The sequence below is a fragment of the Eumetopias jubatus genome, unplaced genomic scaffold (genome assembly GCF_037043125.1).
Source record: "Eumetopias jubatus isolate StellerSeaLion01/CBP00866 unplaced genomic scaffold, mEumJub1_p1.0 scaffold_6, whole genome shotgun sequence".
NCBI classification, from domain to species: Eukaryota; Metazoa; Chordata; class Mammalia; order Carnivora; family Otariidae; genus Eumetopias; species Eumetopias jubatus.
Genome location: NW_028274812.1, coordinates 72,024,883 through 72,096,971, shown reverse-complemented (window position 1 = coordinate 72,096,971; position 72,089 = coordinate 72,024,883).

Sequence of the window (72,089 nt, the reverse complement as noted above, 5' to 3'; positions counted from 1 at the left end):
CCAAACAAATCTTTTTCTTAGACCTTCAAGGAAATAGAACAAACAATAGAAAAGGATGACTCAAACACAGCACTTTTTCTAAGAGGCTCTACTTACAATCGAATTGTCCCTCAAAAAACAACCTCATTGGCCTTCCCTCAAACTCTACAAATGCATTTCTAATTCTCATCAGTAGATCTCTTGTGAGCTGTAAATCTGAGGGAATGGTGAGGGGATCTTGCCAGTTATTTTTAAAAATTTTTAATGGCAGGGCGCCTGGGTGGCTCAGTCATTAAGCGTCTGCCTTCAGCTCAGGTCATGATCCCAGGGTCCTGGGATCGAGCCCCACATCGGGCTCTCTGCTCCGCGGAAAGCCTGCTTCTCCCTCTCCCACTCCCTCTGCTTGTGTTCCCTCTCTCCCTGTGTCTCTTTCTGTCAAATAAATAAAAAATTAAATTAAAAAAAATTCTTAAATGGCAAATACTTCAACACTACTTAAAGAAATATGACTCTTCTTGACTTTTTATTTTCTTAACAAGCCCCGATTTAGAAGGAGGAAACACACATACACACCTTTCATGTAACAGAAGACGAAATACTGACAACATAAATTTTTTTATATGGGTTGATAAATAATACAACTTCATTTATGACCGTAATAGATATTCTAAACCAGTCATAGCACCTTTCCCACAAATGTTAGAAGTAGCCTTAGAATCATTCTTCATGCAAAAGTCCAGGAAATTGTCATCAGTAAGAGTTGGTGTTCAGAGCAAAATCTATTCAATGCTCTGACAAATGAATATACACGTTTAGATCCAAAGTCACACAATAATTAGTGGTAGATCTGGGACTAAGGTCTGGGACTCCAATTTCCTGAAACTAGTGTACTTTCTTTTTTTTCTATTTTTTTAAATTTTTATTGTTATGTTAATCACCATACATTACATCATTAGTTTTTGATGTAGGGTTCCATGATTCATTGTTTGTGCATAACAACCAGTGCTCCACGCAGAATGTACCCTCTTTAATACCCATCACCAGGCTAACCCATCCCCCACCCTCCTCTCCTCTAGAACCTTCAGTTTGTTTTTCAGAGTCCATTGTCTCTCATGGTTCGTCTCCCCCTCCGACTTACTCCCCTTCATTCTTCCCCTCCTGCTATCTTTTTCTTTTTCTTTTTTCTTAACATATGTTGCATTATTTGTTTCAGAAGTACAGATCTGTGATTCAACAGTCTTGCACAATTCACAGTGCTCACCATAGCACATACCCTCCCCAATGTCTATCACCCAGCCACCCTATCCCTCCCATCCCCCACCACTCCAGCAACACTCAGTTTGTTTCCGGAGATTAAGAATTCCTCATATCAGTGAGGTCATATGATACATGTCTTCCTCTGATTGACTTATTTCACTCAGCATAACACCCTCCAGTTCCATCCACGTTGTTGCAAATGGCAAGATCTCATTCCTTTTTATGGCTGCATAATATTCCATTGTGTATATGTACCACTTCTTCTTTATTCATTCGTCTGTCGATGGACATCTTGGCTCTTTCCACAGTTTGGCTATTGTGGACATTGCTGCTATAAACATTGGGGTGCACATACCCCTTCGGATCCCTACACTTGTATCTTTTGTGGTAAATACCCAGTAGTGCAATTGCTGGATCATATGGTAGCTCTATTCTCAACTGTTTGAGGAACCTCCATACTGTTTTCCAGAATGGTTGCACCAGCTTCCATTCCCACCAACAGTGTAAGAGGGTTCCCCTTTCTCCGCATCCCCGCCAACATCTATCGTTTCCTGACTTGTTAATTCTAGCCATTCTGACTGGTGTGAGGTGGTATCTCATTGAGGTTTTGATTTGGATTTCCCTGATGCAGAGCGATGTTGAGCACTTTTTCATGTGTCTGTTGGCCATTTGGATGTCTCCTTTGGAAAAATGTCTGTTCATGTCTTCTGCCCATTTCTTGATTGGATCATTTGTTCTTTGGGTGTTGAGTTTGATAAGTTCTTTATAGATTTTGGATACTAGCCCTTTATCTGATATGTCATTTGCAAATATTTTCTCCCATTCTGTCGGTTCTCTTTTGGTTTTGCCGACTGTTTCTTTTGCTGTGCAAAAGCTTTTTATCTTGATGAAATCCCAATAGTTCATTTTTGCCCTGGCTTCCCGTGCCTTTGGCGATGTTTCTAGGAAGAAGTTGCTGCGGCTGAGGTCGAAGAGGTTGCTGCCTGTGTTCTCCTTTAGGATTTTGATGGACTCCTGTCTCACGTTTAGGTCTTTCAACCATTTGGAGTCTATTTTTGTGTGTGGTGTAAGGAAATGGTCCAGTTTCATTCTTCTCCATGTGGCTGTCCAATTTTCCCAACACCATTTGTTGAAGAGACTGTCTTTTTACCATTGGACATTCTTTCCTTCTTTGTCAAAGATGAGTTGACCATAAAGTTGAGGGTCTATTTCTGGGCTCCCTATTCTGTTCCATTGATCTATGTGTCTGTTTCTGTGCCAGTACCATACTGTCTTGATGATGACAGCTTTGGCTGGAAGTCCGGAATTGTGATGCCGCCATTTGCTTTTCTTTTTCAATATTCTTCTGGCTATTCGGGGTCTCTTCTGGTTCCATACAAATTTTAGGATTATTTGTTCCATTTCTTTGAAAAAAGGGGATGGTATTTTGGTGGGGATTGCATTGAATGTGTACATTGCTCTAGGTAGCATTGACATCTTCACAATGTTTGTTCTTCCAATCCATGAGCATGGAACGTTTTTCCATTTCTTTGTGACTTCTTCAATTCCTTTCATGAGTATTTTATAGTTTTCTGAGTACAGATCGTTTGCCTCTTTGGTTAAATTTATTCCTAGGTATCTTATGGTTTTGGGTGCAATTGTAAATGGGATCGACTCCTTGATTTGTCTCTCTTCTGTCTTGTTGTTGGTGTATAGGAATGCCACTGATTTCTGTGCATTGATTTTATAGCCTGCTACTTTACTGAATTGCTGTATGAGTTCTAGCAGTTTTGGGGTGGTGTCTTTTGGGTTTTCCACATACAGTATCATATCATCTGCAAAGAGTGAGAGTTTGACTTCCTCCTTGCCGATTTGGATGCCTTTGATTTCTTCTTGTTGTCTGATTGCTGTGGCTGGGACTTCTAATACTATGTTGAATAGCAGTGGTGATAGTGGACATCCCTGTCGCGTTCCTGACCTTAGGGGAAAAGCACTCAGCTTTTCCCCATTGTGAATGATATTCACTGTAGGTTTTTCATAGATGGCTTTTATGATATTGAGGTATGTACCCTCTATCCCTATACTCTGAAGAGTTTTGATCAAGAAAGTATGCTGTACTTTGACAAATGCTTTCTCTGCATCTATTGAGAGGATCCTATGACTCTTGTTCTTTCTTTTGTTAATGTATTGTATCACGTTGATTGATTTGTGGATGTTGAACCACCTTGCAGCCCAGAGATAAATCCCACTTGGTCATGGTGAATAATCCTTTTAATGTACTGTTGGATCCTATTGGCTAGTATTTTGGTGAGAATTTTTGCATCCATGTTCATCAAGAATATTGGTCTGTAATTCTCCTTTTTGATGGGGTCTTTGTCTGGTTTTGGGATCAAGGTAATGGTGGCCTCATAAAATGAGTTTGGAAGTTTTCCTTCCATTTCTATTTTTTGGAACTGTTTCAGGAGAATAGGTATTAATTCTTCTTGAAATGTCTGATAGAATTCCCCTGGGAAGCCATCTGGCCCTGGGCTTTTGTTTGTTGGGAGATTTTTGATGACTGCTTCAATTTCCTTAGTGGTTATAGGTCTGTTCAGGTTTTCTATTTCTTCCTGGTTCAATTTTGGGAGTTGATACATCTCTAGGAAGGCACCCATTTCTTCCAGGTTATCTAATTTGCTGGCATAGAGTTGCTCATAATATGTTCTTATAATTGTTTGTATTTCTTTGGTGTTGGTTGTGATCTCTCCTCTTTCATTCATGATTCTGTTGATTTGGGTCATTTCTCTTTTCTTTTTGATAAGTCTGGCCAGGGGTTTATCAATCTTGTTAATTCTTTTCCAAAGAACCAGCTCCTAGTTTCGTTGATCTGTTCTACTGTTCTTTTGGTTTCTAGTTCATTGATTTCTGCTCTGATCTTTATTATTTCTCTTCTCCTGCTGGGTTTAGGCTTTATTTGCTGGTCTTTCTCCAGCTCCTTTAGGTGTAGGGTTAGGTTGTGTATTTGAGACCTTTCTTGTGTCTTGAGAAAGGCTTGTATTGCTATATACTTTCCTCTCAGGACTGCCTTTGCTGTATCCCAAAGATTTTGAACAGTTGTGTTTTCATTTTCATTGGTTTCCATGAATTTTTTTAATTCTTCTTTAATTTCCTGGTTGACCCATTCATTCTTTAGTAGGATGCTCTTTAGCCTTCATGTATTTGAGTTCTTTCTGACTTTCCTCTTGTGATTGAGTTCTAGTTTCAAAGCATTGTGGTCTGAAAATATGCAGGGAATAATCCCAATCTTTTGGTACTGGTTGAGACCTGATTTGTGACCTAGGATGTGATCAATTCTGGAGAATGTTCCATGGCCACTAGAGAAGAATGTGTATTCCGTTGCTTTGGGATGGAATGTTCTGAATATGTCTGTGAAGTCTATTTGGTCCAGTGTGTCATTTAAAGTCTTTATTTCCTTGTTGATCTTTTGCTTAGATGATCTGTCCATTTCAGTCAGGGGGGTGTTAAAGTCCCCCACTATTATTGTATTGCTGTCAATATGTTTCTTTGCTTTTGTTATTAATTGCCTTATATAATTGGCTGCTCCCATGTTCGGGGCATAGATATTTACAATTGTTAGATCTTCTTGTTGGATAGACCCTTTAAGTAGGATATAGTGTCCTTCTTCATCTCTTATTACAGTCTTTGTTTTAAAATCTAATTTGTCTGATATAAGGATTGCCACCCCAGCTTTCTTTTGGTGTCCATTAGCATGGCAAATGGTTTTCCACCCCCTCATTTTCAATCTGGGGGTGTCTTTGGGTCTAAAATGCGTCTCTTGCAGACAGCATATTGATGGGTCTTGTTTTTTAATCCAATCTGATAGCCTGTGTCTTTTGATTGGGGCTTTTAGCCCATTTACATTCAGGGTAACTATTGAAAGGTATGAATTTAGTGCCATTGTATTGCCTGTAAGGTGACTGTTACTGTATATTGTCTGTGTTCCTTTCTGGTCTATGCTGCTTTTAGGCTCTCTCTTTGCTCTCTCCCCTTTCCATATTTCTTGAAGGGCTGGTTTCGTGTTTGCAAATTCCTTTAGTTTTTGTTTGTCCTGGAAGCTTTTTATCTCTCCTTCTATTTTCAATGACAGCCTAGCTGGATATAGTATTCTTGGCTGCATATTTTTCTCGTTTAGTGCTCTGAAGATATCATGCCAGTCCTTTCTGGCCTGCCAGGTCTCTGTGGATAGGTCTGTTGCCAATCTAACATTTCTACCATTGTAGGTTACATATCTCTTCTCCCAAGCTGCTTTCAGGATTTTCTCTTTGTCTCTGAGACTCGTAAGTTTTACTATTAGATGTCAGGGTGTTGACCTATTTTTATTGATTTAGGGAGGGGTCCTCTGTGCCTCCTGGATTTTGATGCCTGTTTCCTTCCTCACATTAGGGAAGTTCTCTGCTATCATTTGCTCCAATATACCTTCTGCCCTTCTCTCTCTTTCTTCTTCTTCTGGGATCCCAATTATTCTAATGTTGTTTCATCTTATCGTATCACTTATCTCTCAAATTCTGCCCTCGTGTTCCTGTAGTTGTTTATCTCTCTTTTTCTCAGCCTCTTTATTTTCCATCATTTGGTCTTCTATATCGCTGATTCTCTCTTCTGCCTCATTTATCCTAGCAGTTAGTGCCCCCATTTTTTATTGCACCTCATCAATAGCCTTTTTGATTTCAACTTGGTTAGATTTTAGTTCTTTTATTTCTCCAGAAAGAGTTTCTCTAATAACTTCCACGCTTTTTTCAAGCCCAGCTAGTATCTTTAAAGTCATGATCCTGAACTCTAGGTCCAACATCGTACTAATGTCCGTATTGAGTAGGTCCCTGGCTGACGGTACTACCTCTTGTTCTTTTTGCTGAGGTGATTTTTTTCGTCTTGTCATTTTGTCCAGGGGAGAATAGATGAATGAGAGAACAAAATGCTAACAGGTTAACAACGTCCCCAGCAAATATACTCTATACAAATCAGAAAAGACCTGAAACCAGGGGAAAAGAAAGAAAAAAGAAAGAGGAAAAAAAAAAAAAGAAAAAGCAAAAGATAAAAACAAAAACAGAATACAATACAAAACAAAAACAATACAAAAAAAAACAGAATATGATCAAATATGATCAGGCTAGTGCATAGATCAGTGTCACACACTAGATTTTGGGCGTATTTTGGTCTGTCAGAAAAAAGTGCCTCCTAAAATTTTAATGGAAGAAAGACTTATATATACAAAATAAGGGGTGATACAATGAAGGGATGGAAGATGACTGTAAAGATGAAAATTATAAAAGATTTTATAAAAGGAATTGATAAGAAGTTGTTTGAAAAAAGAAATAAGATTTAAAAAAAAAAGAAAACAAAGGGAGAGAATGTGATCAGGCAGGAGACTAGAACAAAGCCATACACTAGTGATTTGATCTGTTAGAAGAAACTGTATCTCAAAATTTTAAAAAGAGAACAACTTATATATATATATATATATATGCCAAAAATAAGGGTAACTACTATGAAGGGATAAAATATGACTCTAAAAATGAAAAATAAAAAATGTTTTTTTAAAAAAGGGATTGATAAGATGTTGGTTGAAAAAGGGAAAAAGAAAAATTAAAAAAAAACAGTTAAAAAAATTAATTTTGAAAAACTAATGAATCATGGTAAAAAAGCCATGAATTCTATGTGCAGTATTCCCCTAGCGCTGGAGTTCTCCCGTTCTCCTTGATCGGTAAACTTGGTCTTGGCTTGCTGGCTGTTCCTGCTGATCTTCTGGGGGAGAGGCCTGTTGCCATGGTTCCCAAATGTCTTTGCCGGAGGCGGAATTGCCCCGCCCTTGTCGTCCGGGCTAAGTAATCTGCTCAGGTTTGCTCTCAGGAGCTTCTGTTCCCTGCAAGCTCTTGGTACAGCTTTGGAGGACCAGAGTGAAAATGGTGGCCTCCCAATCTCCGCCCAGAGGAGCTGAGAACTGGGGGCCCCGCTCCTCAGTGCACCCCCAGAGAAAAGCAGTCACTCCCGTTTCCTGGTCTCCGGCCGCACTCCACACTCACCCGGCCTGTGACCCAGCGTTTCTATCTCTGGCACCCGACCCGCGTGGTCTCCAAACCCAGCAGATCCCTGCTGTGTGCTCCCGCGCTGCTCCTCCCGGGGGAGGAAGTGGAGTCTCCCCGGCTCTGCCACTTGTTGGGTCCCTGCTGGAGGAGCAGTGGCCCGACTGGGCCGCAGATCACAGTTTATGGCCACCCCCGGCTGAGAGCCCGCGCCTCGGCTCTGTCTCCGTAGCCGGCTTCCCCGCTCTGATACCTGGGAGCTCTGCCGCACTCAGGCACCCCCGGTCTTTCTGTGACCCCGAGGGTCCTGAGACCACACTGTCCCGCAAGGGTTCCACCCCCCGCTTAGCCACTGGAGTGACGTCCCTCAGCGGAGCCGACTTCTAAAAGTTCCGATTTTGTGCTCTGCGGCTCTATCACTTGCCAGAAGCGGCCGCCGGAGGCCCCCTCCCCCACCGTCTATCCTCCCGAATATCGCCTCGGATTCCCTTCTCCACACGTCCTACCTTCCAGAAAGTGGTCACTTTTCTGTTCAGAGAGTTGTTGCTATTCTTCTCTTCGATCTCCTGTTGATTTCGTAGGTGTTCAGAATGGTTTGATCCCTATTCAGCTGAATTCCCGAGACCAGACGAAATCCAGGTCTCCTACTCCTCCACCATCTTGCTCCGCCCCCTAGTGTCCTTTCTTCTACAAGGTATTATGATGGCTAATTAGTTACATTAATGGTAGTTATAACAGCTTGAAATGCCTTGATTTGCCAATAAAAAATTAATGAAAGAAAATGAAAAATTGATCCATAGCTCTCTGGATGGCATTTTAAAAGATCTGTGCTATAAAAATAATTTCTAAAAGCCCTTCTAAATATTAAGAAGGTAAGAAGAATTGCTGTTAATTAAATACTCAATTAATGCTTAGTATACATGTTATATCATTTGTAGCCTAACTTTATAACACAGTGGACCTATATACATGATGTTTCTTACATTTTATAGTATATTTGTGCTTTCTTATATAATCAAAGCATATGGAATGCCAATGCCAATTTTATAGGCCTTCTAAAAGGAATACAATGAACAGTATACTAAATTAGAAGAAATAAATGGGATCTGTCCTTAACTTAGAGTATGGGTATGGGCTAGTCATTGATTTTTCTATATCCTAGTATTCTCATCATTAAGTTGAGATGATCTTTATGGTCTCTGAAAGTGCTCAAATTCAATTCATAATTTTGTTGTTTTCAAATTATTATCTTTAGGATTTAGGATATTAAATTTAGGAGATTTTAAAATTGAAGTTTTGCCTTACAATGTACCTAAAATATTGGCAATTTGACACCAATTTTGAAAAATTATACACCTCCTCATATATTTTTTAAGCTGAATCTAAATTTTATCTCAAATATATACATATGTATATATATATATAGAGAGAGAGAGAGAGAGAGAGAGAGAGAGAGAGCAAGTTATGAGGTCCTCATTGAAAGAAATGAGACAAATTAAATTCAAGTAGGAATTCACTTCCCAGGGCTCATTTATCAAGTCCTCAATGCAAAATTGCTTGCCATGCCTACACATACATATGGCAAAGAGGTTTCATCTTAGGAGCCCCTCCTACTAGTCGTGACTTGCTGGAGTTATGATGAGGTTTGTGAAGTTGAGTCTGAGCCCTTCGAAAGAGTGCCACAGCCGATGAGCGATATCTGGCAGGATGGCGAGGTGACAGCATAAATGACCTACTGGTCCTCCCACCTTAAAGTCAGAATGACTCCACTAAACTACTTTATTTTAACATTAGGTTATCTCAAGATTGGTTCCTAGAATTCTCGATGAAGATACATTCCAAACAATACTCATTTTTAAAAGATATATGAACAAGATTTTTACTTTGTCATATACATAATATCACCTATAAATGTAAGCAGATTTTCTCCATGTAAGAAGAAAATGCAATGCATATATCAATCAAGAAAAATGGAATTTATTCACTATTTATTACTAGACAAATAGAAGAGAGTGCACATGCTTTGTTTAAGGAACTGAATTAATTTTAGTATGGCTGAAAAATAAAGGGCAAAGGAGTAAGCAGTAAAGATCTCCTGGCAGACACTAGGTCATGAAGGACCCTGTAATCTATAGGGCTGATTCTTAAGGAAGAAGGAAGCCACCAGCATTTTAATCTTCTTATGGGATCAGATTTACACTGTAGAAAGCTACCCCTGGTGGCAGTGACGGGAATAGACAGACTAAAGGGCAATAAGACAGGAAAAGCACTTGAGAGGCATGAGGTATTCCAGCTGAAAGATAATGTTGAGGTGAAATAATAGTACTTGTAGTGGGAATAAAGAGAAATGGAAAGACTCAAGATTGTAACAGTTGGTATCTCCCAAACTTGATAATTTGTGGGATAGGCAGAGGAATGGAAGGCAGTGTCACTAAATTGGGGAATAGAAGAAAGGAGAACAGACCTGGAGTGAAAGACAGAGTCCAGATTTGAACATACAGAGACAACCCAGTTAGACATGTGGGTCGACAACTCTGAAGAGAGGTCCAAGCCAGAAACAGAAGTGGGAATTTGGGGCACAGAGATACCGCTGAAGCTTGGGCAGGAGGAGACTATATAGTATGGAGGCAGGGCTAAGACAGGAACACCAACATTCTAGGGCTGGTGCAGGAAGAGGAGCTTGAGAAGGGGACTGACAGAGACCCAGAGCATTAAAGAACAGGAGTAGGAGGGGTCATGGAAAACAAGGAAACACATCCCTCAGAAAGAGAGCATCACAGGTGTAAAATGCTTCCAAGGTGGAAGTCAAAAAGAACCAAGGTATGTGGACTGAATGTGTGTCAGAGTATTTATGGGTGAGAAGTTTTTCCCTGCTTTGGTCACGTAAGAGAGAGTGTGGTGGATTGAGAAGCAGAGAGGTGGTGGGAGAAGGAAGCTGCAGTAGCTGTGGAGGGGCAGATGGGCTCCAGGAGAGTTTGTTATGTAACACAGGAAAGATATGGACAGTTTTTAAATGATGGAAAAAGTTTGTATACAGAAAAGCATTTAAAGACAGGAGAGAGAAGGTATGCTGGAGTTGAGGTAGAAATGAGAAGAGGAGGCTTTGCTGAGCAGAGTTCCGGGGAAGAGCCTCAGATGGAAGGAGGGACATCCCAGGAGGGAAAGGGGGAAGGGGCATGCTGATGGAGCATTAAGTTTGTAAACTCACTCAAAACTCTTCTCTGACCAAAGCTGGAATCTGCCAAGAGAACTGGGAGAAGCAAAGGATGGGGATGTAGGGAGATCCAAGAGGAACAGAGAATGTGGGAAGTAGCCATGTGAAGGAGAGAGAGCACAGACTATGGAAATGGAGAGGGGTTGTTCTGCAGCTTGGACATCCTTTTAAGGTTGCTGGAATGAATTTATGGTGGCATCAGTCTAGGTGTGCAATCTTTATTGGCAGCCAAATGCAGGCAGCAGAGGGCAAGCAATTGTATTCATCTGGGTTAGAGTTTTGTGGATGTGACAGAAGCATAATACATTAGGAGAGTTGGGGATTCTAGCAAAAGTGTGGCTCAAGCAATAGTCCCGGGACTTTAACCTGGATGAGGAGGGGAACTAAAAGTAATGAGAAAGTGGTATTTATAGTCTGTGTTTACAATGCTTTTAGAACAAGGAAGATGCAATGGAGATGGACAAATTTACAATACAGTAGAGATCATTGATGGAACAAGATGTCCAAGGAGATAGGAAAGAATGAAACCATGAGTAACCGGACTTACCCTCAGGAGGAGAGACACGCATTCCTCTAAGACAGTGAGGAGAGACGTAAGGATTGATACAGGTGTAGAGTCATAGCTAATGGGGATTCAAGGTTGATCTGTTGGAGTCACATTATTTTTGGTACAATAAATGTTTACAAAAATAAATAATTTAACTACTTGCCTCATTTTAAGAGAATCTACAAAGTAACTTATACTGGTTAATTAGAGAGAGATTGAGAGATCATGGTAGTTTCATAATAGTTTAAGTCAAACATTATGGAAAATACAGTTAAGAAACTTATGTGAGCAAGGAAATTTTCTTTTTTTTTAAAGATTTTATTTATTTATTTGAAAGAGAGAGAGCATGAGCAGGGGGGAGAAGCAGAAGCAGAGGGAGAAGCAGACTCCCCGCTGAACAAGGAGCCTGACATGGGGTTCGATCCCAGGACCCTGGGATCATGACCTAAACCGAAGGCAGACTCTTAACCGACTGAGCGACCCAAGTGCCCGGCAAGAAAATTTTCTACAAAAAGCATTTTAACGAATGTAGGTCACCCTAACAAGCATTTTTAGTCTCGAGGTTATAAGTCAACGTTCACAAAACAAACAAGATTCCTCAGCAAACTGCTAGTTATTGTTTATAGTTTCAAGCTCCCATTATGTTTTCTAACCAAGTCTCAATTAAAGAAAAAGGAGCTTAGCTCTAAAAAGAACTAGAGGTCCTTGGGGAAATGGCTAATTTCAGGATTGGGGCAGGGAAAATACAAAAAGAACCTGGAACATGTTAGAGCAGATAGTAGGGCAGTGCTGAAAACTGACGGACCCATATGTTAAAAGGATGATGGAGCTAAACCAGGAAAGCTGACATAGGCTGAATCTGGAATAATTTGATCATTAAAATTAATAATGACAGAAATGGATTATAACCCCCCAAAAAACACGTATCCATATCAATAATAAATAAAGGGAAAGGGGGGAGAATTATAGATTGAATTGTGTTTCCCCCCCAGCCAAAAAAAAAATTTCGTATATCCTAGCTCCCAGTATCTGAGAGTATTATCTAATTTGGAGATAGGGTCTTTACAGAGGTAATCAAGTTAAAGTGAAGTCAGAGTGGGCCCTAATCCAATATGACTGGTATCCTTATAAAAGGGGATATTTGAATGGAAATATGCTCAACATCACTATTCATCAGGGAAATACAAATCAAAACCGCAAGGAGATATCACCTTACACCTGTTAAAATGTCTAGAATCAAAAAGACAAGAAATAACATGTGTTGGGGCACCTGGGTGGCTCAGTTGTTAAGCGTCTGCCTTCGGCTCAGGTCATGATCCCAGGGTCCTGGGATCGAGCCCCGCGTCGGGCTTCCTGTTCAGCAGGAAGCCTGCTTCTCCCTCTCCCACTCCTTCTGCTGTGTTCCCTCTCTCGCTGTGTCTCTCTCTGTCAAATAAATAAAATCGTTTAAAAAAAAAAGAAAAAGAAATAACGTGTTGGTGAGGATGTAGAGAAAAAGGAACGCTCGTGCACTGTTGGTGGGAATATAAATTGGTGCAGCCAACTGTGGAAAAGTATGGAAGTTCCTCAAAAAATTAAAAATAGAAATACCATGTGATATCCAGTAATTCCACTATTGGGTATTTACCCAAAGAAAATGAAAACGCTAATTTGAAAAGATATATGCACCCCCATGTTTACTGTAGCATTCTTTACAATAGCCAGATATAGCAGCAATCAAGTGTCCATCAATAGATGAATGGATAAAGATGTGGTGTGTGTATGTATGTATATAATGGAATATTATTCAGCCATAACAAAGAATGAGATCTTGCCATTGTGATAACATGGATGGACTAGAGGGCATTATGCTAAGATGAAATATGTCAGACAGAGAAAGAAAAATACTATATGATTTCTTATATGTGGAGTCTAAAAAACAATAAATGAACAAACAAACAAAAAACAGAAACAGACCTGTAAATACAGAGAACAAACTGATGATTCCAGAGGGAAGGGGGTCAGGGGATGGGCAAGATAGGTAAAGGGAGTGGGAGATGTAGATTTCCAGATGTTCCAGATGTGGAATGAGTAAGTCACAGGAATCAAAGACACAGCACAGGGAACATAGTCAATGGTAGTGTAATAGCGTTGTGTGGTGACAGACGGTAGCTACGCTTGTGGTGAGCACAGCATAATCCCTATGTTGTACTCCTGAAACTAATGTAACATTGTCTGTCAACTATGCTTCAATAATAATAGGGGTTGGGGATATTTGAACACAGAGACATACACGGAAGGAAGACAACGTGAAGAGATATAGACAGAAGACAGTCATCTACAAACAAAGGAGAGAAGCCTGGAACAGATCTCTCCCTCACAGCCTTGGAAGGAGCCAACCACGCTGACACCTTGATCTCAGACTTCCAGCCTCAGAATTGTGGAACAATAAATTTCTGTTGTTTAAGCCACTCAGTTTATGGTACTTTATCATAGCATCTTTAGCAAACTAACACAGGAAGGAAAGTCCTTTCCGGTAGTAAATGTGAGAGAAACAACAGAATTAGAACATTGCCAAGACAGTAACAGTTCATTCTGGCAAGAACCATGAGTAGATGCCAGAATGCACTGGGCAAAAGTGTGATTAGGACAAAATACTTGCATAGTTTCAAGGGATTCTCCCCACAGATCACTTAATTGCAGAAATGGTAACTTCAAAAGAAGCCTGGCAGACACACCTTCAACCAAATGATAGAGTTAATATCACCAATAAATGGGACAAACTGATATCATGTGAAAGATAAATCTTGAACTTGTAAGCTGAATCTAATCATGAAGAAACATCACAGATACCCAATCTGACATTTTACAGAACAACTGACCTGCACTCTTCAAAGCATCAGTAATGTCATGAAAGACCAAAAAGCCTGTTCCAAATTAGGTGAGATAAAGGAGAAAACTAAATATCACACAACACATAAGCCTAGATTTAATCCTGGATCAGAAAAATAAACTGATTCTCAAATGCATCAGCAAAAATAAAAATAATATGTATGTATATGTGTGTGAAATATAAGGAGTTTATTCTACTATTCTTGCAACTCTTCTGTAAGTTTGACTATTTTTCAAAGTAAAACGTTTAAAAAAAGGGATTAAAAACAGAAGGATCTATTCAAAATACAGTTTAAATTCATATCAAAAATTAAATTTATAGAAACATATTTATACATAGTTAACCGTTTTCTTTTTTCAGAGAACAATATTTACATTTCAAACAAAATTTTATAATCAGTTGAGTATCTTGTTTACTTGACATTTACTTTCTCCAGTACCCTGAACAACATTACTATATTTGTACAAATCACAGACTTTTAAAATTATAGCCCTCACAGAACTGTAAGATGGTAAAGATCACTTCTACTATAAAAGGAGACATGAAGGGAGAAGAGGGGAAAAAAATTAATAAAACCTTCAGCTTTCCAGAAAATTTATTTAGCATAATTTATACAGCATAATTTGTTGATTCCTAAATTACCTCTGAAGTATTAGTTCTTAATATTTATAATTTATATGGCCATTATGCAAACACATAAATGATGAACAAGTGTTCCATTTAAATTCAATCCTCCAAATTCAATCCGTTTTTTGTGCTCAGAAATACCATTCAAACTCAAACAAAAGAAGAAAATTACATAATCTTAGGCAAAGAAAGGTCTGTCTGGATTAAAACATGCTGCTTGAGATCACTCAGTCCAGTAACATTTGCTAGGACCCAGAGTAATGTATATCTTTTTAAATAATCATTTATTTTACATATATATGGACTTCCATTTTTTTCCCTTTTAGACAATTATGATCAACAATTGGTGTAACAAGGAAGTTGAGACTATCATCAATTGTGAAATAGGATAACCTGCAACTCTTTCTCCAACACTCCAGAGTGATGCTAATTCAATATGTCCTTGCAGTAACTGTTCTTCCTTCTGACATACAGTTATCAGAGTTCAGCTCTTTTTTTTTTATTGTTATGTTAATCACCATATATTACATCATTAGTTTTTGGTGCAGTGTTCCATGATTCATTGTTTGTTCATAACACCCAGTGCTCCATGCAGAACGTGCCCTCCTCAATACCCATCACCAGGCTAACCCATCCCCCTACCCCCCTCCCCTCTAGAACCCTCAGTTTGTTTTTCAGAGTCCATCATCCGTGACAGCATCTAAGTCATTGTTAGTCTCTCATTTTTGGCTCATGCTTTGACCCATAGGAATCTCATGGAGCAAACAGTGTTTCACAGACTACCAGCCTATAAAATTATGAAAAAGTAACACAGCAATATTTCTCTGATTCAGTCCCCTTCCATTGAATTCAGGTAACAGACCCATCTAAATCCTCTTTCCCAACTCAAAGCAAGGAGAAGAATGCCTGGGAAGTCATACATTAATGTCTTCCTCCTCATTTCCTTGTCTCCCATGGTTTCTCTTTGTGCAATCTTTGCTAATGTATCTAAGAAACAGTGTGTTTCCAATGCCTATAAAATCCCAGCTCACCAAGGATGCCAGCTTGGTATCAAAACAACTATGCAGGGCTGCTTTAACATGTGCCTTTCTTGTCCATGATAGATCACAAAACAGCATTATGTGTGTCCTCTTTTTTTTTTTTAAGTCTTTTATTTGTTTAAGTAATCTCTACACCTGACATGGGACTCACACTCATGACCCCAAGATCAAGAGTTATGCTCCTCTGACTGAGCTAGCCAGGTGCCCCCCTTCATTTTAAATAGAAGTTCTTATGACACACACTTTAACTTTCTCTCTCTCTCTATCTCTCCCCCCCCCATACAGTTCCCTCTTGATATCTGTTGAAAGATAACTGGGCCAGAAGCTTAAAGATGATCACATCTTGGTGTAACCATGTGCACACCCTACCCCACTCCCACTTAGGCTAGAATTTGTGGAACATAATGCCACAAAGGAAGGAGCTGTACAAAGAGAGAGAACTCCGGAGATTCATAGGAAGGGTCCACCTCAAACCTCTGACTGAATTTTTTTTAATTAAAGTATACTTGACACACAATGTTACATTAACTTCCAGTGTAAAATACAGTGACTCAACAACTCTGTACATTATGCTATGCTCACCACAAGTGTAGCTACCATCTGTCACCACATAATGCTATTACAATACCACCGACTATATTCCTTATGCCATACCCCATTTATTCTTGTGACTTAGTCATTCCATAACTGAAAGCCTGTATCTCTCACTACCCTTCACTCATTTTGCACATCCCCCTAACCTCCTCTCCTCTGGTAGTCATTCATTTGTTCTTAGTACTTATGGGTCTGTTTCTGCTTTTTCAGATTACACTTATAAGTGAAATCATGTGGTCTTTCTCTGTCTGACTTATTTCACTTAGCATAATAGCGTCTAGGTCCAACCATGTTGTCACAAATGGCAAGATTTCATTATTTTTTATGGCTGAGTCTCTCTTCTGTTCCATTGATCTATGTGTCTATTTTTATGCCAGTACCATGCTGTTTTAATTACTACAACTTTGTAGTATACCTTGAGATCTGGGACTGTGATACCTTTGCTTTGATAGCAAACAATCTTTGCAACAACAGCTTTGTTCTTTCTCAAGATTGCTTTGGCTGTTTGGGGTCTCTTGTGGTTCCATACAGATTTTAGTATTATTTGTTCCAGTTCTGTGAAAAATGCTATTGGTATTTTGATAGAAATTGCACTGAAACTGTAGATTCCTTTGGGTAGTATAAACATTTTATCAATTAATATTTAACAATATTAATATTAATTCTTCCAATCCATGAATAAGGAATTTCTTTTGTGACCTTGTAGAGTTTACAACCTAGAGGAGAAGATGCAATAATCAAATAAATAAAAGTAAATAGATAATGTCGTGTCAGGTAATAGTTTTTGAAGAACAATAAAAAAGAAAACAGCTAGAGATTGAAAATAGACAATTTTAGAAAAGATTCGGAGAAATAATTTCTGAGGAGATGAGTTTTGATTAAATACTTAAAGAAAGTAATGGTTCATGAGACTATCTGAAAGAAGGTCATTCTAGAGAGAGCAAACACCAGTGCAAAGGCCCTGGAACAGGAACATGACTGACATGCCAAAAAGTGGCAAGGAGATGGCTTAGAGAAAGAGATGAAAAATGTGAAGTAGAGGTTAAGAGACATGGAGGAGAGACAGGAGATCTTAAAGAATATAGTATAAGGATGGGGAAGAGTCACCATTCAAAGAAACACTGGCTGAATATGTGCCAGAAATCGTGAAACAGTGCATCATTAGACTGAAGAAACATTATGAATCCCAAGTAAGAGAAAAACATCCACACCCAGACAAGTTGTAGTGAAACCTTGGAATATCAAAAGCAAACAAATAAAAATCTTGAAAACAACTCTTCACAGTAAACTGCTTTTTTCTCACTCCTTATATTTCCTGGATTCTCTCCCCAACGCTTATACCTCATTCTAAGACAAAGAGAAGTGATTCATTCAACTGAAGGAAAAGCAGGTATGCCTGGCTCTTGTTTCTCTTTGAGTATCTTCCTACATTCTGAAAGTGTGTATTTTGCCTTGTGGGGAAAGGAACCTGCATCTACAGGGAAGGTGTGAGGTCACCCACTGTATGGATGATTACGTGATTTATAACTTTAGTTTATTCAAAAGGACATCCAGCTCTGACTGCAGCAATCAGAAGAACACGCTTTTATTTTTCTATCCTTCAATACTCATAATAAAGTAGTGAGACTGCTAATATACTAGACTCCTAAGGAAAATTATGTTCATTTATTAGTCAAAAGTTGACTAATATAATCTTAGGACATGTAAAAAATAGCACTGGTTGAATCACTAAACTAGCATAGCAAATTTTATTTTATTTTATTTTTTAAAAGATTTTATTTATTTGAGAGAGAGAGTGAGAAACACCATGAGAAGGGAGAGGGTCAGTGGGAGAAGCAGGCTCCCCGCTGAGCCAGGAGCCCCATTTGGGACTCGATTCCAGGACTCCAGGATCATGACCTGAGCCAAAGGCAGTCACTTAACCAACTGAGCCACCCATGTGCCCCTAGCATAGTAAATTTTTAATGTCACCTAGGTTTCTTCCCAAAGTATGTTTCTCATGTCCTTTATGTTCCCACTATCATTTTTAAATTGTTTAGGAAATGCCTTGTTTTTCCCCTGAGGTGAAATTCCCATAAAATTAACCATTTTAAAGTGAACAATTCAGTGGCATTTCATGCATTCACAATGTTGTGCAACCATCACATCTCTCTAGTTCCAAAGTATTTCCATTATCCCAAAGGAAAACTCCAGTTTTCCAGCAGTTACTTCCCCTCCTATCCTCACCCCCCTCCCCAGGCCCTGGCAAGCACCAATCTGCATTCCATCTTTATGGATTTACCTAATTTGGACATTTCATATAAATGGAATCATACAATATGTATAACTTTACTTCTGCCTTCTTTCACTTACCCTAATGTTTTCAAGATACTGACATGTATCAGTACTTCTTTCCTTTTCAAAGCTGAATAATATCCCACTGTATGTATATACCACAATTTGTTTATCCATTCATTCATTCATGGACATTCAGGTTATTTCCACCTTTTTTGTTAGGAGTAGGGCTACTATGAACATGCATGTCCATCTATTTAAGTACTTGTTTTCAGTTCTTTGGGCTTTAATAAGACTAGAGCTTTAATTCAATGTTTAATTTTTTAGGGAAGGCATGTCTTTTAAATTTTACAATGCTACATTATATTCTGCCATAATTCTAATTAAGACATTCAGTTATCCCATTCAACTTTTGTCTCTAAAGTAATATTTAAATTTTGTCTCACTGTTTTCAAGTACATGTCATTTATTTTGCGTAGGTTATTACCTGTAAGTATAAATGATACATTAAAGAATTTCTATATACTTAAATAATTTTCAGCAAGTAGTATCTATATCTTCAAATTTCAAAGATATTCTGCAATGCTATTTTATTGGAAAACTTAACATATTTTTTAACAGCTATGCACTATTTGATATATTAAAAACTTCTCCCAAGAACATGATTTAGTTTAAATTCTGAAATGAGTCTTTGTTAAATTTAGATTTATAAGCCTGTAAAATTATGTAATGATAATTCTGGTGGTTCTTTTTCATTGGTTGGAGTTCAAAACCTATTATTTTATCTCTATCCAACTTAATTGAATGCTATTTGCTCAAACTACCATCACCTATAATAAATCAAATATATTCCTAGCAAACTTATTCAACAAAAATATCTCTTATCATTTATATTAAATGAAATCCATATTATAATTGTAATTCTAAAGTTAAAAGAAGTACAACATTTTCTAAATAGATTTTAACAGTCAATTTTCTTTACTATCCACATATCCTCAGCATAAAGGTCTACTTTGAAATTATCCTAATTTTAATCTTTGATCATCAGTTCTCTCATAAAGTTAAAAATACAACTACATTCTTGAACCATCATGATAATTTATTGTAGTCAGACCCTTTGTCAGCAAATAACTGCCTTTAGCTGGAATAAGTCCTCATTTATGGACTATATCATGATTTTCATTTACCTAATCTGGCTATATGGACATATAAACATGTACATCCACAATCTAACACATAAAGTTTTAAGAAAAGAACACAAAAAAAGCTCTGATTATCTGGTATTCCAATTTTTCCTAGACACCACTTAGAGTCATTATACCATGAGGAAAGCAGCACTGTATACTGGGTAAAACAAAGACCTAAATAAGCACTCACAGTGTACATCGTGATTGCCATAACAGGTGTGTGACAGGGATAGAACTTTACAAAGGAGGAGGAAAGCTGCTGAGCCTGGCTGTCTCATGCTTTCCAAGAGAAGTAACCCTGAAGGGAGTTTTACACAACATACAAGGAATTGCCTGGATCATGTAAGGAGGGATCATGAGCAAATGCAAGGCTCAGAGGCCAGAAGCATCATGATGGCTTCAGAAAACCAGAAGTCATCTAGTACTGGTGCTTCAGAAAGTGTGAAGGATGTTAACCAGAAGAGGTAAACAGGGGCTAGCCTACCCACAGCTTCATAGGCCATGCTAAGAAGCTTTAATTGAATTCTGTAGGTAATAGGAGCTACTAAAAGGTTTTCTTTTCTAAGCTCTTTGCTTAGTCCAGTTAAGACATGACAGAGTTAGAATGAATGGCATTAGCAATGACAAAGGAAAAGATGGAATTTATACATATATGTAGGGTGTAAAATGGGTAGATTTCAGTGTCTGATTAGAAGCTTGAGCTGAGGTGTGGCAGAGGTAAAAGAGAGAAAAGTAGAGCATGATTCCCAGGAGGAACTTGTCTCAGGTTGAACCCAGTTCAAACTTTGCCATGAATTGTGACCTTGGTGTCCACTCCTCACAAGGAGGAGGGAGGCAAGGAATGACTCCTTCTAGGACAAATATGCTGTAATCTGACATTATGAACCTAGTCTTTCTGGGGACACAGAGGGACAGCTCCAGTGTGAGCAGGAGGCTGGAGGAACAAAGATCATAACAAAAACCCTAAAAAATTAGAAAGACATTTAATGCTAATAGCCACAACTTCTCATACATCTTTAAATACAGATATGTTTGACAAGTTTGGAGCTCTATAATTCATCCATCTCACGTATAAAAGGAAACACTAATATAAGTTTTTTTGAAACATAAATTTTGGGGGCAGCTGGGTGCCTCAGTCAGTTAAGCATCTGACCCTTGATTTCAGCTCAGGTCTTTTTTAAATTTTTTTTTAAGATTTTATTTATTTATTTGAGAGAGAGAGAGCACAAGCAGGGGGGAAGGGCAGATCCCAGCTGAGCAGGGAGGCCAATGGGGGTTCAATCCCAGGACCCTGAGGTCATGACCTGAGCCAAAGGCAGATACTTAACCTACTGAGCCACCCAGGAGCCCCTCAGCTCATGTCTTGATCTCAGGGTCATGAGTTCAAGCCCCAAATTGAGCTCCACACTAGGCATGGAGTTTACTTAAAAAAAAATTTTAAACATACATTTCTATAAAACTCAGTATCAACTATATTATGCCTACTTTTAATGAAAATCAAATGCGTTGCTTGATTACGATATTCTGAGCATTGGAGAAGAATTTCACTTATACTAGCATCTGAAGGACCGTGTAGTAATCAATAGCATATACAAAGTGCTTGCCACAAAGGGTAAACCTTAGTTTTCTCTCTTCCTCTACAAAAGACAAACAAGCAAACAACAAATCCCCAAGGAGCTTATAAATGTTACAGGAAGTTTACAGGGTAAGCCAGTTTTTGCAAAGCTAATGATTTTTCAAAGTTCTTATAAAATTAATTTCCTTGATCAAAATAGCAACACCCCCTTCCTTTATATAGTTTTCTTTCTACAGAGTTAGTTTAAATAATACTATCAACCAATAACACTCATTCTTCCTGTGTCCAGACTATTCCAAAATTTTGAGTTATATGTCTTTTAACATCACCAAGTTCTCAAAATCTATGCTTTTTTTTAGAAGATTTTATTTATTTATTTGGCTGAGAGAGAGAGAGCACTGGTGTGTACAAGCGGGGGGGTGGGCAGCAGAGGGAGAAGGAGAAGCCCACTCTCCACTGAGCAGCGAGCCAGCAGCTGGCTACACCCCAGGACCCTGGGATCATGACCTGAGCCCAAGGCAGATGGTTAACCAACTGAGCCACTCAGGCACCCCTCAGAATCTATGCTTTTTTTAATACAGTATTTCCAGTGGTGAGCAAATAAATGTTAATGTTTCTACAAAAGATGATTTACATAAAAACTATAAGCAGGAAGCATTGTATAATTATAATAAAATCAGAAACTTCCTCAAAAATCCAATAACAGTGAACTTAGACTTTTTTAACATAGGAAATATTATTACAAAATTTAGTCTGTGGGTTATAGTGCTTCTAAAACAAACAAACAAACAAACAAAAACAAAAACAAACAAAAAGACTCAAAAGCCACCACCAAATCGTTCTTAAAGTTTTCTGCCTCAACTCTGTTCACGTGCAACCACTACATTTCGCCTATAATATGTATTCATTCAAAAAATAAACTGAATTCCTTCTATGCGCAAAGCACATGCATCTTTACTTAAGTATATAGAAGTAAATACCACTGACAAGGCCCCTATTCTCATAGAGATTAAAGCCTCCTAATGGTGTAGATAAATAGTAAATTAGCAATATTAATGTAAATAGGAATAACGGATAAAAGATGTAAAATGGTGTGTCTGCCATCTTTTTCTTCCCACCACTGACCCCCCAGCCCCAGTCCCAGCTTTTTTCATGTGCTAAGATGAAGATGCTTAAGTTGCCCTGGCAGCTATTTAGCTTTTTATTATGCCAGCAGAGGTACCAGGCAAGATAGTATAAACAAATAAAAACTAGAAAATCCAAAGATGTTAATGATAGAGTGGAAATTAAAAGAGCTGCTTTTGGGAGGAAAAGAATCACTACTATAAGAGAGGAAACAGCTTTAGTTAGCTGCGTTTTGACCACCTTTGCTGGCCGTGATGGAGTACCAGGGACTGGATTTATCCTCATGCCAAAATAAGTAGAAAAATGGACAAGATATATGAAACAATGGCTTTGGGTTTTCTCAAGTGGAGGCAGTAAAACTTACTGTTTTTATGGAATGCCAGATTGTGTTATAATTGGGCAGCATCATTAGAGATTTGGGGCCTAAAGTACAGTACTCATCTGGCCTCAGGCAAAACACCTCATATTTGTGCAGAGAGCACCTTTACCCTGACAGAAGGAATACTGCAATTACAGAGTCCAGAGGACAAAGTGACTGTTCTTAGATATTAACATGGAGCCAGAGGGAAATGATGGACATTACCCTAAGAATGTTTGATGGGTTCACCAAACTGAAGAAGCTGAAGAAACTGGTCATCTATTAGTAACCCATCTTCCAAGGACATCATATTTCTTAAGAAATCAGGGTCCCTGGATGGAGAAGGAACTCAACGACAGACAGACTGAGAGTGCCTCAAGGTCTTTGCCAGGTTCCAACCACTGAGATCAGATCCTCTAGAGATTCAGCTGTCGCTATGGGATAACTGGCTAAGCACACTTCAAATGAAAATGCTACTTGAAATTTGAGAAAGGTGGCCAAGCATCCTAGTAGGTCCTGGGACTGAGAAAAAGAAGCTGAGTCATTTTTGGAGAAATAGCAACAGAGAGAAATACTACCCTCTAAGCATGATTGGGCTGGCCACTAGGTGTGATGCACGTGGTCCAAATGCCCAGGATCTCTATAGCTGCAGCAGACACCTTCAGAGTCCTATAAAGGGTGAACCATGGAGTGGAGAAGACCTGGAATTCACAATGCAAAATCATACACCTGAGTTGAAGTGCCCAAGTCAGAGGTCACAAGCTGGTCACATTTGACCACTAAAATATGTTATTTGGTCTGCACAGTGCTTTAGAAATCAGAAAATTTCTCATAAAAATTTAGATTTCTCACAGGGCGCCTGGGTGGCTCAGTCGTTAAGCGTCTGCCTTCGGCTCAGGTCATGATCCTGGGGTCCTGGGATCGAGCCCCGCATCGGGCTCCCTGCTCGGTGGAAAGCCTGCTTCTCCCTCTCCCACTCCCCCTGCTTGTGTTCCCTCTCTCACTGTGTCAATTTCTGTCAAATAAATAAATAAAATCTTAAAAAAAAATTAGATTTCTGGCTTCTCTGAAAAGCTTGGGGAATCTGCAAACACTGAATAAAGGCAGCCTCCTTTATTTACTGGAGTATGTACCCTCCAGTCACCTTTGTCCCCACCTTTCCCTATGACCTTACATACAGTGTGGTGGACATCCTTCCCTACTTCTTCCTTTCCAATAAACCAGTTTCCTTTGAGGCAGTGATGAGCCCAGCCACCAGCAAAGTCCTCACTTTTAAAAAACATCCTTTTGCAGCTAAGGGTGGCCATGTGACAATGTTCTAGCCAGTGAAACATAAGGGGAAGACTTCTGAAGATTATAAGAAGGCTTTGCTTTTCCTCATAAAAAAAAAAGAAGGTACACCCCATGCCTCCTTCTTCTGAACTTGAACAAGAATGTGATAAATACTGCTGAAGGAGCCATCTTGTCAAATGAATAAAACCAGCTAGTAGAGCTTAGTCCTGAGGATCTGGAGTGGACTTGGAGATAGGTCCAAGTGAGGTGATTATATGTCAGCGCTCTGAATTCAGGCCCTCAACAAGCAAGGACCCAAGGCAGGAAAAGCAGAAGGGTCCTGGAAGTTGAACGGCAGAATGCACTCTCTGCTAATTAGAGTGTAGTGGTTTCACTCAGTGCTTTCACTTTGACCACTCAGACATCATTCCTTTAGCATTTTAGAGATCCTATCTTCTTTCTTATGTAGGTTAATGAGTCCCTGGAAGGAAAGAGGATAAACTCTTCACTGTCACATTTTCCCCCTGGAAAGTTCCAAACTCTGTTTCATTGGCATCATTAAGTATTCAGATTTTTATTCAGAATCTATTTTCATTTTTCTTTATGTGTTCATGGTTCTCTCTATCCTGTTATTAGGCACAATTTTTGTACATGTCATGTTCAGTCTATCAGTAGAAATTGGATTTGTCCATAAGTTATAGAGATGAAAAATAATGGCATATAGTGAAATTTATTTCTATCTTACATCGAAGTGTGAAGTTAGGAATGCAGAACTGATATGGGGTTATGTTTTCCAACAATCCTCAGGGACCCAGACTCCTTTCAGCTCAACACTCTGCCATTCTAAGATGAAGTCATACTCTGTGAGGTTCAAAATGGCAGCCACTGCATCCATGGTTCAGTCAGCAGGACGGAGGAAGGGATGAAGAAGTGTGGATTAAAGGCATGTAATAGTTGTCTTTTAAAGAACGTTCCCAAAAGCTACCACAAGACACTTCTGTTTACAACTCATTGGCCCAAACTTGGCCACATGATGAAAGGGAAACTGGTAGAGTCATTATTTTTATAGTCATAGTGGCTAGCCAAATAAATTAGTAATAATGGAAGAAGTGAAAAATGTTGAGAGATAACTATCAATGTCTGCTACAGACAGTTATAGAAACTGCCCATTAAAATCTTGCTTATCTGTAAATATATACAAGAATTAATCTTTCCCTTATTCAAACCACTGGGTAACTCAAAACAAGATACCATTTTTAATATACAATTGTCATTAATATCTTTTACTGAATATACATTTGGACTTTCTAATGTATCATGTCAAAAAATAATTTACTAAAAATTAAAATGAAAAAAAATAGCAGTAGATTGTTCTGCTGAGCAACAGTTGAATTATTTATCAACCTTTCTGATCTGTGTCAAACTTAGAGGAGAAAAATATTTCAGTGTAGTTTTAATTATATTTGTATTTTAAAATCAGCACTAAATATCACTTACAACTTATATTAATCCATTTAGATTTTACTTTCTAAGATTTTAAAACATAAGGCCCAGCCACAGACTTGAATTCCACTTGCACAGGAGTTCATTCACTCTGCTCAGATAGCTCATAAGTTTACTGTCGTTATCCCCGGTTTCCAAATGTAGTAAATCTGCTGTTTGTTTGTATTTCCTGAAAAGATGTTCTTTATTTGGCATGACTACTCCAATTTTAAGAAGACAATAATATCTAGCTTTGACAGATTTCTCTATATAGTCCTTAGCATATAAAACCAGTAAAAGTGAAATTATTTGTAACGAGTATATGTATTCATCCATTCGTTCTCATTAGTTACATAATAATAGTAGACATGAACATATGAACATACTATTCTCTTTTAATCTAATGTAGAAGACCATATGAACATATAATATAAAAAGTATGGTATAGAAATATATTTAAGTGTATTAGAATAATTGTGTAAGTATGCCAAATATCTCACTAAATCAGAATTGGGTTGGTCGGCTTTATCATAAATTTCAATAATATATTTTAAAGAAATTTCCGATTAATTAGTTAGAACTACTTGGATTAATGACATAGACAGTATTGTAAATTCTTTAATAAAAGGTTAAACCTAATTTCATAAGCATATTGTTGACAAAAGTAACTAATAACATAAATTTATAAGTGTTTAAACCTACCATATATACTGCCTTAAATAAAAGGTATATAAATTTGGTACCTAGGTTCATCAATTATGATATAGGAAAATCCCTTGTTTAAAAGTGCCTCAAAGAGACAGAAGTTGATTTCTATCTCCCATAGTAGTGCCACAAAGTCACTCAGATTCCCTCTGTCTTGTTGCTCCATCATTCCATAGGGTATTCCTTCTGGCAGCGTAGTAAAAACTGGCTCATCAGCATCATGTCTACATTCTAACTTCAAGAAGTAGGGGGAAAAAGAAATGGAAAGCAAGCAATTTCTTTTTTAAGGGACATGACCCAGAAGTTGCACACATCACTGCTGCTCTCCTGTGGTGCAGAATTTAGTTGCCTCCCCACATCTGCAAGAGAGCCATGTACCCAGCTAAAATTCAAGGGACCCTTAGCAGTCTCTGCCTTACCTAATCAATTCATTAGACAGATGTCAGGTGAATAAGGTAATGAACATCTGTTGTAGAATATCAGGTCATAAGCATATATGACCTCTCATAACAATTAATAAAATTATTAACCAAGGATTAAACGAGTTTTTGTCCTTGATCTACTGTTATTTCAAGAAAGTCGGAGATGAGTCCTATAACACTATTTATCAACATGTGGAAAATATCCAAATTTGATTGCTAAGTTACCATTTTATTTGATAGAAGTTAAAAATCTAATTGAATTAAGGAATCCTTAATAACAGACAAGAAACTTCTTATGTAAACTTAAAGTCACCTAAATGAGTGCCAAATGATGACTGTAAATGGTTCTAAACAAACCAGTCAATTAAGAAGACAGTGCTTAAAGAATATAAAATTTTTGAAAAAAATAAATATAAATTATCATTGTACTTGAATATAATTATTTTCCTATTTCTGCTGATTCTTATAGACTTGGTAATCTTTTCGGACAAGCTCCACAAGAAGATATACATATAAGAGGTATGGATTCATTGGATTCATTTCACATTACAGTTAAGAAAGATGTACATCACAATGATTTTAACAGAGCAGACTGGGGTTTACTCCCTCCTGCTTCCTTCACATGTGTTAGTTGGGGGAAAACAAAACCATTCCAGGTGTGTACATCACTGAAGTGATCTTTGGAGGGAAGGAAGGAAGGAAGGAAGGAAGGAAGGAAGGAAGGAAGGAAGGAAGGAAGGAAGGAAGGAAGGAGAGGGAAGGAGGAAGGGAGAGAGAGAAAGAGAGGAGAGAGGGAGGGAGAGAGAGAGAGAGGAGGGAGGGATGGGGATAGGCATGGAGGGAGGGAGGGTGGGAGGAAGAAAAGAAGGAAAAGGAAGGGAAGAGAAGAGAAGGGAAAGGGAAGCAAAAGAAAGGAAAAGAAAGAAAACATGATAGAATTAGATGAGGTGTGAGGAACAGAGAAATATCCCTCCCAGACTTTTCAGCCTTATGTTCTCCAGTCACTTAGTAAAGATCTGCTAACCATCTACCCTGTGTTAGATGCCATGCTAGGTGGTGGCACAACCTTAGATGGGGCATAGTTTATGCTTGCTAAATGTTCACAGTCTTCCAGTAAAGAAAAATTGGTACCTGAGCTCTTTCAACTCTATGTAATGTGGATTAAGCATATTTTGAGGCTTTTACCATAGTGTCCTCATTGTGATTAATTATCGTCCCCACCCTTTTATAAAAAAAAGCCTTTAGAAGACTTTTCTGAGCAAGGCACCTGGTTGGTAGAACATGTGACTCTTGATCTCGAGGTTGTGAGTTCCAGCCCCATGTTGGTGATAGAGTTCTTTTCTGGGGAATCTTATCAGCCCAAGAGAAAAGCCTAAAGATATCACCCCAGATTTCCTAATGAAATGGCCCACTCAGGTCTCCACACACTAAAATGCTCTATTGACATGCCCTGCCCACATGCACACAGCATCCATCCATCGGCTGTATAGATACACTTGTTTAAGTACAGGGAGATAGTCAAAGATCACCAGACATCTGGGAAGTGGGTGGGGGGTAGGAATGGAAGAGGGGTACCAGAAGGGGTGCAAGAGAGGCAGGGCCATTACAACTGAGAGGGACAGAAATATAGGACTTACACTATTGCATAAAACTCTTAACATATTTCCTGTTTGAAGAGCCAATGAATGTTCTACAACAGGGATCAGCAAATTACAGCCCATGGACCAAATCCAACCTATCCACCCACAGATTTTGGTAAGTAAATTTTTGTGGAAACATTGCCATGCCCATCATTTACATATTACCTAAGGCTGCATTCACATGACAATGGTAACATTGAAGAGTTGAGATGGAGACCATTTGGCCCACAATACCTAAAGTATCTACTATTTGGCCCTTGATAGGCAAAGTCTGTAGACCTCTCTTCTACAAAATAGATCATTTGAATGGTCTCTTCAATCAATCATTCCATTTATTTTCTAGTGCCAGCTATATGGAGAAACAAAGGTGATTAAGACATGGATCCCATCCTCAAGCAACTTACGATTTACCAGGAAGAGATAACAATGATCTAAATATAAATATATATACATATATATAAATATGTATATATATAAAGTCACCTGAGGGAGTAGATAGTGTAAGTGTTATGTGGGATACAGATAAGATGATATTGTTGTTTAGAGATGGGCAAATATTTATACAGCACAGGGACTCAGCCAGCACTGCTAAAGTACATGGTATTTGAGTGGAACTTAAAGATTAGATATGTCCTTGAAATCTTTACCTTCTTTTATGCCCTTTTTTTTTTCTGAGAGAGAGTGCACTCATGCAAGAGTTGGGCAGGGGTGGGGAGGGAAGGGCAGAGGGAGAAGGAGAGAGACAATCCCAAGCAGGCTCCATACTCAGCACAGAGCCCTATGCGGGGCTCAGTCTCAGCCACCCAGGCACCCCTTCTTTTATGCCCTTTAAAGTGCTTTAGATACTTACTTGAAACTACAGATTTTTAATTCAGAAGTTTAAGTAATAATAATAAACCTGTCATTTTTAAATATCATCTTTTATACAAGCTATTTGTATTATAATTTTATTTAACTTCATTCCTATTTAATTCTTGTCAAAGACCCTGAAAAATTTGTCTAAGGAAACTAACAATGAAGTCACATAATGTTCTCTACACTACTCTGATTTGGGTAGGTGCCATTTATTATGATATACAGTACAGGAGGGAAGAAGAATAGTTAGGTCAAAGTAATTACAGTCAAACTGTCTTCTAATCAAGAGGGTAACTTTGGCTGTCTGACATGAATCTAATTGCACAAAACATGTCATTCATTATTGATGGTATAAAAAATATCTTTAAAGAACACTGTAGTTCTATGGCAACAGAAGACTAAAATCTTATTTCCAATGGTTCAGGTCTTGTATTAGAAGTGGAGATGAACATCTCATCTGAGCTCCACATACACAAGTAAGCTGAGGCTGCTCACCCACAACAGTCTGGAATGATGGCTTATCACTTTCCTATAAAAGAAAACAGCTGACTACTGCAAGCTTCATAATAGAGAAAACAACCTCTCTTGGGAAGCGAGCCCCAGCTCTTACCTCAAGACTCCCCTTTGAGCATTCCTGCTACCACCTTACTGGCTTCAAGCATTGACTACCATTAATAACCAAAAGCACCGAAGGGGAAAAAAACTGAAAATTCATCAAGGCTTGATTAAAGACTAGAATAACAAGGAAGTAAACACAGAGTATCACATGGGGTGCCTGGGTGGCTCAGTTGGTTGAGTATCTGACTCTTGGTTTCAGCTCAGGTCACAATCTCATGGGTTGTGAGATGGAGCCCGATGTTGGACTCTACACTCAGTGGGAAATCTGCTTCAAAACTCTCTCCCTCAGCCCCTCCCCCCACCCACGCATGCAGGCATGCACACATTTTCTGTCTCTCTCTCTCAAATAAATAAATAAATCTTTTAAAAAAACACAGAGTTTCACATAAAACTAACTAAATAACATCTCAGCAGGACACTGAGGCACGGTGCCATCCTCATGTACTTCTAGAGAGAAGATGGAACTATAGTTCCCAAATTTACTTCCTTCAACACTCCCAAACCTGTTTCTTTTTCCTCCAAACTTCTGAGATGCAATCATTTCACCATGAGAGAATTTTCTCACTACTGTGTCCAAGATGGATACAAATCAATGATTTTTAATTAAAATACAATATGAAGAATTATTGTAATATGCTATATGACAATATTTGCCAGTATTACTATGATGTGATCATGGAAAAGGCATTATTAAGCCAGCTCAAAAAGTAGGTTGTATTCTCAGAAACAAAATAATAATTAGGTGTTCAGTGTCTGTCAAGGAATTAGCATTAAATCAATCACATACATGACCAACTAGATGTAATTAAGGGGTAATGCTGGTGCAAAGTGTTGCCTGCCCCATTTTCTTTCTGTATTGCCTGACTGAGCCTTTTCTCCCTTAATGTTTACTAACAGAATTCCAGCACTTTGCCTTGAAACTGCAGACCATTTGAATTCCCACTAAGAAAAATTAGGAGAAGGAAGGAAAAAATGAAGAGGGGGAATCAGAGGGGGAGATGAACCATGAGAGACTATGGACTCTGAGAAACAAACTAAGGATTTTAGAGGGGAAGGGGGTGGGGGGATGGGTTAGCCCAGTGATGGGTATTAAGGAGGGCACGTACTGCATGGAGCACTGGGTGTTATATGAAAACAATGAATCATGGATCACTACATCAAAAACTAATGATGTATTGTATGGTGACTAACATAACATAATAAAATAAAATTAAAAAGAAAAGAATCGCACTTCACTTAATAATGCAAACAACTGTAAACTATAAACTTCTGTGATAAATGTAAATAAGTCAACATGTTCTGAGTCCCTATATGGGCCTACATTTTGTTCTCAAATACAACAAAGGAAACATGTTAAATAAGTCTATAATGTAATAAAACAGATTTATGATTAATTTAAACTGCTAATTAGTAATTATGGTGTTTACTTAGAATTTAGTGGGACTTTGAGTAGAATGGATTAATGGACTCAATAAATTTCAAAATTTTAAAAAAGTTTAAAAAATTTTAAAAGTAGAGGCGACTGGGTGGCTCAGTCAGTTAAGCATCTGATTCTTGATTTCAACTCAGGTCATAATCTCAGGGTCAAGAAATGGAGCCCCCCCATCGGGCTCCACACTCAGTGGGGAGTCTGCTGGAGATTCTCTCTCTCTCTCTCTCTCTCCCTCTGCCCCTCCCCTGCTCACATTTTATCTCTCTCTCTCTCTTTTTCTCTCTCTCTCAAATAATCTTTAAAAAATAAAATAAAAATTTAAAAATGCCTCACGCTGACTGAACCCTGTAGCACTAGATTAGAATCAGAGACATCACTATAAACTCATGTTTAACTTAATATAAATACAAATAGATAGATGCAAAAACAAGTATAGACGTGTGTATATGTGGGTTAATGTGCTATGTACATCACCTAGCTCAGTCTGTAGAGAGGGCCTAGAAGCAATGACACCCCAGTAGCAGTCAGCACATCCAGTTCCATGACTTAAACCCACAAGCAAATGTAAAAGAGCTTTCAGTAACCAGAGCTGGAACAATTTGAGCAACAAAATAAATAACACAGTATGGGATCATAACTTAGGATATAATGTAAATATGAGATTGCACTAAGTTTTTAGTAAAGGAATAAAAGAAATGGCTGAAAAAGAGAGTGGACATAAGCAACAAATATTTCAAAAAAAGATTACAGAAAAAGGAAGGCAGTTGGAAGGTTCTGGCAATTGATTAATGAAGATGGAAACAAACATAGACCACATCACTCATAGGAGGAATAGAATCAAGAAGACTGAATTTCCCCCATCAAATCCTGAGGATGCTCAATCCTTGAAGATGTCAGGTACAGAATTGGGTAGGGTTGAAAGACAGGGCTGAAACAAGGGCTTTGGTTACAAGTTTGTATGTAAAATACTTACTTTATCCATTGCCTTCCACACCCTAGATGTTAAAATCCTGTGACCTAGATGCCCATTCTCCAGAGGGTCCTGCTCTAGGAAAATAGAGGTTTCAGAAAAGAGACAGCTCCTAGACTATAGATAAAATCCTCAGAGATAGTTGAAAGATTTAGCATCTTTAAGACAAGAATTGGATACTGGTTCTCCCAGTTAATAGGAGCTTCAGAGGTGAAAAAGAAGAATTGGAAGATGTAAATTATCAGAGAAATAATACTAGAGAAATTCCCAGAAATTGAAACACAAGTTTTTATATTGAAAATTCCCACTGAGTATCCAACATACTGAAAGAAAAACAAAACAAAACAAAACAAAAAGATGTAGGGAACATTATTAGAAATTCTGTTACACCAAATCTGAATAACACAAATGAGAAAATACAGGTTATCTACCAAAGAATAAGAACAGCATGAAGTTTCTCTTTAGTAACCTTGTATACTAGAGGACAGTAGACCAAAACCTTCAAAAATATGAGAGAAAACGATTGTCAGCAATTAACTCTCCACTCTGCAAAATTATCAGTCAAGTGTGAAGTAAAATTAAGATAATTTTATAAATGCATGAATTCAAATAAATTCTCCTCAGGCCCATCTTTTCTAAGAATTCTACTCGACAATATGCTCCAACAAAATAATAAAGTAACCATGAAAAAGAAAGTTAAGAAAACCTGATATGGTAGATTCAACCTAAAAAAATGATGAAGGAAAGTCCCCACATGACAGCTAAATAACATGTCTGGGGAACTGTCAGGCCAGCAGTCAAGAGCAAAGGAAGACAAGACCTCAAGGCATTCAAGGAATAAAGGGCAGGAAGACAACTAGAGTACAAAATATGGTAGAACATTTAGAAAAATTAAAGGTATGTGGATGGAATTTGGCCAAAAGAAAAAAGGGTACCTGGAAAAATTTTAAACTGTACAATAATGACTATATTCATATAAGTAGTGGTTTCTGATAACTTACATTAGCAATATATCTACCTTGGGAAGAATGGAGGCGAGGCGGTAAGTGTCCAAAATTGATAAATCCTCACCAGTCAAAACCAGGAAGACAATAAGGAATCTCTCCACTTGATTACTAAGAATATGATAGTATAAAAATATCATTGTACGTAAGGACATAACCACTGAAAATAAAGCAAACAAAGGCATTAAAAATTATTGCTTCTTAAAAGCAAGAGGGGCACCTGGATGGTGAAGTCGGTTGATCAGCCCACTCTTGGTTTTGGCTCACGTCGTGATCTCAGGGTCATGAGATTGAGGCCCACTTTGGGCTCCAGACTCAGTGCAGAGTCTGTTTAAGACATTCTCTCCCTCTCTCTCTGCCTGCCCCCCGGCCCACCATCTCTCTCAAATAAGTAAAAAAAATATATTTTAAAAGCCTGGGTGGCTCATTCAGTTAAGCATCAGACTCTTGATTTCAGCTCCGGTCATGATCTCAGGTTCCTGGGATCAAGGCCCGCATTGGGCTCCCTGCTCAGTGGGGAGTCTACTTGAGGATTCTCTCTCTCCCTCTTCCCCCCATACTCTCTCTCAAATAAACAAATAAATCTTTTAAAAAAAAGTTCTCATCATAAAAAAATTGTAACTATGTGAGGTGATAGAAAACTACACTTACTGTGGTAATCACTTCACAATATACACATATATCAAATCACTGTCTTGTACATCTAAAATTAATACAATGTTATAGTCAATTATATCTCAATTTTTTTTTAAAAAGCAACTATTAGTCGGAGTGGTAATGGGCAGTGGAATGTGAGTTTTTATTAAAAGTGTTGTATGACTAAGTAATTTTTTTAATTTTGTACATTTCATGTTAAATTTTTATATTTAAAAAATTAAAATATTGAAAATGTCACATTTTAAAAATCAGAACAATAATACTAGAGAATTTCCCAGAGATGAGCAGTAGACATGTCCCTATTGACAATGCACCTGGTAACATACATGTGCCAGGTTAGATCACTATAAAATTTTGGATCTTTTCTTTCTTTTTCAACAGATATTTTTCAATAGATATTTTTCCTGAGCACCTAGCAGGTGCCAGGCACCATTCTAGGTCTGGAGCTATAGTAATGATCAAAAACAAATTCTTACTCAGTGGAACTCATTTGGGGGTTGGGGGAAGCAGGCAATATAACAACTGAATATAGAAAGTGTCAGGGATGGTAAGTTCTTAGAATGAAAAAGCATGGGAGTCAAACATAGTAATTTCATGGTAAATTTTTAATGAATTAAACTCTCAACCTGATAATATTTTCCCAAACCTGAGATTTCAGCTACTCTCAAAGCTACTTAAAAGTTGAAAGAATAAACCAATAATTACCTATATACTCTTCTCCTAAATTCATCAATACCTAACAATTTTCTGCATTTGCTTCCTCTTTCTCTCCGGGTAGAGACAGAAAGAGAGACTGTTTTACATTATTTAACTTTCTACTGAGCCATTTGAAAAAGAGTTGTAAGCATCATGACTTTACCCCTATTTCAGCATGCATCCCTTAAGAATACAAATATCCTCTTACCTAACTCCAACACAACTATTTCACCAAAGAAAATTAATGAGGTATGCTTGTTGCTGCTGGGGTGTAATTGCTTCTTAGACATTAGTGAAGACAGCAAAGAACACATATACACAATTTGTTCATACTGCTATCTCCAATTCAAACCCAACATCCCAGCATGCTTCCTTAACTTCTCCCATTCCATATTCATAGCCTCCTTCTCCCACAATGAAAAAGCCTTGTTTCCCCCAAAATCTATGTGTTCACTCATTCACTGTCTACTACACAAACAAGATAGCTGGAGAGTCGCAACACCAATATCACTAACAAAGCCAATAAGAAGAGTTCAAATGGGGCACCTGGGTGATTCAGTCGTTAAGCGTCTGCCTTTGGCTCTGGTCATGATCCCAGGGTCCTGGGATCGAGCCCCGCATCAGGCTCCCCGCTCAGCGGAAAGCCTGCTTCTCCCTCTCCCATTCCCCCTGCTTGTGATCCCTCTCTTGCAATGTCTCTCTCTGTCAAATAAATAAATAAAATCTTTAAAAAAAAAAGAGTTCAAATGTATTTTGTAATTGTTTTTGTCCTTGAAATATATCCTTCTAAGTGTATATGATCAAAGTACTGTGTTCAAATTTACTTTAATTCCTTTTTCTGTGTAGTTACAATATCAACTCTATACACAATGAGGATTGTTTGTATTTGCATTAAGTTTTTAGTGTTTGCTTTTTATTTCATCCTTATTTGCTTATTTTTGAATATATAAAATATTTACATGAATGTATAAAATATTCCAAAAGTCAACACTATTTAAAGGTATATTCAGAGACGTCTCGTTTCCCAGCCCTACCCCTTCCTCAATTCTCACCCACCTGTTTATGTAATCACTTTCATTACTTTCCAGGTTGTCATCCCTATGTTTCTTTTTTGAAAAACTAAGCAATGTGTGTGTGTGCTCTTATCTATTTATTCTTTATTACACAAAAGCCAGTTCACTGCATACCCTGTTGGCACCTTGTTTTATTTAATGATATATTCTGGAAATGATTACATATAGTTACAGAAAGATCTGCATTGTCACTTCACAATGGCAAATTATACCATTTTTTGGCTGCTCAACTAATCTAAGAGTGGGTATTTAGATTGTTTTCAGTATTTTACTAATACAAGTCATTTTGCCATGAGTAGTTTGGGGCATTTTTGTTTTGTACTTGTAAGGTGTATCTTCAGGGGCTTACTACTATATTTAGTGTCTGGCATAATGGCTAGTTAAGTGCCAGAGAAATAGTGAGATAGTTGTCTATACAATGTCCAATTTCTCCTACCTACAAACAGAATCCTGGTTTAATTATAAGCCTCAGTATGCCAAATGAAAGACTATATTCCCTACTCACCATTAAGGACACAGACTCAACAAGGAGGGGATTTTGTTGTCCTTTTGTCCTCTATATTATTTCTGTCTAAAACTTGAACAAAATGTCTGGAACCCCAGTTGCCACTTTGCACCATGAGGAAACCTCGAAAGCTGGAATCTAAGTACAAAGGATGGGATAGAAGAGAAATGGTACACTGAGTTCTGGTCCTAAATTGCCTGCCTCCAGACTTCTTTAACATGAAAGGGAAATAAATTTCTATATTGCTTGAGCTAGTTGTTGAAATTTTTCTTATAAATAGCCAAATAAAATCTTAGTGACACAGAAACTGGTACTTGAAAGTGGAATGCTACTAAGAACTTAAGCCAAAGAGTGTCAAGAGTTAGTGGAGGAAGAGCAGCTAGAAAGCTGGTGATCTTTACAATGAAGTAGCAAAATACTTAGCCAAATGCTTGCCTCTGTACTTTGGAAGTATGATCATGTTCCGATAGAGACTCCAGTGTCAAGGGAAATAGTTGGAATATTCATAGTGATCCATGTGTGGGCTCTTATTTGTCACTGTTAGTAAAGTCTACAAGGGAGACACAAACTCAGATCAGAGCTACCAAGCCTATAAACTGAGATTAAAGGAAACACTGCTTTAGGGAGGGATTACAGACCTCTGCCTGAGGTCTGTAATCTAAGTTGAATGAGAGACCCACAGTTCGAAGCCTCCAAGTTATAGAAGCAACCATTGCTTCTATACTCTCAACTAGAGCAGTATTAAGAGGTGTCTATAAAACTGCAGCCTCAACAGGATTTAAGATGGAAGGTGTATCTGTTGGCAAAGACAAGATTGAGGATGCAGGTTCCTACTAGAGCCATGATTTCAAATCCAGCCTTGAAGTTGAGAGTGTTGGCCAAAGGTAAAAGCTGAAAGTCTTCAGCCTTTAGAATTATGTATCTACAGGAGAGCTAGAGTAATACCGTCCTTTTTGGAATAGATATAAGGCCACTGCTGTAGCCCTGGACTATGACCATGAAAACTCTCTCTGTCTCCTTGACTTCGATCTTCCAGAGGAAAACCAGCTGCTACTAATGCTTAAGTGTTTACCTTAAAGCAGTTATATCAGATATGCTGCATAGGAGGAAATCTGTTATTGGCTTCCTTCCTCCTAAGACAAGGAGGCGGTCAGGAGGTGTAGCTACTATTGGATGCACTGACAACAGGTTCACTAAATCAGAACATTCTTCCACCTGGGTCCTGCGGACCAATACGATGTTATCTCATAATCCCTGATTCCTTTTGAGCCGAAAGACTTGAATGCTAGTCTTTGACTCTTTTCAAGGGAAGGAAAAACATCTGTATTTTTCCCTCCCCTTGATTAAAAGTCTGCTTTGCCTTTTTTCAAATAAATCCCCTAGGTGAGATCATCATAAGGCTAAATTGAAGGAATATCTCTTACAGACTTTATGAAGGAGGTACAACTTGAAGAATGGAAAGAACTTAAATTATCTGTTACTTATTTCAAGCTTAATAAACACCATGCACAAAGGGCTGGTGGAGAGAAGGCTTGGGCCTGTCCAAACAGCAATGAACTGGTTTGGCTTTGGGCACAGGCGAAGAGATATATTTGGACAGGGCCTTGAAGGCAAAGCTAAGATGTTTGGACTTTGTCCTGTAGGTGACAAGGATTCCTAGAAAACAGATGCTGTTTGCAAACACTGTTTTCATACAATTTATAGAGCAGTGCCCAAAGCTAAATCATGGAGTCAGCTAAGGACCCATACAAAAGTGCACAAGTTCAACTGAGGACAGTTAATAAGTAAAATAGAGTAAATTGGTTGAGCCAGCAAGCTCTTCTCATGCTCACGAGCACAGGCAGCGATGGCAGGGTGAAAATGAGACAGACTCTGCTCATTTGGAAAAACTCTTCCACTTGAATCTGTACAAAATCAGACTAACCAATGTAAAGACTTAGGTAGCATATGATGTAATATCCTTGCCAACTGAGAACTTTTTAAATCTTGCCTTTTTTCTCTCTGTCATTACTTGATAGTGGGTCAGCATTGGAATGCATCTAGGAGCACCAAAAGTCAGATCTGTGACTTACCCACCATCCATATTAAAATCTGTTCAAATACACGGCTAAGTGACTATTTACGAATGTGTTGGCAATGCCTAGCCAAATACAAAGACAGAAACTCTCCTAAGCTTACTAAGCAATCTTGAATTTTTTGCATCGATTTGTATAGTTCTCTCTATAAGTCTTAATCAAAATAGGATACAAAACATTGTGTTTTGACCTCATTTACATCCAAGAGATTGTGCAACCTCACTCTGACAGTGCACTATGATTTTTCTGAACTTTAGAAAACGTGATCCTGAGACATGGTGTAATCTCAGGGGACTTAATGAACAGCCATTGTACCTACAACTGTGCAGTCACCTCGGCCTCTGAACTGTCAGCTCCAGATTGTAAATTTGATCTACCAGTTCATGAAGCTGGGTCTCAGAGAAAGAACATCAGGTCTGGCTTTAAAAAGGTATTGGGTGGGAGGGGGTGCCTGGGTGGCTCAGTCATTAAGCATCTGCCTTCAGCTCAGGTCATGATCCCAGGGTCCTGGGATCAAGCCCCGCATCAGGCTCTTCGCTCGCTCATCAGGGAGTCTGCTTCTCCCTGCCCCTCTGCTGCTCCCCCTGCTTGTGCTCTCTCTCTGTCAAATAAATAAATAAAATCTTAGGAAAAGAAAAAAGAAAAAAGGTATTAGAAGGGCTGCTTTGAAAAAAAAAAGAAAAAAAGTATTAGAGGGGCCCCTGGGTGGCTCAGTCAGTTAAGCATCTGCCTTCGGCTCAGGTGGTGATCCCAGGGTCCTGGGATTGAGCCCGGCTGGCATCGGGCTTCCTGCTGAGCAGGAGCCTGCTTCTGCCTCTCCCTCTGCCGCTCTCCCTACTTGTGCTTTCTCACTCACTCTCTCTCAAACACATAAATAAATAAAATCTTTAAAAAAAAATAAATTAGGGGGCGCCTGGGTGGCTCAGTTGGTTAAGCGACTGCCTTCGGCTCAGGTCATGATCCTGGAGTCTTGGGATCGAGTCCCACGTGGGACTCCCTGCTCAGCGGGGAGTTTGCTTCTCCCTCTGACCCTCCCCCCTCCCATGCTCTCTCTCTCTCTCTCTCTCATTCTCTCTCTCAAATAAATAAATAAAACCTTTTAAAAATAAATAAATAAATAAATAAATAAATAAATTAGGGGTACCTGGGTGGCTCAGTTGGTTAAGCGTCTGCCTTCAGCTCAGGTTATGATCCCAGGGTCGTGGGATTAAGCCCTGAATCGGGCTCCCTGCTCAGCAGGGAGTCTGCTTCTCTCTCTCTCTCCCTCTGCCCTGCCCCCTGCTTGTTTTTTTTCTCTGTCTCTCTCAAATAAATACAATCTTAAAAAAAAATAAATAAATAAAATAAATTTACAAAAAGGTATTAGAAAGCAAAAATGGATTCAAAGGTAAAAAGAGTATTAAAAACCTTGAAACAAAAAATACACTATCAGTGTCTCTCTAAACAACAGAATAAATTATCCTAACATGAATGCAAGAGGAATATTACTATTTGTTAGAGTTTTTCTCTCTCTCTCTGTCTCTCTGTTGATCTTTTTACCACTCTCTTATTTGGTACAGTACATCTTTTAAATTACATCTTGCCAAGGGCAAAGATAGTTTTTGTTGTTGATAGTTTTGTTGGTGGTTCCCTCTGGAGGGAAAGCAAGGGTGAGTGTCATTTGAAGGTAGACAGCATCTTATTTGTTCTGTTGAAATCCTGGTTCACTGCGGAGACTTGATAAAAGCTTAAAAAATAAGGAAGAAGAAAAAAAATAAGGAAGAAATCTACTATCAGTGGTACCATCAAGATCAATGTCCATGGTTATACTGAGGAAAAAAATTTTAACTCCACAAACTCCAGAGTTTGTGTTCCTGTAGATACACAAAAACCCTTCTGAATTCAGGCACTTGAGAGTTCTGATTATCTTTTTTTTCCTCCATAAAATAATACTTTCTACTCCTAAAAGGAATGCATAGCCATCACGCATAAATTAACTAGACATTTTCTTTTTAGTTTAAAGAATTGTTTAAATTAATAATGTTGTCTAAATTATAGAGTAGTCTCCTCAGTGAGATAGCATATTGTATTAATGTGGAAACAAAAGTGATTGTCTGGTACAGAAATCCAGGAGCTCTTGCTGGATTGCCAGATATTATGAGTTGAATCATGTCCCCAGAAAGATATGTTGAAGTCCCAATTCCTTGTGCCTGTGAATGTGATCTCATTCAGAAGTAGGATCTTTGCAGATGTAATTCAGTTCAGATGAGGTCATTAGAGTGGGCCCTAATCCAATATGACTGGTCTCCTTGTAGGAAGAGGAAAATGCCACGTAAGGACAGAGACACAGCGAGAACACCACGTGACAAAGGAGACAGAGATTGCACTGATAGAGCTGGAAGCCAAGGAACACCCAGGCCACCACCAGAAGCTGGGAGAGGTAAGGAAGGGTCTACTAGAGTCTCAGAAGGAGCATCACCCTGCCAAACCTTGACTTTGAACTTCCACCCCCAAGAACTGTGAGAGAATACATTTCTGTTGTTTGAAGCCATCTAGCTTGTGGTACTTTGTTCCGACGTTCCAGGAAATTAGTAGAACAATGCTGTATTAGAACAATGGCAGGAAATAAGAAGTCAAGCTGGGTTGGAAAAAAACACAAAATTTGTCTCAGAAAACTTGGATTTGGATCTTGGTTCCACCACAACCCTGCTACGTGGATATTATGGTTATTATTATATGCTAACAAAGCTATTTTTACCTGAAATACAAAATGATTATTTTAATCCTTAAACAAATTATAAAAGTCTGTAATTCTGTGCAAGTGGTCCAAGAATCAAGAGTTGGACTAACCTTACTATCCCAGACTGCTAAGATTACTCTGATGTGTCCTACCAAACAACGGGATGCATCACTCTGATGCTTTATAAAGAATTTTGTTTCTCGATTTCACAGATTTTTTAAAATTTCTGCTTTGTAAATTTTAAAACAGTGGTGAGAAAGTAGGTAAAGTATTAATAACTGTAATGAAGAGACGCTAGAATGACACTCTGCGTGTATGTATGTCTTATTGTTGTTGGAAATCTCACTTGAGATGGTGAAATTGGCTTTGTAACCACTGCTATGGACTGAACTGTGTCCGCCTAAAATTCATACGTTGAAACCTTAACCACTCATGTGACTGTATTGGAGATAGGGTCTTTAAGGAGGTAATTAAGGTTCAATGAAATCATAAGGGTGCAAACTTGATCCCACAGGACTAGTGTCATTATAAAAGATATGTCTCTCTCTGTCTCTTTCCCTCTCTCCCTCCCTCCCCCCAACCATCTCTGTCTCTCTGTCTCTTTCTCTCTTGCCACCATGTGAAGGCAGAGAAACACAACCATCTGCAAGCCAAAAAGAAAGTCTCACCAGAAACTGAACCCTGCTAGAACCTTGATCTTGGACTACAGTCTCCAGAACCATGAGAAAATACATTTCTTTTTTTTTTTTTCAGCCACCCAGTCTGTGTTATTTTGTTATGGTAGCCTGAGCAGACGAAAACAACCATTAAACGTCTGGCAGGGTAAAAGAAGGTCTGTATAATCTGAACAGTTAGAGAAAATGAAAAACACAGCTTCCAGGGCCACTGCGGGCTACAGCTTCAGGAATTTTAATTCGGTAGGTCTAGAGCAGGGTCTGGGTTTTGGTGCTCCAATTTTTGCATTCTCCTGATGAGTCTGATGCATCTTCAGGTTTAGAAACCGCTGTGCCAGGGAAACACATCAGAAAGAACAGAGTTAATAGGTGAAATCCCCTTCTCTCATGTTTTCTTCTCCTTTACTCAAACCTACCTATCCCTCACCCGCCTTTTTCTTACCAGTAAAATGACTTTCAATTAATCAGAGTGTTGAACTGAAATCAGTGTGCAGAACTTTTCTGATAAAGAACAAGAACCTGCCACTCTCTGGTCCAACAATTAGATGGTCTGCACAAAAGCAGAACACAAACCTGAGGAAGCCGCTGAATTGGCTGTGTCTGCTCAAGAGGTCTGTCACAGACCTCTAGATACTTGTATTCAAAATGACCTTCTGGGTTTTTCTACTTACTTTCTTTTTACTTTTGCAGTTTTTGATCTCCCAGCCTAGAAACAAGTGAAATTCCAACATTCCTTTTTCCCTCCTGCCCCTTCTCTCTAGTTGGTCACCAAATCCTGTTGATTTTGCCTTTTTAGGTCTGTCTCAAATACTTCCCTATTTCTATAGTAACCATAACCTCTGTCTTATTTCTGATTCATATAACTTAACACATAATTATTGCAATAGCTCTGGTTTTCCTTGCTTGCAGTCTTGACCTGCTGTGATCCAGTCCAGACTAAGATCCTTCATACTCCTTATGGTGACTGGCAGGGTTCCTCTTCCTTTCAAGGATAATTTCCAAAACATTACCCCAGCCCTGACCCCTAAACACACACCCCAGGGCCAGTGACACTGAACTATTTTATGCACTGAACACTTTATCTTGATTCAAATGAATTTCACACATTAGCTATCATAAATCGCCCCTCCGCATAGAATAGGATGTTCCCAAAATTTGTCCAGTCGTACTCCTCATTCCTTCTAGACCATCCTAAATCCTGCCTCCTCCATGAAATGCTATAGATCTCCGCCTGTAGGGTTAATAGGAAAAAATGTGAATAACTCAAATCTCTGAATAGGCCTGTTTAGGTAAGAAAAGAATATGGGGAGGTAAAAACCAAGCCTCGACATTGTGCCTCTAGAACCTAGGATGTAAAGCCGAGTCTGATGAAGATATGATGAAGAGAGAATCCAGTGCCTGGAGGGAGTCAGCTCTGCATCCCTTACTGCCCAACAGCTCCCCAACAGTGCTGGGGTGGCACAGTCTTCCCTTCACCATGCAACGTGGCCACGGAGAACAAGACAGCTGTGAGGAGAAGGCTTGAACCACCTCCCACATGGAGGACCGTTTAAGCTATAACATTAGGGACCCTTACTCAAAATGTAAGAGGAAAGGAAGGAGTTGAAAATCCACGGAGGGAAAGGTAAAATATCAGAGTATTTCACCATTGGTGCTGCCATTGTGATGTCTGAAGTTCCTAGGGCTGAAATTTTGAGAGAGACTCTTGTGAGAAACTCAATCTACTTTCCTTCCAAGGACTTGCTTTGGGGAGTATTTGTTAATAATAATTTCCAGAGCCTGATGTAATTAACTTTAATTTAAAATCTTTTTTAGGGGTGCCTGGGTGGCTTGGTTGCTTAAGTGTCTGCCTATGGCTCAGGTCATGATCTCAGGGTCCTGGGATCAAGCCTGGCACAGGGCTCCCTGCTCAGCAGGAAGTCTGCTTCTTCCTCTCCCTCTGCCTCTGCCTCTAACCCCAGTCATGCTCTCTCTCTCTCTCAAATAAATAAATAAAATCTTTAAAAAAAAAACATTTTTTAATACCAACACTTTCTGAAAGGATTGTGGCTAATTCTTTCTGTATAGACACATGGAATTCCCATGTTGACCCAGTCACCTGTGTATTCAAGAATTTGCTAGAACTAAAGTAGGTTTGGGGCTCCCAGACATGCACTCTTTGCACCTCAGATTCAAAGAAAAGCAACTGTGTCTCCATGATGCTCTTTCTTTCAGTTTCAGTATACTCAATACAAGCTCACTCTTTTTCTGTCTCCCAGCACACCAGGCTTTGTATCAATCTTCAAGGAGGATGCTAATGACAAAAGTACCAACTTTGAAGTCAGGAGACCTGGGATCTAAGGCAGACCTGCCTCTGACCAGACGTGTGACTTGGAAAAGGCCATACCTATCTTTCTTTTCACAGCTTATATCCTTATCTGTACCAAAAGAAAAAAAAAGTATACTATATATTAATGTCTAAGGTGTCAGATTTCTCTAAAATTCTTGGGGATATGATAAACAATTTTATATTGAATATATCTACATTGAAAGTACACCTCCATGTCCTGACAATGGCCTTAAATAATTTATCTACTGACTTCTCTAGGCCTCACTACTGGTGCCAGGTTTTAAACCTCAGTGTTGCCATTCTCTGGCTACAAAGATTTGGGAATGTTGCTTAACTTCTTTGAACCAATCTACCATTCTAAAAGATGAGGATAATAATAGCCCTCCCTGAAAATGTTGCAAAAATTAAATGAGTTAATACACATAATATGTTTAGAGCAGCACTGCACATAGGAAGGACTCCATAAATGTCAGCTACTATTACCATCCTATTGTCATGATAAAGTGAGAACAGCAACCTGCTTTGACTTCTCCCCTGATTCGTGAGGGTCTGTTAAGATAATATATGCCGAAGTGATTTGTAAATGTAAAAGTGCTATTTAAAGTTAGGGAATTATACAAACGTTCAGCAAGTGGTGACAAGACTAGGGAAAAAAGTATTACATATCCATATAATGCAAAACAATTCAGTAATTGGAAAGAAGGAACTACTGGTACTTGCTACATACAGACGAACCCAAAGACATTGTGCTAAGTAAAAGAAGCCAGACGCATAATATTGCATATTTATATGCACTGATATGCAAATTTATAAAGACAGAAAGCAGATCAGTGGCTGCCTAGGACAGGAGGTGGGAGCAGGGAAATTGACTGTAAACAGGCATGAGGAAAATTTTTAGGGTAATGGAGATGTTCTCCCGCTGGACTGATGATGGCTACACAACTCTGCACATTTAACAAACTCATGAATTGTATACTCACAACGGGCAAGTGTTATGTTATGTAAGTTATACCTCAATAAAGCTTTAAAAATAAGTCAATAAATATATATAAAGTTAAGGTAGTATCATCACCTAGTATGTTATATTGTAAACTCTGTTTCTTTGTTAAAAATGATGTGGAATTGCTGGGTTTTGTAGAGACAGTGAGAGTGTTTTGGGAGTTGTAAATCTCTATGCAAAGTAATCTGACTAATAATAATAAATAATAATAAACACATCTTAAGGCACTCTGTGATTGGCCCACCCAACACGCCCCATACACACACATCCGCACTGCCATACTCTGCCACAGAAATCCCCTGCTTTGGTGAGTCTGAGTCCTACAGCCAACTGAGTCCCATAACCAAGGCCCATAATCTCTCCTTTTCCTCAGCACTCCATCAGCCCATCCCTGGAACACACTGCAATATCTTTAGAGCCAGTCCTGAGTTTAAATCTCAACTCAGCTACATCTATATCCTTAGGCAAAGTATTTACCCATGAGTTCCTCCTTCTCCCTAAGGGCAGGAAGACAGGCACTGAGACAGAAAGATTAGCCATACACAGAGAGAGCCTAGTCATACCCTGCATGTCTTTCCAAATTCAGCTTAGCCGCAATTCCTTCACAGAGGCCTCTCTGCTTCTTCAGCTCTTTCATGTAGTAATTCACGTAAGTGCCTTCTCCTACCTTGACTTTGGAGTTTCTTGAGGGAGGGACCAGATATATGTCTTTCAAACTTCCTGGCTGGGGGTGTTTAAGAAATATTTACTGAGGGGCACCTGGGTGGCTCAGTTGGTTAAGCGTCTGCCTTCGGCTCGGGTCATGATCCTGGAGTCCCGGGATTGAGTCCCACATCGGGCTCCCCACTCAGCGGGGAGTCTGCTTCTCCCTCTGACCCTCTTCCCTCTCGTGCTCTCTCTCATTCTCTCTCTCTCAAATAAATAAATAAAATCTTTAAAAAAAAAAGAAATATTTATTGAAAATGTGTTAACTCTTTCTACTCTTCACTGAGTGAGCTGCTTCTCATGATCACTTTCAGTGAAGAAGTATGTTGATCATGAGCCACTGTCAATACTACTAGAGCCTGAGGTTTAGTTCCATGATAGGGTTCTCCTAATCCACCTACTCTGCCTTACTCATTTCCTTATGGAAATAAGGCATGGAGAAGTAGCCAGTGTATGCTCAGAAATAGCCAGTGGATGCCCAGAGAATAGAGCTTTCTCTTAGTGCATGGCCAACTATGCCTATAAAGTTTGGATCCTGATGACATATCATCATCAATTAAGTTAGTCCTCCTAGATTCATTATTTTGTTCCTTATAGCCTGAGGTTGGTGAACACCATTAGCCAATAGAGTCGATGATTTTTTTTTCTTTTCAATTTTTTATTTAAATTCCAGTTAGTTAACGTACAGTGTAATACTAGTTTCAGGAGTAGAATTCAGTGATTGATCACTTGCATACAACACCCAGTGCTCATCCTAACAAGCGCCCTCCTTTTTTTTTTTTATAGTTTTCTTTTGAAGATTTTATTTATTTATTTGAGAGAGAGAGTACGAGCAGGGGGAGGGGCAGAGGGAGAGCCAGAGCAGACTCACCCCTGAGCAGGGAGCCTGACGTGGGGCTCGATCCTAGGACCCTGGGATCATGACCTGAGCTGAAGGCAGACGCTTAACTGACTGAACCACACAGGCGCCCCACAAGTGCCCTCCTTAATACCCATCACCCAACTACCCCATCCCCCACTCACCTCCCTCCATCAACCTTCAGTCTGGTCTCTGTCTTCAACGGTCTCTTATGGTTTGTTTCCCTCTCTTTTTTCTTTTTTTCCCCCTTCCTATATGTTCATCTGTTTGTTTCTTAAATTCCACATATGTGTGAAATCATATGGTATTTGTCTTTCTCTGACTTATTTCACTTAGCGTAATACTCTCTAGCTCCAACCACATAGTTGCCAATGGCAAGATTTCATTCTTTTTTATGGCTGAGTAAAATTCCATTATATATACATCTCACATCTTCTTTATCCATTTATCAGTCAATGGACACTTGGGCTCTTTCCATAGTTTAATAATGACAAATAAATATTTTAAAGAGAAAATGCCTTCATTCAAAAGCATCGCTGGAGACTTCTGTCAATTGATAATTTGTTTGCCATATTTTGTCACTACTAGGCCCATCTCTACAGAGCCCCTCCTGGAATCTCTCCTTGGAGGAAGCATACTCAGCCATATGACTTACTTTAGCAAATGGAATATGAATAGAAGTGATTTATCCTATAATTGAGTAAAAGCTTTAAGAGCCATTGTGATATTATACCATTACTCTTCCCTCTAAAAACTGGTCTAACGCCATCAGCCTAGGTCCTCTAATGAACACATGGAGTGGACCTATAGCCAATTCACAGCTAATATTTACTGTAGGCAAGATATATACCAAAGATACATATCTTTGGGGGTTATGCTTTGATCCCATAGCATAACTTACTGACCACTGATTAGTGCAAAAAGCTACCTAGAGACATTTCATCTTTCCCTCTGGCCTTTATCACACCATGAACACAGAATGCAATTTGACGTTCATTCTTTCAAAGCAACGGTAAAGTGTCACCTGGGTGTCTCAGTCGGATAGGCATCTGACTCTTGATTTCAGCAGGTCATGATCTCAGGGTTGTGAGATGAAATCCAGCATCTGCTTAAGATTCTCTCTCTCTCCCTCTGCCCTCCCTCATACCCCCACCCCCACACACTCTCTCACTCTCTCTCAAAAAAAAAAAGCAACAATAAAAGAGATAAGTATATCATAGGGTTGTCGAGATTGTTTGGTGGGATACCATATGGAGAGAACCTAGGACTGTGTAAACTCAGTAAGCATGAGCTCCTCCCCACCATAACTCCTTCCTTTTCCATTTTATTTCCACTTCCACAGTGGAGGTAGGAAACTCCAGGCAAATGTCTATTAGAGTCTTGACTTTTCTCTATAATGGTGACATGAAAAAGTCATACATAGTCCCTACCTGAAGAATATTCTAGTCTAATTCATATGAGGAAAATGCAGCGTGTGTATGCTTGCTTCTTCATATATTTAAGTAAGTTTCCAGCATCCTAGCAGAAAGCTAACAAATAGCATTAGGATGTGTTTTGGGGACGGACACAAGCTATTGTTCATAATTTTTCCCAGTCCCCACCACTACCAACCACCCCTTCTCCTTTACACACACAACCACCACGTGCACCTCCAGCCGGTTTTCCCTGATCCTCAAGGCTGGATCAGAGTGCCCTCCTTTGTACTTCCACAGAACACTGTACTTCCCCCTTCTCCCAACTGTTACTTAGGATCGGCTTTGTTAGTTTGTGAATCGGTCTTCCCTCTAGATTCTATGGTGCATCAAAGAAGAAACTGTGTCTTCTTTATTGTATTCCTAGAAGCTGGTTTATGCCTGGTAAAGGGTAGGTGTTTACCAACATTTTTGAATGAATGAATGAATTTGATCAATTCATTCCTTCATAATGACTTTTGAATTCTCACCACAGTTGATAAATTTGTTACGCCGTGTGCCCAAGGCTCCACTCAATATCTTTATAGATATTTTTTGTTATGTGACAAGGAATTCTCCATTATGAAATCAGCATGTAATTTACATATACCTACAATCTTAAAGTACTCATAGAGCCCCATGGAAAGTCAAATGGGCAAGCCACAAATTGAATTATTAGCTGCTATTAAGCAGATGTTGAGTTTCATTAAAACTGGTAAAGTATATCCTAGAAATTAATTAATAGCTTGAGAATAACCATGAACCTCATGAAGCTAAAATCTGCCTCTAAAGGCAAGGTATGCTGAGGTATGTTCAGGAGAGTTTCCAGATGTATAATGTATGTTTCCATAGTTGCTAACACTGTAATAATCAAAGAATAAGTAAACTAATTTCCTTAAAAAAAAAAGACCAAAATGAACTCAGATTTCATTCATCTGTTGGAAGGATTCCAGAGTTGCCAGAACAGAACCTTATCCTCATTTACTCCTGGGGTATCTAAAAAAAATTTTAATCCTATGAGGTTCTTTTCTAAAGTGAGGAAAGATTCTTGTTCTGTATGTTTTTACATAACAGCTCTATCATCAAACACATTTCAAACTGATGTCTTGGAAGTACCATCTTTCTTTGGTAGGAAAATACCCTTCCATCCCATCCTCCTGTTTGGCTTTAGTGTACTAAAGGATTTTTCTCTTAGGATTAACAGAAGCAAATCACAATTCATGACTAGAGTTTACCAACCTTCCTTTCTCTTTTCAGCGAAATTCCCCTTCACACCACCACCCAGCCACTGCTGATCCTGAGAAGCACTTCAGAAGGCAGGAAAAAGGGCATGCATGCTTGCTTTCTGAATTGAAGAAGAAGGACTTCATTTGTTTTAGAGAAGCCAAGCTACCAAAAAATTAAATCAAATCAAATAAAGCCTTCTCAATTCAGCCATAAAACCACACACTAGAAAGGCAAGTGTGAGGCAGGCATTTTGGGGAAATATATGGGTTGTCTACAGAGGTTCCAAAGTCCTTTCAACTTGTATCAGGCGGTCTACAGATCATATAGTCTGCCTAAGATTTGCTATTCTATTTTATAACTCCCCATCTCTCCTCTCCCATCTGCCAGGGTTGTAGTTCAAATAATCTGATTTTTTTTTTCTCCCAAAATATCAGGGAATCAATCTATATGAAGCTCCAAGGTTTCAGAGCCACGCAAGTTCCCTCTGGGAAGTAACCAACGAGCTCAGGAAGCTTCCTTCCCCAGTGCCAGGATTCTATAAAGTCCCTCCCAAGTTAACTCCTCTGGCCTTGAAGCAGGTGGATACCTCTGGAACACTGGGAAGAGCACAGAGACCTTGCCAACCTGAAATATCACCTCCAACACTTCCCCTTCCCCTTTTCTCCTCTGCTTTCCCTGCCTCTCTGCCCCCTTCCACTTTTCCCCACCTCAATGTTCCCCTACTTCTTCCTCATCATCTTCTTCCCATCCCTCTCCTTAAAGCACCCTGTGGATGTTGACTGTAATTCTCCCCTCAAGGAAAGATGAGTAATTCACTTCCATAGGGTTTGCCTGGAGGAGCCAACGACTGTATTCCCTCTCTCCCCAACCAAGGCTGGCCACAGAAGAAGAGTAGGGGATTTGCCTTTCCTTGCACCACCTGGACCCTTCTCCTCCTGGGCCACCCCCAACAAAGGGCTCTGGACGTGGGACCCTTGTCCGCACCACCAAACCCGTAAGCCAGGCTTATAGCATGGGCAGCGCTGCCCTCTAGTGTTTGCAACGGGGAGCCCTGAGGGCGCCACCAGCTCCAGAATTTTTCTTTTACAGCCTAAGCAAGACCTGAAGCACCTCGGAGCTCCGACCCCCAAGTTCTCCTCCACAGCCACCGCCCGCATTGCACCCCGGCTCCCACCCCCTTCGCCGTTCATTGGTGCCCTGGGCGCCTGCAACCTGCCGGGTGATTTAGTAGACTGGCCCCTGCTCCTGTTCTTGTTCCTGCTCCTGCTCCCGCTCCCGCTCCCGCTCCTCCTCCTCCCAGCTCTCGCTCTCGCCTCCTCTTCCAGTCGGGGCGCCCAGACTTCGCAAAGCGCCTCGCCTGTCGCCCGCCGCGCCACGGGGCTGTCCAGCGCGCCGCGCTCCCGGCGCCTTCTCGCCGCAGCCTGCGGGCACCGGCGCCGGCAAAGGACGCTCGAGGGGGCCAGCGCCCCGAGCCCAGCGTGCCCTAGAGCCGGATGTGGAAACAAGCTGTGCTTTGACAGAGCTCAGGAGAGAACCGAGCGTGTTCGGAGCGAGACTTCGGGAGCCAGCGGGACGCCCCAGGTCGCCCAGTGCGACGCGGCTGCACGCACCGTCCACAAGGTGAGGGGCGCCCGCTGCCGGGGACGACCTCGGCTTCCGCTGCTCACCCCCTCCTCGGGCCAGGGGCTCAAGCTCTGGTGTAGGGATTTTTGCCCCCTCTGAGGCGCGAGGGCGGTGGGGGTTGGGGCACGGGGAGGGAGACTACGCGGGTCGCCTGGGCACTGTGCCTCGCCGCGGACCTCCTAGTTAAGGAACGCATTTCTCGGTCAGACAACCCTCCGATGTGTGAAGCTGAGTGTCGACATTGTGTATAACTGCGGTTTAAGAATTTTATCCTGCTTCCTTGCAAAAGGATTTGAGGCGGCTTAAAGATGAAATGAATGTGGGAGGGGTGCTAAGAGGAAAAAACTTGAGTGGAAATCACGCGGAGAAGGGTGTGCGGCGAGGACCGCTGGAGGACGAGGTGATTTCAAAGCCAAGGCTGATTGAAAAACCTTTGATTAGAAAGCACTGTGTGCTTGCTCCAGCCCTCAGAAAATAATGATGGGCTTAGTCCCGATAAAGAAAATACCCAGGTGAGCAGGTGATGGGGTTGACTCATTTTCTTAAATTACAAAAGAAACCTTGAAAGTGAGAGTTGAGACAGGAAGTTGGGTCTTTAGCTATTTCCACCCCATACTGCAAGGTGAGAGACTGACCCCCTGCGTAATGAAGATGAAAGGGCATCCAGGCTAAATGGAAGGGGTTCCTGCTCCTATCACAGGATGAGACATGGTTTTGCGCAGTTAAAATATACACACTTTAGGATTTTTTTATTTTGGGGGGCTGTGTCCCATTTTGGATTCAACTCAACCCTGCTTGTCCTTGAGTTAGAAGGGTGAGACAGAGGGTGTCAGCCTCCCCGGATGCTTCTTCCTAACCTTCCTCACTATCCTTCCCTGCCTCCTGCATCAAATATCTCTGAGTCCAGGAGGGAATAACGGATGGTCAAGTAAGCTGAGGGAGGGGTGTTTTTCCCAAATACGTGGGGTTCTCCTACCATTCTTCTCTTACCCCATGCTCCAACAGCTTCTGCTCCTTTTCTGAACTTGACATTACTCCGGGTCACATTTTTCTATGGTTACACATTTGGACATAATGTGCCTGACCTTAAACACCCAGGATGGACCTATGAATCTGAGGCTTCCCTGACTTAACCATTTATGGAGCAGGAAGCAGGGGCCTGGGTCTGGTTGCCTGTGCATCCTCTTTCATGGGGAGCATATTGGAAATACCTTTGAAATACATATTTGAAATACAGAGAGGAAATTATGAGCCAGCCTTTCTGCACTTGCTGGTGCACATGTATTCCTGCTGAATTAAATGAGATGACCCTGTCTTCAACAAATAAATGAGCAGAGGCTTTTGCGGCCCACTAAACAAGTGCAGAAAATATGCCTGCCTGCCTTTCTCCTCCCTTCAGAATTTTAGCCCCTAGACCATAAAACTGTGAAAATGAAGCAAGCCTCCCGTGTGGGACTCAGTTCAATTTCTGCACCATGTTTAAAGCAAAGTGTGCTGCTTATTTCTGAAATTGCATAGCACCTCCACAATGAACCATTTTGCTGCCTAGAGGTGGGAGAAGTACTTCTGCCCAGATATTTCATCACTAGAGAGCTATACAGAGAAACTCATTCAAATCCTGACTCATCATTGTTGATAAAACTTAACTATTATGTCATCATCACCTGATATGGGCTTTTGAAAGCCAGGGACGGCTACAGATCTCTGTATAAATTGAGACTTGTAATGACAGAGCTGGAAAGGAGCTCGATAAATAATGTAGCCAAAACTCTGGTTCTCAGGGTCTTGGTAAATGCATGCCTAAATATTCCTTTAGGTGGTAATTGTTCCTTTCAAAAAGATTTCCAGGGATGAAGACTTCACAGATTAGTTTTATATTAAAAAATAGTCAAATTGGCCATTTATATCTACCAGCTGGCAAATTTAAAAATTCCACAGGAATCAACATCACCAACAGTAAACTCAAGTTTTCATTTTCTCTTCTGCCCATGGTGACTTTACTTTGGGGCATATTCCTAGGCCAGGTGTTTCTGAGTATCCTCCAGGACACACCATTCCCTCGGGCACATGTTGACACATAAATCACAACCTCCCTTGATACTCACCCTAATGTCACATTCGTAAGCCATTTTGGTACCTATTAAACATTTGCTCCCCATTTCTTCTTACAGATGCCTGGTCAGCATCAAATATGTAAATAAATTTCTTTTCTTTTGAGGTAAATAACCAAGTCAGGATTTCTCAGAGTACTTAGGAAGAAACAAAATCTAGGACACACTGCTAGTTCAGGTGACACAGCAATGTTCCCATTTCCTGCTGTTTGATGAGATTATTATTGGAGAGCAAAGTGAGATGATCCACCAGCAGCACCTCGCCCCAACTGGCTGAAGCTCCTTTCTATCAACATATTACACCACCACCACCACCACCAAGATTCCAAGGCTTCAAATCAAAAATATATCCCTTTACAGAAAACCTTAGGCCCTGACCATTGGGTTATCTTCTCATTGCTCAAGCACCTGATTCCCCAGGCCTTGCCTTTATGCATATGCCTTTTTCTTTTCATGTGTCTGTGGTCCTTCTTAGAATTTTATTTCTATGCTACCCTTTAAAAGTAAAAGATCAAAAGCTAACATTTTAATAGGGGAGGCCTTTCCTCCATTTCTGTAGGCTTATTTACATGAGCACCTTGAAGGTGCTCAAGGGATGAATTTCAACCAAATGCGGGTTTATTGTCCATACCGTATGCTGCCAGGGCCATCTCAGGGTATCTCCTGTTGTACACTCCTTTTTTCTCCACCTCCCACATTTTTCTACATATGAAATTATATGAACATTAACTTCAGGAAAACACTGAAGATAAGTATGCTCTATGAGCAAGGAGGGAGCAGATGGGTGGACAAGGAAGGAGAAAAGGGGAGCAGATGGGTGAACAGGGAGAGAAAGGAAGAAATGGGGCAGCAGCTCTTTGGAGTGGCTAACTACTCCCTTGTTTCCTCCTCCCTGAGTCATTGTGTGGCCCCTACAGCTTGGGGCCCAGGTGAGTGAATTTACCAAAGTCTATCTTCCTGGGAATGAAAGGACTTTCATCAGTATCCCATCTACTTTTCAAAATTTAGTATCCCTCCCCACATTTTGTGGATTAAGAAACTGAGGACCAGAATTTATAAAGATCAGAATTTATAAAGAATTTAGAAGATCAGAATTTATAAAGTCAATTTGGCATATTCCCAGATCACAACAAACTGGTAAAATCCATGAGGATTCTATTTCTAATATAGTTTGATTCTAGTCTTGTTTTTCATTCTTAGTGTTCTCTCTCTCTCTCTCTCTCTCTCTCTCTCTCTCTCTCTCTCTCTCTCTCCTTTTTGTCTTGCCCACTATGGCTTACCTGATTCACTATGGATTACCTGATTCTCTATGGTCCTTATTCTAATAGATTTCAATGCTTTTATTTCATGGTTTTATTCTCCTAAAGCATGCCAAATGAAAAATAACATAGCCAGCAGAAAACTTGTAATAGGTTCATTGTTAGAGCTCTCTCCTGTTGGTCAGTTCTCAATACATGTAGTTGTAGGATTAGGAAGACAAAATCCTTAAGAAAAAGCTGTAAAACCTAATTCTTCTACAACTGGATCATTTTAAACTACAAGTTGTAAGAGGAATGAGCATCTCAAGATTCTAGTTATCAGTGCAGACCAGATGGAAGGTCTTTATGAAATCTGGCATAAGAAGGAAAGCATTTTTATGGCAAGCAGATAATCTTTTGAAAAACAGCAACCAATAGAAGCAGCAGCTTGCAGTTCTAAAACTCTCAGATCCTTCTAAGACCCCATCTACCTACAGTGACCAAATAAAGTAAAACCAGACCTCATGAAATGTCTTTCCTTAGCTGCAGCTGTTCTATAACCCTTTATCAGATAATGAGCATGTGGCGATATTTCCAAGGGATTTGGGAACGTTCTGACTTAAACATTAAAGTGTGAGTTTTGTTGGGACAGCTTGCCCAAGAAAGTCGCATTTGTGTCAAGATTTGTATTCTTGGGAATTGAAGACAAGCCACAGTGTCTTTGGGGAATAAATTCCACCAAATGGATAATGAGATTTATAGGCAATACCGCTCAAAAAGTGACTTCAGCTACAATACCCTAATAATGTCCAGAGCTATCATAGGTCTATTCATTTGCACTGGTGGGAGGGGAAAAGGAGGAAGAAACTGAGTATCTGCTACGCTTCAGGAACTGTGCCAATATTTAATCCTCACAAAAGCACCGTAGGGTAAGTGTTATCAGCCCCACAATTATCACCACCCCACATTCATTTATGAAAAACCTGTATTTGTCATGCCCTACTGTCCCTTTCAGAGAGAGACAAAACATTCAGATTGAGTGAAGTGAACATACATGAGGAGAATACCTAGAGAGAAGGTTTGAAAAGTGTGCTCGTCATCGAGGGGATCCTATGAATTTGGAGTTTACCTTTTAGGTAAAGGCATTATTACATGATTTTTCAAATGTGTTTATTAAGAATAATGGTCATACAGGGAGGCATACAAATCATAATTGTTAAGCTCAGCAACTTTTCTCAAAGTGAACATACCCATGTCACTAACCACCGCCGCGATAAGAAATGGAACATCACCACTACCCAAGTTTCCTTTGTGCCCCCACCCAGTCATGACTTCACCCTCCCTAAATGTACCGACCTGCACTCCAACATCGCAGATTATTTTGAGTTTTATAGCTGTATAAATTGTGTAGAATGATATCTTTTATGATTTGTTTCAGTGTTACATTCATGAGATTCATTCATGTGGATGATTATGCTAGTAATCTGTTCACTCACTGCTGTTGTTATGCAGCACTGTGTTGTAGGAACGTGCCACCAGTTAATGATCCATTCTCCCGTGGATGGGCATTTGGGTTGTTGCCAGTTTTTTGCTATGATAATGCTTTATTGTGGTATTTTAAACTGTTGATCAAAATAATTAGTTTGGTGTTAGCGAGACCTCACTCTCACTGCACTATGGAGTGGAAGAGAGTAAGTGTGGAGGAGGCAGTTATTGTGAGAGCCCAAGCCAAGGCTGTAGCAGTAGACACGGAGAGAGCAAAACAAGAACACGATGAGTTAAAGCTACAGTGGAAGAAGAAAATGATAATGTGTGGATGTTAAATGGAAACAAATCTGTGTTTGAAAGAAGCACTTTGTTTCTCCCCTGGTTCCCACCATGCCCTTTCCTCCTGCAAAAGCACCCCTCACACCCCAAATTATAATGGTTAGTCGCTTAAAAAGAAACATGAACTACTTCACGTTTCCTGAACTGTTGACCTATGAATCATTTGCTTTTCCCTTCAACTTTGTCTCACAATTACCAAAAAAGAAGGAGATGATAATGAATCAGCTAAAACTTTGTCTTACCTTTTAGAGTACAGAATTCAGGGCGAGAGAATGGAAATAAATGAAGTAGAATATAGACAGCCTAGTCTCATTCGCGTTGGTTCAAGAGGACAGATCTAGTTAACAAAATGTGCAGAGAAGCAGGTTCCAGCACCTGATAGAAGAGCTGTCTAACACTATCTGAAACACAGACTGTCTGTGAGGTGTGCACTCTGCAGCACTGGGAAGTACAGTGTGCTTGGGGACATGTCACAGGTTGGGTTCTCTGTGCTCTAAGAGAAACATAGTCTAAGATGAGGTTTATTATGCATGATGTTGATTAAGGAATGCCCTTGGGAACCACACTGAAGGAAGGGAAGGAAACAGGATTGGACTGAGGGAGAAACTGAGCTGCTTGTTGGGTTGAGGAGACCCAGCAACAGCCTCAGCCAACCACATGGGGAGTCTGAGCAAAAATGATCCATCAAAGTTGTCCCGAGCTAGGCCAAAAGGGCCAGACTTTCCAGCCCCTTCCTGAATCAGGTGCTGAGTGTGAGCTGCCCCAAGAAGAGCACCATGTTAGGAGAGACAGTTCTCCACAGCCAAGGACATCCCTGAAGGGGCTGACAGCTGGAGGCTGTCCTGACCCAATCTCAGCAGCTGGCTCCAAGCTCTGTCTTGAAAGAGGGATCAGGGCAGTATGTCTCTGTGTCAATCTCAGGACATTTTTTATTCAGACTTCAACTACAGGGGATTAAACTAGATAACCTTCCAGGTGCCCCGCTGAGATCTCCATGTACTTATTTCATTAGACTTTCCAGGCTCCTCTCGGCTTTGAGATTTGCATTTACTTATCTCACATATCCAGGTTTCTAAGCCACTGTTGTAAATAATTTGCCAAGTCACCTTTAATCTCTTCTCCCTCCCATTTCAGCAAGTAAATCTATCACTTGAACCAGCAAGTGGATGGAAGGCAAGAATTCCCATAAGCATATGAAGTCCCTTGATGCAGAATTTCTCATGAGAAGGTAGAGAGGGTATCCTGCCAACTGTCTTCGGAAGAAGCTTCTTAAATAATCATAAAGGGTGTGTGTGTGTGTGTGTGTGTGTGTGTGTGTGTGTGTGTGTGTTTAACTCTTGAAACAGACTTTGCCTTTGCCATAACTGCTCCTTTTATGATTGGACCTGCATGACAGCTGAAACATAACAGAAAAACTGCTCATGAGAAACCTCTCCTTAATATCTCTGCCTGTTCAATTAAGTAACGTAGTACCCCACAAAGGGATTCTGTGCTGTACACTTTTGACAAGAGGCTGGCTGAAACTTGGCAGCTTAAAGAACCTCAGCAGATTCTACTGGGGAAACCCCTGCTCTCACATCAGACACAGGAGTTCCTGAGCTGGAGATGCTATCTCTGACCTAATAATTCATTCTGCCTTTGCCTTCAATGCTGGGGCTGCTGCTCCCAGTTTACCACAATGGTATTTAGTGCACTGCTACCAAGAGCCACTCCACAAAATTTCTATGGCCCAGAAAGGGCAATATTACACTGTTATCTGCATCCATCCCAGCTCCATTCCTGGGTGCCACTTTGTTTTCTCTCCCACAGTTTGGTCCCCTTTCAGAAATAGTTTTTATATCTGCAAGAGCATCATTATAAAAGAAACATAACCTTTTAAGAAAATATCACTAGTTTTTTTTTTTTGGCCTTTGTTGTATTGATATTCTGTAGGAGTTCTTACTTTAATTCTCCAGTTTGTTTCTGTTGATTGTAATCTGATGCTCTCCCTCACTTTGTCCTTATCACCTAAAGTAACTTCTTTGACTACTCCGTGCCTCAGTTGTCCCATCTCTAAAATGTGAATGACAATTCCTGCCTTAGAGACCTATTATGAGGAGTAAAGGAAAGTAGTACAACATAGGCCATGAAGAAATGATAGGTATTATTACAATTATCATTATTATTCCTGTGTCGGGTGTTGTACAAATAATCCTGACCCAAATTGAGGTGAAGAATGTGGTCCTGGCCTTGGAAAAAATAAAGAGAGATGGGTCCAGGCCAAGTTCCACTGCCCTGAACCCTGTTGGCAAGAATTTTTTCTTTTTTAATTACTAAATATTGCCTCAGATCAGATATATCCTCAAGCCCCAGAGAATGCCTTTGCCTGCTACTTTCTCCAACCACTGAATCTCCACACTCTGAATCCATTCACAAATCCCTTCTTTGTACATGCAGGGCAAGAGACTGATCCCAGCATATGACTCTGGATTTCCATTTGCAATTGCTCGGCATCTAGAAAGCCGTGATTTCTGCACTGTCTATAGGGGTGCCTCTCAAATCTTAGTGTGCAGAAGAATCACCTGGAAAGCAGTTAAACCTCATGTTTGTGGCCCCACCTACAAAGCTACTAATAAATAGCAGGGTGGGGTAAGGCCAAGAATTTAAATTTTTCACAAAACCCCAGGGGATGGTGATGCTGCTTGTCTGCAAACCACACTTTGCGTAGCAGGAGATCTATGGGAGTCAGCAGGACACACAAAACTAAATGTTTTTGTTACAGCCAAAGAAACAGAAAAATATGTAAAGGAACTTACTCTGAAAGAACTACAGACCTGATTAGAGACAAGTAATCTTTAAGCAAGAAAGCCTGTTGCTGTCATGTTGCAAGTATTTTATTACCAGAGTCCTCATGGGGAAGGCAAACTGCCTTTAAAAATATGAGCAAGAATATCACATCAATGAGACAATGACCATCTCAAAGGGTACCAAAGTTTACAAAATTCAATATGTAGTCACAATTTTTTAAGAACTGGTAAGCTAGTAAACTAAGAATAGAAATAAATTTCTTAGTTAACTAGAAGTAGAAAGGAATAGTTTTTTACATTAAGAACATCTTTCTCAAACAATAGCCAACATCATGCGTATTGGTAAAATACTATACAGATAAGACAAGGATGCCTGCTAATAGCACCATCAATGCAATAGAAAGAAGGAAAAGAAAAGAGAAGAAGTGATATAAATTTATAAATTTATAAATACTGATCATACAGTAGCTATATTATTACTTACAGATGATATCAACCAGGAAAACACAAGTGAATAAAAAAATGCCATTAAAAAGTGTGTGGAAATTCAATAAGATGTCTGGCTACAAAATACACAAAAGCCAATAGGTTGCCTGACTAGCAACAATATAATTGTAGGGTTTTGTACTAAGCTTGCAAATCACTGGGGAGAAAACAGGCCTGAGAAATGTTAAAAGATTCTGTCAGAGTCCAAGAAGAATAAGAATTGAAAGCCCACTTCATCTGAAGAAGGTGGAGAAAGAGGACCCTGTAGGAAAGGACTCCACATTCCAAAACTCATCCCTATGAATTCTGTAATATTTATCCCTCCACGATTTCTGACAACACAATGGGGTGTTGTAACTAACTCTCGCCTCTATTACTGTAAGTGAACAAGAATAGTATACTTATTTAGGTAGCTTACATCTTAAAACTTTATTACATAGTACAAATTTTAATGTTGAACTCTGTCCTACTCAAGGAAATCTTTGTCACCTGCATGAGAATTTGGCATTTAGTAATCCATGAATCTCTCCTGCCATATTGTCCGGCACAATTTAAGTAAACATTCAGGGAAAGAAGAAGGGTTTCCTTTTTCATTATATTTTCATTTGATCATTCTGTCCCTCTGGACCTAATTCAGTTCCTTACACAGATGCTTTTTAAAAATCAAGTATTAAATATATTTAATTAGTAATTAGCAATTTTGCAAATAAATTTACAAGACACACTCATATTGGCTAGCATATTTTTTAGCATATTTTATTTCAAAGATTCTAAACTAGTAAAGCAATGTAATCTCCTGACCCTTTCTGTGACATGATAAAGACTGTTTCTAAGGCCATCTGAGGCCTTAATTTATGCCCAAGGCATTGGAAGACCAAAATGTACCACCCTGGGGTTTGGTCACTTACATATAAATGGAGCACCTTACAAGGGATGAAAAATGACTTTAGAGGAAACAAAAGTTTCAACCCTTACAAGACTTGATTAGTTTTTTAGCTTGGTAGCAGAAGCAATGCTCCTGTGAAGCAGATGGAGCAATCTTCTCCAGCACATCTATGGCAATTTATGCCTTCATACCAAAAAGGTGGCTAACCAGGTCCCACTGACTTTTGGATAATCCCTTACATTGCCTTTAGTGTACTAAGTGCCTCTTTCATAGGCATATATAACATTGGTGTGCATTTAATTAATAATTGATGGTTCCAAAATATTGTTATTATGATTGCTACACATTACTGTTGTAATATTAAAATGTGTGGTATATGCAGCATATGGCTTGTCTGTTTAATAAAAATGAGTATGAATCTAAGGGTGAAAAGGCATGGAGTAGAGACTTAGACTCAGAGGCCTGGGTGGACATCCCAGCTTCCTGGCTGTGTGAGCTGTACGGTTTGTCATCACTACAATAAGACAGTAATAGCTGCCCTGCCCCCCTAGCCTCCTTTTAGGGAAGCTTCTCAAATCAAGTGTGCTATTGGAATCCATCCTTTACATCATCGCTGTGTTAAGTCAAACTGCATCTTGTCTTACTCCTAGGAGGCAATTCAGCACAGGGCTCAAGCTCTGGTGTCCAATGAGCCAGGAGCTCTGCCATTTGCTAACTACTTGCTTTTGGGAAAATTACTTCACCTCTCTAAACCTTAATTTCCTCATTTATTAGACATGGCTGGCATAACAGTACTACATCATAGGGCTATTTTGAGAATTTAAAATATGTATTAGTTATCTGTTGCTGCATAAATTACCCCAAAACCTAATGGCTGAAAACAACAGACTTATTTTCTCACAGTTTATGTAGATTGGGAATCCAGGCATGGCTTAGCTGGGTCCACTGGCTCAGGTTTCCTCACAAAGCTGCAATCAAAGTGTCAAACAGGAGTGCAAACATCTCAAGACTCAACTGGGGGAAGATATGCTTCCAAACTCACTCATGTAGTTATTGACAAGCCTCAGATCCTAGCTGGCTGTCACCTGGAGACTTCAGTTCATTGCCACATGGACCTCTCTACAGGGCGATTATCAACAGAGCTTGCTTCTCCCAGATGTTGCAGCTTACTTTCCCCAGAGCAAGGGCTGAGAGCAAGAGATTCCAAAATGGAAGGCACAGCCTTTTTATAACAATCTCAGAAGTGACATCCCATCACTTCTGCTATATTTCATTCATTAGAGGCAAGTCACTAGTGCCAACCCATACTCAAGGGCAAGGAGTTACACAAAGGCAGGAAATACCAGGAGGAACAGATCATTGAGGACCACCTTAAAGCTGTCTACCACAATATGATAATATACTAACAGCTGTTTGATAAGGACTCAATTCAGTATCAGCTGCTATTACTACCTCAGTACTGTTCTTAGACTGAAATTAGATAATCTATGTAAAAGAAATTTGTAAAATGTAAAGATCAATGCAAAATCAAGATTTTGTTAGTTTTTTTTTTTTTTAGTTTTTGTTTAAATTCCAGTTAGTTAAAATACAGTGTAATATTAGTTTCAGGTGTACAATATAGTGATTCAACATTTCCATACAACACCTGGTGCGCATCACAAGTGCGATCCTTAATCTCCATCATCTATTTCACCCACCCCCCCACCCACCTCCCCTCTGGTAACCATCAGTTTGTTCTCTATAGCTAAGACTCTGTTTCTTGGTTTCTCTCTCTCTCTCTTTTCCCTTTGCTCATTTGTTTTGTTTCTTAAATTCCACATATGAATAAAATCATATGGTATTTGTCTTTCTCTGACTTATTAGCTTAGCATAATACTCTCTAGCTCCATCTGTGTCGTTGCAAATGGCAAGATTTCATTCTTTTTGATGACTAATATTTATTTATATATATATATGTATGTATGTGTGTATATATATACATATATATATGTATATATATATATATCTTTTTTGTCCATTCATTAGTTGATGGACACTTAGGCTGTTTCCATAATTTGGCTATTGTAGATAATGCTGCTATAAACATTGGAGTACATGTACCCTTAGAATCTGTATTTTTGTATTCTTTGGGTAAATACCTAGTAGTGCAATTGCTGGATCAAGGGTAGTTCTATTTTTAACTTTTTGAGGAACCTCCATACTGTTTTCCAGAGTGGCTACACCAGTGTGCATTCTCACTGACAGTGCAAGAGGGGTCCTTTTTCTTCACATCCTCGCCAACACCTGTTGTTTCTTGTGTTGTTGATTTTAGCCATTCTGACAGGCGTGAGGTGGTATCTCATTGTAGTTTTGATTTGTATTTCCCTGATGATGAGTGATGTTGAGCATCTTTTCATGTGTCTGTTGGCCATCTGGGTGTTTGTTCATGTTTTCTGCCTATTTTGTAATTGGATTATTTTGGAATGTTGGATTGTATAAGTTTTTATATATTTTGGATACTAACCCTTTATCAGATATGTCATTTGCAAATACCTTCTCCCATTTTGTATGTTGCTTTTTAGTTTCGTTGACTGTCTCCTTTGCATGCGAAAACTTTTTATTCAGATGTAGCAGAAAGAGAAATTAAGGAATCAATCCCATCTACAATCCCAATTAGAATCAAAAACAATGAAATACCTAGGAATAGGGATGGCTGCGTGGGGCAGTCGGTTAAGCGTCTGCCTTTGGCTCAGGTCATGATCCCGGGGTCCTGGGATCGAGTCCCACAGGGAGCCTGCTTCTCCCTCTGCCTGTCCCACAGAGAGCCTGCTTGTGCTCTCTCTCTCCTCTCTCTCTCTGACAAATAAATAAAGAGATTTTTAAAAAAAAGATACCTAGGAATAAACATAACCAAAGAAGTGAAAGACCTGTACTTTGAAAACTATAAAACATTGATGAAAGAATTTAAAGATGACACAAAGAAATGGAAAAAAATTCCATACTCATGGATTGGAAGAACAAGTATTGTTAAAATGTCTATAGTACCCAAAGCAACCTACACATTTAATGCAATCTTTATCAAAATACAAATAGTGTTTTTCACAGAGCTAGAACAAATAATCCTAAAATTTGTATGGAACCACAAAAGACCCCAAATAGCCAAAGCAACCTTGAAAAAGAAAAGCAAAGCTGGAGACATCACAATTTCAGCCCTGTCATCATCAAGACGGTATGGTACTGGCACAAAAATAGACACATAAAACAATGGAAAAGAATAGAAAACCAAGAAAGGAACCCACAAATATATGGTAAATTAATCTTCAACAAAGAAGGCAAGAATATGCATTGGGAAAAAGACAGTCTCTTTAACAAATGGTCTTAGGAAAACTGGACAGCTACATGCAAAAGAATGAAACCGGACCACTTTCTTACACCATATACAAAAACAAATTCAAAATGGGTTAAAAAGACCTACATGTAAGACCTGAAACCATAAAAATCCCAGAAGAGAACACAGGCAGTAACTTCTTTGATATCGCTGTAGCAAAGTCTTTCTAGATATGTCTTCTGAAGTAAGGGAAACAAAGGTAAAAATAAACTATTGGGATTTTATTAGTTTTTATTAATAGTGAGAATTTAGCTCCACATTACAGGTGGTGATATAAGAACAGCAAACCAAGCATTAAGCTATCTGAATTCTACACCTTACTCTGTGAATGACCTTGGCAAAACCATCTATTTGTTTTATGCCTCAGTTCTCTTATAAGAACAATGATAACAGGACAAAATGAAATAATATATATGAAATTATGCTGAAAAGTAAAGAAATGAGGTTATGATGATGATTGTGATTATGGTGATGATGATGATGATTACAACAATGATACAGGTGATTACATATTTCAGCTACTGTTTCTTGGTCCTCTGTTGACAACTGAACTAAGAAGATGTGATTTTTATCAGTTTTATTTTAAATGTATGTATCAAATCCAGCTTCTTGCAGTGCTTACAATAATTTTATATGGCTTAATCTTATCTTACTTTGCACATTAGATATGCTGCCCTGAAAAGTGGATGCAAATAAAATTTTGGGAAACTGACCTATAATTCAAATGCACAGAGAATGTCTGCATGTATCTAGTGGAATTTTACAATGCACATGTGATATTGTGATATAATTAATGTTTTTGTAATAGAAATAATCTTTAAGTAGCTTGAATTTTCTGATATTATATCAAGTGCTGTAGAACTGGGCACACCTGTGTAAATATTCTTCTAGTATATAATCAAGCTTTATAGTGATTGCAGAAAGAACTCACAAAACACCCTTTTGAAGTAGGCAAATAAAACCAACTCTTGATTATCTAAAAGGGTGTTTTATGTTTGACTCTTATGCTATCTACATTTCTTCTCTCACTGTACAGTGACACAAATTTAGCAGGTACAAAACATGTAAAGGTCCATTCAACTCACTTTAAGGGGTTATTTTTCTTTTGCTTAAAAATTTATTTACATATTCATTGTAGAAACTATGGAGATACAGAAAAGTATATGGAAGAGAATTCAAACTACTTCTGTTCCCACCAGCAAGAGATTGTCACTATTGATTTCTGCCTCCACTGCTTTTCCTCTATATGGATAGAAAATTTTTAATAAAATTAGAAACATACTATGTGTTTTTTGATTTCTACATTTTTTCCAATTAACATTATATCTTTAATACTTTCACATATAGGGGCACCTGGGTGGCTCAATCAGTTGAGTGGCTGCCTTCGGCTCAGGTCATGATCCCAGGGTCCTGGGATCGAGCCCTGCATCGGGCTCCCTGCTCATCGGAGAGCCTGCTTCTCCCTCTCCCTCTGCCTGCCACTCTGCCTACTTGTGCTCTCTCTCTATCTCTCTGTCAAATAAACAAATAAAATCTAAAAAAAAAATACTTTCACATATAATTAAATACTCTTTAAAAACATCACTTCTCGTAAGTACTATACAGAAATACTGTAGATTTTACCAATGATTACTACTGGACTTTTGGGTTATCACTAGGGTTTTTTAACACTATAAATCGTAGGGTAAAAAAAGTTTTTACATAAATCTTTGTTCTTTATGATTCTGCTTATTTTCGTAAAAGTTCTATAGCAAAAGAGTCCTTGAAGTCATTAGGAGGAAATGAGGCTTGGTAATTAAAGTGTGAATAGGATTTATATACACCCCATGGCCTTTTTTTTACCCCTCCCTGCCCACTCCCCTTTGATACAAATTTATAGGCTTTATTTCTGGAAATGGCCAAAGCAACAGTCTAAGTGGGGTAGCCATCTGTCATATTTTTGCCCACCCAGCATCCATCTCCCTCCTCTGGTAATATTGGACTGATTTTCCTTGAGGAACCACACCTCTTCATTCTCAATTCATATGGTTTAGATCAAATCGAATGTACACTTTGCTCCAAAAGTTACATGTGACCTGGACCAATCACAATATCTTGTTCTCCAGGCCACTGTGATTAGTTCAGGGATGGCCCATGATCCAGAACAGGCCAGAGTCAGTGAAATTCAGTTTGGAGGTTTACAGGTGCCATCAAGGCATTCTGTCTGTACTGGCTTTGGAAATTTGAGGATCTATGCCTGCAACTGCTGGGACCTGATTTAATGAGAGAACCTCCTAAGGATAAAACCTTACATGGAGGAGAGAAGAAATGGAATGAGATTCTTGGTTTCCACTGTTCGAATTTCTGTATTCACCTGTGCCTGATTTCTTGTGGACACTGAAGTTTTATAAGCAAATACATTCCTATTTTTGCATAAACCAATTTAAGAGGATTTCTGTTGCATGTCTTTGAAAGGATCTTCACTAATCCAGAGATCTTACACTCTCAATTGATGAAGATGAGTTTTGGTTAAGATAGTGTAAGTACATACTTTATAACTTTTTAAATTGTGGTTAAGGCAGATTCTGGAACTGAACCCTAGTTCCACTGCTCACTATGTAACTGAGGGAAAGTTCCAAGACCTTTCCCCCACCTCAGTTTCCCTACCTCATTCCCCAATGAGGAGAATGCTGATACTTACCTCGGAGGGTTTTTGAAGGGTTCAATAAGTTGATGTAAAAGGTGCTTAGAACAGTGTCTGGCACCTCATAAGTACTGTGTAAGTGTATACCTGCTGCTACTGTTGTTTTTTTGAAGGTGGAAAGTGAAACACAGAAGAATAAATTTCACTTATGCAGAGATTTATCCACCAAGCTAATATTCAAACTCAGATCTTCTCTCTTCTTTCCTCTTTCCTCTGCTTGGTGTGCCTTCTCAAAAGATGATGTGGTTAACATCATCATCTTTATGACAGAGATTTAAGCATTAAGTTTTGAGAGGGTTTCTGTCCACATATTTGAATATTTCTGTGAAAAGCATTTGAGAGACGTCTGAAGCCCACAAAATAGGCATAGGTTACAGCAGTGACCAGACCCTATTGTTAGGACTGTAGGTTATTATAACTTGTAACTGAATAGCTTTTATTATAATAAATTTAATTGAATTTATTGTTAAATTTATGATTTAATTTATTTTTATTTTTTTTAAGATTTTATCCATTTATTTGACAGAGAGAGACACAGCGAGAGAGGGAACACAAGCAGGGGGAGTGAGAGAGGGAGAAGCAGGCCTCCCGCCGAGCAGGGAGCCTGATGCAGGGCTCGATCCCAGGACCCCGGGATCATGACCTGAGCCAAAGGCAGACTCCCAACAACCGAGCCACCCAGGCGCCCCTATTGATTTAATTTTAAAGTTAAAATATGTTTAATTGTAATTTCTATTTAACAAGTGACTGAAAAAGAAATAGTTCGTACCTTTTGCAGGTTTTTTTTTTTAATAAAATATAACTTCCCACTAAACCAATTGCCCTTGTGAAATGTTTGAATCATTTGGCTCTCATTTAGTAGGTTCCCATTACCTTCTGAGTGCTGGGTGCACGTGTTTGCTGGGGGAGGCAGCTGGTCTCCTAAATGTAAATCAGATTTCATCATGTCTGGCTTGGAGAGAACATGGCATATGGCAAATGAATACACAGCTGCCTGGTGAATTTTTCCACCAAGAATTGGTCTAATACTTAAATGCAGAGTGAATAAAACATTTTTTAAAGAATACTATGTTCAGGGGCACCTGGGTGGCTCAGTTGGTTAAGCATCTGACTCTGGGTTTTGGCTCAGGTCATGATCTCAGGGTTCCACACTCAGTGCAGAATCTGCTTGAGATTCTCTCCCTCTCCCTCTCCCTCCCCCACTGCTCCTCCCCCACTTGAGTGGGTGTTGGGTGCCCTATTTAGTTGTCCACATTGATCAAGCTAACCTGAAAATTGCTTCTCAGTCCTTAACTTTGTACTTCACCAACAGAGCTTTTGAAGTATTTGTGTTTTTCTTTTTTTTTTTTAATGTTTTATTTATTTATTCATGAGAGTCAGAGAGAGAGAGAGGCAGAGGCAGAGGGAGAAGCAGGCTCCCCACCCAGCAGGGAGCCCAATGCGGGACTCGATCCCAGGACCCCGGGATAATGACCTGAGCCGAAGGCAGACGCTCAACCGTCTGAGCCACCCAGGCGACCCTTGTGTTTTTCTTTTCATGAAGAGCTCTTAAAGTTTTTTTGCTTAGACTCCAAAGTAGGAAATTAATTTAAATAGCATTACTTTCAAACTAGACTTCTGAAAACCTCCATACATCATCATTAAATCTAAATTGTTTTTTTTTCCTTAAAAGGTGCAACTTTTAAAACCAGAGCCATTTCCTATGTGAATATAACTATATTAATTTATGAACTCCAGGAAGAATTACCACTAGAGAAAAAGACAGACTAGAGGAACACTGTTAAGCTGATAAAACATTTTAAACGGATAGTAATGCTCCTCTTACATGTCTTTGTGCTAACTGATATTTATACTCATTTTCCAAAAGTGAATTGCAGATTGATGAAGAATATATTCAAAACTCAATTCACTAAAAGAAAAAACAATAGATATGTCTATTTAAATATACCCTTCAAAACTGAAAAATGTTTTTCTAATAGTAATATAAATGGGATAATGCAAATAATGTCACCTGAGTTTTAAGTGGCACACAATAATTTTGGCTCCCAGATTGATTACTGTCATAAGTAACAGAAGATAAAATAGAAACTAGATACAGCCAGGTTTTGGCACATATCTTTCGTATAATTTTTAAGAAACTCAGAATAACTGACCCTTTATTGGTGTGAATTTTCCTTAGTCGAGGCTCTCTTGATTACAAGTAACAGATTCCCACTTCAAATTAGCTTAATCATGGTGGGAATTTATTAGAAGATAAGAGGATATTTGGTGGGAACCCAAGAGCCAGAACTAGTTGCTAGGAAGTTATCAGGAACCTGGGACTCAGTATGTATGTGTCTTTCTCCAGCCCCCTTCACGTTCTCCCTCCCCTAAGCTGGATTTGTCTTTTAGTACATTTGCATGCATGTAGCCAAATGAAGGTGTTCCACAGCAACTCAGTTTAGATGTCCAAGTTGAAATAATCCAGAGAGAAAACCAATAAGTGTCTCTCACTTGAAGATCCAAATTTTTAGAAAAGAGACTGATTGGCCCAGCCATAATTAGGTGTCTACCCCGGGCCCAATCAATGATAGCCAGGGGATAAGGTTATGGAATGCAAACATGGTTGCTGAGAATCTAGTCCTAGCAGGAGGGGAACAGTATGCAGAAAAAATGAGGATATGGGTTATAGATATACTCCCCCAAAAGTTGTCTGTTTTTCCTTTGGCTGACACATACATACATACATACACACACACACCCCTACCTTTATTCCTCTTTATTAAGAAGTCTCCCTGCCACACATGATTTAACTATCTTACATTGAACTATGCTCTTATCCACCTTCTTCCTATAGGGAGATAATCCAATCAGTCGTATCTAACTGAAACAGAAAATGTCATCAACAGTCCCCTCTTTTCATAGTGAATGATCTCCAGATTTGTCCATTTTCCTTCTAGGTCAGACTCAATTTTATTCAGACAGTGCTCTTTTCCATTCTGCCATGCAATGCTTAAGTGGCAAAATTAGAAAGCTTTCAGAACCACAAATGCTCCCACACAGAAAAGATGCAAGAAGCAGAAACATTCACTGCAACACCACATATTGGTTTTCAGACCACAGAATATATTGCATCCCACAGGACAAGAATTACACATTTTATGGGCATCCATTAGTGTTGGGGTAGGTTCTTTGCTTAATCAATTGCTTTACTACCTCATAATGCAAATGAAGGAATTCTTTGGGTATGCCACCCTGAGTGACTCAGCCAATCAGTTCCACATACTTTTATAGCTCTGTTAATTATAGCCTTCTCTATTGATAGTTTCTCTTTTAGTGAAGATTCTTTTGATTGCAAGTACAAATAAATATACACTGATACAAAGCCACATACTTCAAGTTAGCTTAGGGAAAATTTAAGTTAGAAGTTTACTGGAAAGGTACAGAGATGTATCAGTTAGCTTTTACTGAATAACAAATGACCCCAAAACTTAATGACATAAAACAACACCCTTTATTTAGCTTGACTTTGAAAACTGGCAGTAGTTTTGGTGGCTTCAGCTGGTCTCTGCTGAGATTACTCATGCAATGGCACACAACTGGCAGGTCAGTTACAAGTCTATCTAGTATGTTCTCACACTTCTGGGGGTTGGCAGGCTATCAGCCAGTGCAAAGGAAGCAGGTGGACCATGTAGTTCTCAATATCCAGGAAACTAGATGAGGTGTCTTCACATGGTGGGCACAGGGTTCCTAAAAGATCAATGGAGGAAACTGCAAAGCTCTTGAGACCCAGACTGAAAATTCACACAATTCCATTTCTGCCATGTTCTGTTGGTCAAAGTAATTCATAAGGTCAGCCTAGATTCAAGGAATGGGGTAACAGATCTACCTCTTGATGGGAACTGCAAAATATTATGGACATTTTTGCAATCTCCAGTGAATATTTCAAGGAAGGCAGAGATAATATGTATAGCCAGACACCACTGGAACTGGGAACTGTAAACATCACAAAGCCTAGGAGATTTCAGTTTTTCTTCAGGCTATCTGTCTGCCTCTTACCATACAGTCTCTTGCTCTGTTTCTATCAATGAGACAACTAACCTTATTCTGTGACTTTCTTCTCTTTGTTGTATGTATACAAGACCAGAGAGGATGGCCCCACAATTCCCCAGTGTGCATGTCTTCAATTCAAGTGACCTACACAGACAACAAAATAGTGTCTTTTGAGACCACTGAGCACATATTCACCCAGTTCACCCACTATGTCTGGGTGAAGAGCCACAGAAGAGACACAAGGTTGCTGGGAGCCCACCCTAAGGAAGGAGGTGTGGGATCCTTCTCAGAGGATGAGACCCAGGAGGCACATTCTATCACAGTGTGTAATGACAAAGCCTGTGTGCCATGAAAAGGACAACTGTTCAAACAATATAAGTACTCTAATACCGAGTCAGTAGCAAGCATGTCCAACAACAATTGAAAACAAGCTTGTCTTTTTCTTTTATCCCTTCTGAATCTGAAGTTCCTGTAAATACTCTCTGTTCTTTTAAAAGGTTGATAAACAATATTTAACAGGAGTTAAATTTGGTCTGCAGCATATTTTTTTTATTTACTTTTCTCCTTTATCTTATCTTGGGAACATTCCCTATTGAAAGACGTATTCCAGAGCACCATCACATGATGTGTCTGAGAAATGAGCACAGCATAAACCAGAGCAAATACACTATCTGCTTCCTGATAGCAAGTTGATTTTCAGGAGCTTCCGTGAGCCATGTCTTATGATGTCATCACATTTACCTATAATTTCTAGAGGTCCAAAAAAGAATCAACTTCCCTGACAGTCTTTTTGGGGCAAACTGTCTCTTGCTGGCACCACTGCTTATTTTCTACAGAATGATTGACAGGGAACATGGGTTCCATGCAGGTTATCTTCCCATCTGCACTTACCAATCATGGGACCTCAAATAGAGCCTCCTCTCTGTCAACTTGCCACATGCAAAATTTATCTGTTCTTGCTGGTACTTCATATGCTGGTTATCAAGATCAAATGAGATCATGTCTAATTTGTACCTTGAAAACAGTAGAATGATCTACATTTGAGGAGAAATGGAACTTCTTTCACAGATACTTGGTAGTGAGATCAATTGTCACAAGTCATTTTATGCCTAGTGTCATCACACAGAAGTTAAAATCCCACCCTGGAAAGGCAGGTGACCACTTGTAGAATTTTTGCTCTTCCATCCCAGCAGGCCTGCTGCCTTTTGCAAAGTTTTGGAGGCTTTCCCTCTTAGCCTTCCCCTTTAAGTAGAAACACTTGAATAAGTCCATCAGAATAAGGTTGAAGGTGTGTGAATTTAACAAAGTTTGGTTCTCCCGGAAAAAGCCTCCAGAAAGCTTGCCAGTGGGTTCAAAGATGGTCTGTCACACTGGTCTAGTTTAGAAGCCCTTTGGGCCACCCATCTTCTGATATCCTTTCATAGTTTTCTCCTAAATTTATCTTTTTTGTCTTCTGTGATTTCCTTTGAATTTTTCTTTAACAGATCATGCTTTCCCATCCTTGAAGTTACTCCCAAAGTGTCAAGAGGACTTATAAAATGCTAAAACAGCCAACCTTCAAATTATGTTATGGATGTAGTGACTTTTCCCATTATTTTTCATTCTTACACTTGAAATTTTTCCCCTACCCCAATATTTTATTTTGATAAATGTCAATTCTACAGAAAAGCTGAAAGACTAGTACAATGAACATGAATATATCCTTCTAGATTCTCTAATTATTAACATTTTCCCACATTTGTCTTCTGACTTTCTTTCTTTCTCTCTCTATATAGAGGATAGATAGGTTGATGGATAGGTATAGATAGATACACAAATTAAACATAAACACATTATGCATATTGACATATATCTATATGTGTTTATACACACACACATATGTATAAGTTGAACTATTTGAAGTGACAAGATGTTCTGGGCTCATCTTGCACTTTCTCTACACCAATTTGGAATCATCCATTTCTCCAAGGAGTACAGATTTCTTTTACTGGAGAA